General features: G+C 40.0%; 3 protein-coding genes, 1 long non-coding RNA gene and 1 pseudogene across 4 annotated transcripts; 1 reads left to right on the forward strand and 4 right to left on the reverse strand.

Moving 5' to 3' along the window:
* Positions 1 to 17584: 17584 nt before the first annotated feature.
* On the reverse strand, positions 17585 to 31187 carry LOC113018080 (ATPase family AAA domain-containing protein 1-B-like). The gene is made up of 11 exons (XM_026161148.1): positions 31125 to 31187; positions 28744 to 28882; positions 27572 to 27667; positions 27295 to 27415; positions 25781 to 25981; positions 24578 to 24684; positions 23473 to 23562; positions 22913 to 22963; positions 19657 to 19781; positions 19217 to 19341; positions 17585 to 17732 (listed from the first exon to the last, which is right to left on the reverse strand). The coding sequence occupies exons 2-10, from the start codon at positions 28864 to 28866 to the stop codon at positions 19218 to 19220; spliced, it is 1038 nt and encodes a 345-aa protein (XP_026016933.1). The 5' UTR covers positions 28867 to 28882; positions 31125 to 31187; the 3' UTR covers positions 17585 to 17732; position 19217.
* A 5038-nt stretch (positions 31188 to 36225) lies between these two features.
* On the reverse strand, positions 36226 to 36481 carry LOC113018093 (costars family protein ABRACL-like; annotated as a pseudogene).
* Positions 36482 to 40255: 3774 nt separating this feature from the next.
* LOC113018102 (uncharacterized) lies at positions 40256 to 42005 on the reverse strand. The gene is made up of 2 exons (XR_003271699.1): positions 41931 to 42005; positions 40256 to 40995 (listed from the first exon to the last, which is right to left on the reverse strand). It is a non-coding gene; the product is annotated as an uncharacterized LOC113018102 (long non-coding RNA).
* A 182-nt stretch (positions 42006 to 42187) lies between these two features.
* Positions 42188 to 44470, forward strand: LOC113018087 (programmed cell death 1 ligand 1-like). The gene is made up of 3 exons (XM_026161156.1): positions 42188 to 42346; positions 42781 to 43146; positions 43385 to 44470. Exons 1-3 carry the CDS (start codon positions 42265 to 42267, stop codon positions 43540 to 43542), a joined length of 606 nt encoding a protein of 201 aa, XP_026016941.1. The 5' UTR covers positions 42188 to 42264; the 3' UTR covers positions 43543 to 44470.
* A 5900-nt stretch (positions 44471 to 50370) lies between these two features.
* Positions 50371 to 70068, reverse strand: LOC113018078 (NACHT, LRR and PYD domains-containing protein 12-like). Its single transcript, XM_026161145.1, has 15 exons — positions 69980 to 70068; positions 69794 to 69895; positions 69326 to 69439; positions 69117 to 69230; positions 67135 to 67213; positions 66771 to 66972; positions 64820 to 66623; positions 59926 to 60099; positions 59479 to 59652; positions 59025 to 59198; positions 58575 to 58748; positions 57752 to 57925; positions 52120 to 52166; positions 51414 to 51947; positions 50371 to 50742 (listed from the first exon to the last, which is right to left on the reverse strand). The coding sequence occupies exons 1-14, from the start codon at positions 70066 to 70068 to the stop codon at positions 51418 to 51420; spliced, it is 3951 nt and encodes a 1316-aa protein (XP_026016930.1). The 3' UTR covers positions 50371 to 50742; positions 51414 to 51417.
* Between the last annotated feature and the right edge of the window lie 2021 nt (positions 70069 to 72089).

Here is a 72089-nt window from a genome sequence, read left to right on the forward strand (position 1 = left end):
GTCCAAAACATTGACGCTGACGCTCTCTCTCGCCGGCCACAATCGGGGTCGATATCCAAATCCGAGTGGGACGACGTTCCTGCAGCAGGAGTGAGAGCCTTGTGTCAAATGTCTGGGGCGATGAAACATAAAAACCCACGATCCGGAAGAGCCATTGACTCTTTTGGCGCTTCTCCACAAGCTATCCCACAAGCCTATTGCAATCTGGCCTCTTTGAGTGTTAAAAATATGCCCTTTGTGAATCTGGCTGAGTTGTCAACCGCTCAGCGGGAAGATCCTGGCATAGGACAAGTGTGGTCAGCTCTGAGTAATGGCAATAGCAGCCAAGTTGACAAGATCAAGCATCCAACTTGCTCTTTGCTGTTGAGAGAGTGGGACAGGTTAAAGATGCAGAAAGGAGTGATGTATCGCATTGTAACCCCTCCAGGCAAATCACGCTGTTCTCAGTTGGTACTACCAGAAAAGTACAGAACTCCCGTGCTGAAATCACTGCACGATGACTCAGGTCATTTGGGCCTCGACAAGACATACGGCTTGGTAAAAAACCGGTTCTATTGGCCTCGGATGAAGTCAGAGATTGAGGAGTATTGCAACTCTTGTGAGAGGTGCATAAAAAGAAAGATCCTACCCAAGAGAGCTGCACCTTTGTCGCATTTGCAAAGTGATGGACCGTTCGACCTCGTTTGTATGGACTTTCTGTCCATTGAGCCTGATTCGAGCAGCACAGAAAATGTTCTGGTCATTACTGATCACTACACTCGCTATGCTCAAGCTTTTCCAACAAAAGACCAGAGAGCCTCTACGGTTGCAAAAGTGTTGTTGGAGAAGTATTTTGTTCATTATGGATTGCCGCGGAGGATGCACAGTGATCAGGGCAGAGATTTTGAAAGTCGTCTCGTCCATGAAGTGTTGAGTTCGCTTGGAGTTGAAAAGTCAAGAACGACGCCCTATCATCCTCAAGGAGACCCTCAACCCGAGAGGTTTAATAGGACGTTGTTGGACATGTTGGGGACCCTGGAACCGAACAGAAAGAAAAAATGGAGTCAGCACGTCGTTCATTTGGTTCATGCTTATAATTGCACTCCAAATGAAGCTACAGGTTTCTCTCCTTATTTCCTTATGTTTGGGCGTGAAGCTAGGTTACCTGTGGATTTGTGTTTCGAGACTTCTAGTGATGGCACACCGCAGAAAACTTACCTCAAGTATGTTTCTGACATGAGGAAGGAGTTAAAGGCTGCCTATGAACTAGCTGAGTCCGTCGCTGCCAAGCAAAATGAGAACAATAAGCAGCGGTATGACAAAAGAATCAGGTTCGCACAGTTGTTACCTGGAGACAGAGTCTTGCTACGAAACCTCGGCTTACAAGGGAAGCATAAACTGGCCGATCGCTGGGCGTCAAAACCATATGTTGTGGAAAGCAAGATGCCGAACCTACCAGTGTTCCGGTTGAAACCTGAAGATGGTGATGGGCCAATCAAGATCCTCCATCGGAATCACTTGTTGCCTCTTGGGGAGAGGATATGTCTAGACTCTGCATCCCATACGGATCTCACCCCTACAAGGAGAGTCTTGCGACGGAGGAAACAGAAAGAATGCACAGACAAGCCTGGAAAGGAAAAGACACTATTGCAGAGAACGGCAGATAAAGACTCTGAAAGGGAAGGAGTCACACCCAGTGATAAAGATGAGAAAGAGTACCCTGACTCAGAGGATGAAGACTATGGACTGTGGTATGATATAGCTGTTGAACCCCTCAGAAACAACATGGATGATGATACTCTGGAACCATTCAGTCTGGATTTGGGTATTTCCTTAAGCGACGGAGCTGAACAACCCAAAACAGTTGGGCTGGGAATAACACAGGAATGTGTAGAGGAACCTGAGACGGACAGTGTAGAGGAATCTGAGTCTGTTGAAATCACCGAAGCCAAGTCACCTGATACTTGCGAGAATCGTGGAGAGGCTGGCAAAGACAAAACACTGACTGAAGACATTCTCGTGCGAGAAGAAGACACTGAACTTAACTCTGAGATTAATCCTGACTTTGACATTAAGACCAGACCTCAGAGGTTAAAGAGGGCTCCTCTAAGGTTAACTTATGATGAACCAGGTCATCCCAGTGTTGCAGCAGCCCCTACAGTGAAATATGTTTCTTGTTTGTATAAGTGGATAGGAACATCCATCTTTGCTTAGTTGTGTGTTTTACTCACCTGTTGTGCCATAATGGTTTATGTTTTCAAGGTACAAAGTCATGAGGGCATGCTTTTCTTTGGTGGGGGGAGAGTGTAATACTCTGATAAATATCAGTGGTATTTATTTTGTGTTTTTCATGAGAATAAGTTAAAGAGAAAATCACAGTTTATTTTGAGGTTAAGAGTGGTATAAATATGTGATATAAATGTTTGTATTAAAATGCATAAATAGTGTGTGAAAAAATCAGTTATGTTAAAAACATAATTTCATGGAATGTGAATGTCTGTTAAAAGAGAAGAGATGTAACTTGTTTGTATGCTACGTCACGAGAGGTCATGACTTGCAGATGACTTCCCGGAAAAAGAGACTCGGGAGGAAGAGAGGAAAAAAAGGAGGATTACTAAAATGGCATAGACGAAGCATGGACTTCGGGACTGCTTATGTCACCAAAGTTGTTCGGCAACAACATATCACCCGTCTGCGGACTTCCTGGTAATCGTTTGGAGCGTTTGAGCCGGGCTTTCCATATCTTTGGGCTTGGGTAAGCACGAGGCACGTTTGGCTACGTTGGCTAGCTGGAGCTAGGCTAACGCCACGGTCCTGGCTAACGGAGATTCCGCCGGAGCGGAGAGACGGAGTTTGAGAGTTGTCTCGGGAGAGAGTCGCTAACCGTGGATGATTCGTTGCTCGCGGCCGCGAGTGGAGATGGTTGCTACCACAACGAGCGAGTTATTCATCGGAGGAGGTGGAGACATCACGGACACTCGGAGGTATTGTTGTCATTAAGAGCTCCAACTAAAGCGCGCCAACAATAAAAATAGACTAAGAGTGCACTCTGGGAAAAAAATAACATTGGACAGGTTAAGGGAAAAATACTAAAATCTATCCCCCGGGGGTTTATTGTATGTTTTGTATATGTGTGTTTTTTTTCATGAAGAAAAAAGGGTTGGATGTGAATTTCCTGCAATTGCTTAATACATTTTCTAACCCTAAGATCCTGTGTTGGGTTGAGAATCATATGAACCCTAGACTGATATTTATTTTTGAGATGTATCTTTTATCACAGAATGTTTAAGTAGAGTCAAGACTGCACCCGAGGACAAAAGGGGGGGCGTCTTGTCACACGAGCCGGTGGCAAAAGTGTTACATATGCAAAAAAAATTATTGCGCTAGCTTACGTGGTTGCAGAGCTACCGGGATTTAAAAATAGTTACGCAAAATGGAGCGTGCCCGCTCTGACCGGTTTTAAAGGGTTAAGCACCGGCACCATTTCAAAAGTACAGTTTTAGCACCGGTATTGGATAAAACCTAAACGATACCCATCCCTAGTCCTTAAAAATACTCAAATGATGTTTAAATGAGTATATGCGATCCAGTCTTGCCAAAGATAAATGATTGTCCTTAGAATGACTCCATGTGTACTGCCACAGATGTCCATTGAAAAACCTCCACACATCTGACAGGTCCACAGCTGCAGCCAGCTGCCTAAGCCTGCGAGAGGACGCAGGATGAGGTTCGATGTGGTTCCTATCCAAAGGTGGGTTAGCAGTACAATTGAAATCCCCACACAAAAACAAATAGGCTACTCATCATCGCTAGAAACCTTAACAGTATCACACAGGACATCTAAAAAACCCATTCTGTCCACTCCTTTAGTCGGAGCATATACACTGAGAAAAACAAAAGTCACATGTTCATATTTGACTTTAACTTTCAGTAAACACCCCTTGATTATTTCCTCTGCTTAGCAAGAAACAGGTAAAAAATTCTTAGAGAACACAATCCCCACACCTCCACTACAACTGGACTTATGACTACAAAAACATCTCCCCCACAGCCCTTCCTCCAGGCGAGTTTCTTGAACCAACATAAGATCCAATTTCTTTAGGTTCATAAGCTCAAAAAAAAGCAGCTCTTTTTACCTCATCTCTAACACCATTCAAATTTAATGTGCCTATCTTGAATTCAGACATGAGAGAAGCGAGACAGAGGAAAAAAGACAGTGACATATAGAGTGTGTTCCTAAACATCATCGTCATCATCAGCAGTAAGTGCTTGAGATCTCACTTCAGTTTCTTTAAACAATAAATCTCTTGATCTGTCAACACATCATCAACAAAATTTCCAGATTTTTTTGATATCCTCATGCGCGATGCGATCGCGAAAACAGCAAACAATTAACACCACGCCGGTTTTGTTCACAGGACAGCAAGAGTAAACGATCGGGAGAATCTTGTCGTTGTTATCGTTCCCCTCGTAGGTTTTATTTCTCCGATTTTAGCGTTTTCGCTGCACAACTAAAGCGTGCAGTATGCAATATGTCGATTATTTCATGAGAAATAAATGTATTTTTTTTAAAATCAAAAACTCTCTCTCTCTCTCTGTGTGTGTGGCTGAGGAGCTGTCCCAACCCATGAACCTGCTTACCTGCCAAAGCCAAACTATAAATCACAGGAAACCTTCACTTAAACATCCTCTACCATTGCCAACTGCCTACCCTCCTTCCCTCCTATGACCTCCACCACCTACTGAGCAAAACAGTTCCCACTACCACCACAAAAAAGCTAGTTTATTTTTAAGAGTTTATAAATGTACTCTTACTGTACACCCTAGGAGGTTGAATAAACATGAAACACACACACACAGCAACAAACACAACAACAACAAAAACAAACACTACTGGACCAGTTCAACTAGAAAACTGAGAGACACATACCTCTTTAACAATCACACAGAACTAATGATCCAGTTCTCTCACATATTTCAAAAGCCTTAAGAAGTGATAGAAGAGATTATTATCAAGCATTAGAATCTGAATCTGGAATCAATTCTATGGACACTGGACTTCAGGACTGTACAGCTTTATTTAAACCTTAAATTTAATCTCAGGTAGGGTCTCTCAGGTTTAAACTCAGGTTCCGTTATTGAGTTAAAATACCAACAGACTCAGATATTTAGAACAAACTAAATTCATCGGTGCTACAGGAAATGTCTGCTGTGACTGCATCACTCTGCTCAACTTTGCTGTTAGTCAGCCTCTGCATGCTTACCTCTGCAGGTGAGTTTTACTTGTTAAGAACTAAATAAGATTTCAATGACAGATAAAGAGTAAGAAAGGAAAACCATTTTATAGTAATGCACTTTGTCTGTGTGTGTGTGCAGGCAACATGATCCTGGGTACAGCCTGTGTGAACTTGTCACTGTAACCCAGATGTGTTGTAGTTTTAGGAGTCAGTATATTAAGTAAGTAGAAGTAAAAAGCAAGAGTGGGTCACATATTTGATATGAGCATCAAAAGACAAAGATTAATCACATTTTTCCTGAGATTCTGAGCAGCAGCTTTTACTGTGGATGACAAAAGGACCCAGATGTTTTCTAATTTTGGGCTTATAGCTCTCTGGAGGCAGAATTAAACTCTCAGCTGCAGAAAGTTGTCATCCAACCATTAATTGCCTTAAGACAATCTGTTAGAACAGATATTTATCCAATTCACATGGTTTAAAAGAAAAGTACAATTTAATATCTTCTGCATACAGGTGACTGGAAAGAATTTTACAACTACAAATAATAAGGCCTAATGGCAGGACATATAATGAGAATAAAAAGACGGCTTAACGCTGCACGAAGATTCAGCTACATCTGACCAAAAGTCTACTGCATATTAACTTCATGCAGTGTATGGGAGACTCCACCACCTGCATGTTTAGTGTTTATTACTATTGTGCATTATACAGTGAACGAATTCTGTAATGAATTACATTATTGAAAACTGTGTGTGTGTGTGTGTGTGTGTGTGTGTGTGTGTGTGTGTGTGTGTGTGTGTGTGTGTGTGTGTGTGTGTGTGTGTGTGTGTGTGTGTGGACCTCTTAAGCAATGCTCAGAGGTCTCTGTGCTTCACTCTGGCTGCTGTGAAAGTGGAAAGCCTAATCTTTAACATCTCTGCTCTGTGTTGTTTCCCATTTCAGAGCAGAAAATCATCACAGTTGTTTCTGGACAAGACGTCACTCTGACATGTCGAGCTCCAAATGACAACATCACAGTTGTAAGGTGGAGCAGAGCTGACCTGGAAGATGAAGATCTTGTCCTTTTAAATGATAATGGGCAATTTGTTCCAGATTACCAGCATCCATCTTTTAAGAACCGGGCAGATCTGCAGGACAGACAGATGAAGGATGGAGACGTGTCTTTGATTCTGAAGGATGTGACGACTGCTGATAGTGGAACATATAAGTGTCGTGTAATCCAGGGAACCAGAAAACATTTCAAGCTCATCAGCATCATCTACGTGAGAGTTGATCCTCCAAGTGAGTGTTTCTGGGATCTTCAGCTCTTTTTGCTCGGCTGCCTTACTGCTCTTAAATAGCTCTTTATTCAGCATCACTAGGAGCCTTCTATTTTAGCCTAGCAGTGAATGATCTGTGTTGGTAAGCAGTTTTTGATTTAGTCTTTTCATAAAATCCTTATTTTTAGGCATTTACTGCTGCTCAGGAGAACAGACATGTTCTCCTGAGCAAACAAGCTTGAAATCTTTTGTCCTCCATGATTGAAACATGTCTGACAGTCACTTGTTGTGATCTTAGCAACTCCTCATTAACACTTTTCTGTTTGGCTGGAGTTATTTGTCTTAAAATAAATGTTCTTCTTTTGGTTTGATTTGCAGAAGGCCGTGGTATAGCTCCTGTTTTATTCAAGACAGCGGATGCTGCGGCAGAGGTACCTGACTCACAACAGGACCCTCTTCCAGGACTTGTGGATGGCAGTTCTCTTCCAGGCAAAGGTACATGTGAGCAGTTCTTTCATTCATTCAACTACTTGAACATTAAAGTGCGAGGAACTTAGTTCAAGCTTTATTTTTAAACAAGTCTGCTCATCTCTCGGGGCTGTACACCATGACAATATTAGACAGGTTAAACTGACCAAAGCTATGCTAACTCTCATATGAAACTGAAACCACTTCTCAATCAAACAGAGAAATCAAAACAAAAACATAGAGAGAGAAAATGCTAGTTTATTTTAAGATTTTATGGATGTACTTTTGCTGTACACCCTGGGAGATTATATAATATGAAACACACAGATACACACACCCAGCAACAAACACTACTGGACCAGCTTGAACACAAAAATTAGAGACACTCATACCTGTTTTCCACCCACGCAGAGCTGCTGAGGATCCAGTTCTCTCACATATTTCAAAAGGCTTATGAAGTGATAGAAGGGATTCTTATCCAGCATTAGTATCTGAATCTGGAATAATTTTTATGGAAACAGGACTTTCAGCTTTATTTAGACATTAAATGTAATCTCTATTCACAGATAAAAAAAAAAAAAAGTAAGAAAGACCGTAGAATTATTTTGCATTGATTCAGTTAATTGATTCAAATCCAGATGTGTCAGTTTGTCTCCGTTCTCTGTTGTTTGCTCTTTCAGACCAGAAAATCATCACAGAGTCTGGACAGGACGTCACTCTGACATGTCGAGCTCCAAACAACAACAACAGACTTGTAGAGTGGATCAGGGCGGACCTGGTGGATGAAAAACTTCTTCTTTTGTATCAGAATGGGCTATTTGTTCCAGACAACCAGCATCCATCTTTTAAGAACCGCGTGGATCTACAGGACAGACAGATGAAGGACGGAGACGTGTCTTTGATTCTGAAGGATGTGATGATTAATGACACTGGAACATATGAGTGTCGTGTCCTCATGGGAGAAACATGGTCATGGAAGTTTAGCACCATCTACCTTGATGTTTTTGATCCTCCAGGTGAGTGAGTAGAGTTGAGTGTGTGTGTGATCAGAGGTGAAGCTGCTTCCTGCTTGTTGATGTTTGTTTCTAAAGATGTTGTTGATGAGACTTTGTAGAAAGCAGCTGGTCTGAGTGATGTGATCAAAGTGCAGTAGATAATGTCTGACAGCAGTTTGAACAGTACTAGAGTTAGCGGTAGTGGTGGCTCTCTTACTGTTCCCAAATGGCTCTTTACTCAGGATCACTGGGAACCTTCTATTTTAGTCAAATGGTGAATGGTTTGTGTGTTGGTAAGCAGTTTTTCATTCAGCGTTTTCATAAAAGCTTTATTTTTACGCATTCAAACGTACGGGAGTTTAAGGCCTGGTAATACCAAACAACCTGGTAAATGCTGGTAAATTGCAGTAGTAGAGCACGCTTTCTACTGAGGAGCAGTAGAAGGTTATCCAGACTATTCTCCATGAGGACACAGAGGAAGTGCAGCTGCTGCTGGGACTTTTTTTTTTTTTTTTTTAACCAGAGTGTGTTGTAGGTGCACAGAAACCTGAAGACAAATTCCTCTATTTATCATGAGTAGGGATGGGTATCATTTAGGTTTTATCCAATACCGGTGCCAAACCGGTACTTTTGAAACGGTGCTGGTGCTCGAACCGGTGCTTAAAGAATGGAGAACACAAACTTTGTCCAAAAACCTCTCATGTTTATCTGTTTTTTTGTAAAAAGATAACAATTTTAGCCTTTTCTGCAGGTATAGGGCATATATGGTATCACTCTTGGCTGGAAGCTGTGCTTAAACAATGTATAAAACACAAACTTTGTCCAAAATGTTTAGCTGTTTTCTACTTTTCCTTTGGTCATTTTAGCCTTTTTGGCCAGGGTGAAGGGAGTATCTGCTAGAAGACAGCTGCTACGACAGTGTTTGCTAGTTCACCTTACATGCATTAATTTATTAACGTGGTTAGCCTACTCAACGTAAATTACACACGAACAACATTAAGCTACTTACCCAGAGAAGAACGGCTGCTGCTTCCATCATTATCCATCATCACTTCTGCTACACTGGCAGGGCTAGGGGCCAGGACTCTCCTGTTCGGGTTCTTGGGGGATGTTGCTAACTCCGGGTCCGATAATAGGCACCATACCCACAGTAGATGTGCTCGGTGTGAGGTCTTGCAGCAAGTTATCAAATACGGTGCATTTCTCAACTTTAAAAAAGAAAAAAGAAAAAAACCTGCTTTGCATCACCAGGTTTGTCGTCAGATTTGAGGTGTTACTGTGATACTGTGCAAAGGAGGTAACACCTTAAAGCACTTGTTGCAGGCTGCTGAGTTTGCATCTTTTGCTGTGAAGTACAGCCAGACTTTTGACCGCTTCACCTTAGGCATTTTGAATTTGTAGCTCTGCTCTAAAAAAACGTACCTACCTGGGCCTGCCTACTATCCTTGGAAAGGTAAAATAATTGGCTAGAATCCAAAGTGTCATTTTAAGGATGTTTAGCTTCAGGTTACTTTCTGAGCACCCGCAGGGCAAATTCTTTACCTCCACCCTGTTTCTTCTCCCTGCATCGGTTGTTGTTTCTGACAACAAACCATAGTGAGCACTGTGGTTCTGCAATCTAGATTGGGATACTGTGGGACTAATCCTAAGTGAAGCTCGGATTTAGGCTGAGGCCAACTTCTTTCAGTTCCTGGTGATTAGAAGTGATCAGTGCATTGGAGGAAGACACAATGAGAGGAATAACGATGTTTACTCAAACATCAAGCATGCATATAGAGCAGGGGTCCCCAATCCCAGTCCATGAGGGCCGGTGTCCCTGCAGGTTTTAGATGTGTCCTTGATCCCTCACAGCTGATTTAAATTGATAAATCCAGAGCCCTGGTAATGAGCTAATCATTTGATTTAGGTGTGTTGACCAACGGTGAGATCTAAAACCTGCAGGGGCACCGGACCTCATGGACAGGGATCGGGGACCTCTGATATAGAGCCATACCCCTCCCCACCTCAGTCAGCCCGACCACCTCTCCCTCCTGCTCTCTCCAGCCTACACCCCCCTCAAACACAGTGGCAGGCGCACTCTTACAACCTAGCCTGAAAATGCTCTCTCCAAACTACAGGACTGCTTCACACAGACAGACTGGGACATGTTTAAACACCAGGACCTAGAAACTTTCACAGGATCAGTACTGGACTATATCAAGTTCTGTTTTGGGAATGTGACAGTGGACAAAAGCATTCAGGTTTTCCCAAACCAAAATCCCGGGATGACTAGCGAGGTCCACTCACTTCTCAAAGCCGTCTTCAGGTCAGGTGATAGAGCTCTGCACGGGGCTGCTATGAAAAGGGGAATTATACCAAGACAGAGCATAAAGGAAGCATAGAGTCCCACCTGTCCAGCAACAACCCACAGGAGGTTTGGCAGGACATACAAGACATCATAAACCACAGAGGAAAACAGAAAACTTGAGAGTGCAGCTGGCAGAGGAAATGAACAGCTTCTTTGTCCACTTTGAAACACCACAACAGCAGCACTCATCTGCTTCAGCCCTGCTCCCATCCTCATCTGGCTCCTGTACCACTCCATTCACTGTAACGAAGCACGATGTCTAATGTCTCTTCCTGGCAGTGAACCCCAGGAAGGCTGCTGGTCCAGACAGAATACAGAATCAAGGTGCGAAGAGCATGTGCCCACCAATTCACCTTCATCTTCACCAGACTCTTCAACCTCTCACTGGATCAGGCAGCCATCCCATCCTGTCTAAAATCAGTCATAATCATCCCAGTACCGAAGAAGTCTCCCATCACCAGCCTGAATGATTACCATCCTGTGTCCTTCACACCGGTAATCATGAAATGCTTTAAGGGACTAGTCATTCAGCACATCAAGAAGTTCCTCCCCACAGAATTCAACCTCCACCAGTTTGCCTACCTCGCAAACCATTTCAAAGAAAACATCATCGCTCTCCACTCTGTGCTGAGTCAGCTAGAATAGTTTGCTGATGACACCACGGTAGTTGGACTCATCTCAAAGGGAGATGAGGCATCCTACAGAGAGGAAGTCCTGAAGCTGGCAGCCTGGTGTTCAGAAAACAACCTAGCCTAGCACTGAACACTGAACACACTTAGCACCCCTATACATTAACGGGGACTGTGTGGAGAGGGTCTTCACCTTCCTGTTCCTTGGTGTCCTCATCTCTGCTGACATTTCCTGGACAGACAACATCTCAGTGGTCATCAAGAAGGCACAATAGCAGCAAGCTGAACTCCAAGCTGAACTCTAACTTGCTGCTGACCTTCTACCGCTCATCCATTGAGAGCCTGCTAACTTACTGCATCACGGTATGGTTCAGCAGCTGCACTAAGGCGGATAGAGCGAGGCTTCAGAGTGTGAAACAGTTCCCACCCCGCTTTCAGCATTTTTGGCTAAGTCCACATACAAATCTTTTTTCAAACACACAAATTCTTTTTGCACATACTACGGAGCCCCGCAGGGGACATGGGAGAAAAAAAATTAGGGAGAAAAAAAAAAATTTAGACGGACTTTTGCGAGATCTCGCAAAACAAACTCGGGATATCGCAAAACTAACTTGGGATCTCGCAAAACTTTCTCGCGAAAGTTGAATTCCAACAATGGCGGCAGCTACTTAGTTGTAATATTACTCTTTCTGGGTCACAAAATACACTTTTAAGATATTTTGAGGCGTGAATGTAGTTGTGTAAACGTCAGATACCTGCTCGATTTACAAGACATCACATATTTGCAAAAGTGCTCCGACGTTTTTGGAGATCTGACACCCACTAGCTCGAAGCTAATGGGAGGTCGAGACCTACTACAGCCAGGAGGAACACCGCTTTCCCGGCACATCGTGCCTCGACCTCCCGGTTGGCTTCGAGCTGGAGGCCTCCGAAGAATGCGGCTAAAATTTTTGCGAGATCTCGCAATGCTTTTGCGAGATCCCGAGTTTGTTTTGCGAGGTCTCGCAAAAGTCCGTCTTAATTTTTTTTTTTCTCCCTAATTTTTTTTTCTCCCATGTCCCCTGCGGGGCTCCGTAACATACAAATCTTTTTTACACACACAACAAATTCTTTTTACAAGTACAAAACCTATTTACAAGTACAAAATATTCATGACCACAATTTGAGCCCATACATTCAGCATTGCCACTGCTGAACTGAACTTAATTACACCATTAGCATGAGGCTCGACGCAGGTACACCCAGTGAGGACGACTGCTGTCAGTCTGCCTAATTTAGATCATGAAAAACTAAGCTAGCAGTTCATCTGAATACATTTTGAATGATTAAAAAAATGTATATAATCTAATGCACTATAAGATGAAATGGATTCTGTTCTTTGCTCATCACCTACCTGACAGTTGACACCTCACACCTGTTTTTCACCTGCAGGTCAGCCAGAAGGACAGACAGAGGATGAATGGAAGGAGGCTGACTTTGCTGGGCTGTTCAGTGTTCTGGTAGTTTCTGCTGTGCCCGTTGTTGGTGCTGCTATTGTTGTTGTTGTTGTTGCTTGTGTTTGGGGTTTTTCTTGCATTTGCAGAAAAAAGGAGAACTGATACAATTGCCAACACAAGTCTTGAAAGATAGCAATGAATTATCTTTGGCTAGTAGCTCTTTGGTAATCACCTTTTTTTAATATAAGATAACATAACAAATTTCCCCACGCGTGGGACTAATAAATGTTATCTTACGGTGAACAAATAACTGTTTTTTGCCTGTCTGTTTTTTCTACTGTATTACTCAAATTTTTCTACTTTCTTCAGAAAATGTTCTGGTGCATTGATTGACTTCAGGGGTGATGATTCATGCTAGAGCTGGGCGATATATCGAGTTTTTAAAAAATATCGATATATTTTTATACGAGATATAAGATGTGACAATATCCTTTATATCGATATAGTCTATGTTACGTTATAATTATACTTGTGGAGCTGCAAGTTTGCGTCTCTTTCCTCCACTTTCGTCTTTACAACGTTACTCGGCCTCGCCTCTCCCTCACTGAACACAACTCCCCCTCCTCCCCCATCGCTTCACCAGCAGGAAGCAACAAGATGGACACGGAAAATCTCCGTTAACAAGTTACTGCGCGCATCGACCCGTGTGTGGGGCTGGACGCCGTCAACGTGTTAGCTAGCTAACCACGCTAACGAGCTAACCACGCTAACGGCATGCAGCCCAGAGGTGGTGCACGGACTAAAATCCTTTCATTTTCTCAAAAGTTGACAGCGCGCCTTATGTATGAATTCTGGTTGTGCTTGATGGCCGCGAACCGATTTTATGTGGAACACGGCGCTCAGCAATCTCTCAAAAAATGTTTTAGTACTACTTTGGTAAGCTACGAAGCTGCACCGCTTGATGGATTGTCGGAGCATTACGGCTGAGCCGTGCGGAGTGATACGTACTGTACTTCAACGTAATATTACCTTACTGTGTATAAGGACCATAAATGGCACCTGTTAGGAGACGTGGTTGCGAAGCGGATTACAAACTCCAGGCTGTCAGTCACACAGTAGAAGTTGGGAACAGAGCAGCTGTAAAATCTGTCTTTGTTATTGTGCTCAGCGTCTGTTAGTTTAAATTTTGACTGCACAATTGTGAGCTTTTTGTTATGCACAAAAACAACATTGTTTTCTTTTATTTATGGAGCATTATTATTTAATAAATGCTCATAATTTATTTTTGAGTAAATTTTATGTACATCTGCTCTATGTTAATAAAAGTGCCTGTGTGACTTCTGGGACACAGCTTTGACTAAGAACTCTCTTTTTGTTCTTACTTTATGGCTTTAAAAATATATATCGAGATATATATCTTATATCGCCATCCAGCTAAAAAATATCGAGATATGAATTTTGGGTCATATCGCCCAGCCCTAATTCATGCCCAGAAAAAAAAAAAAAAAACAATTATATATTTATGTACTCGTACTCTTGAGCTGATTTCTCACCTGATCAGCTGTGAAGTAGATGTGAGGCTGGAGTGGGGGGTGGGGCTGGCTTTGTTCTGGGTAGATGTGTGGATAGGGGTGAAGCAGGGGCCCGTTCTTCGTATGTCGCTTACTACATCCAAGATCAAATGACACATCCAAGATCAAATCATCGCGCTAACCGTGAGCTCGCTAATCCGGTTCTCCGAACACACCTGAAAATGTCAACAGAGCGCGTTCGGTATTTTTCGGCAGCAGAGCAAGAACTCTTGAGTGAGGGATTTCAGGAGTTTCAGAGTTTAATCAGAACGCAAGGGAACACTGCAAAGGCTGCAAAAGCAAGGAGAGAGGGCTGGCAGGAAGTTGCTGACAAATTAAACTCGTAAGTAATTAAATAATAACAATAATAATGGAGTGGATCAGCCCCTCTGGCCAACACCAGTAGGCGGTAGGGTAAATTTATTATATTATACTAAATTATATTATATTATATTATATTATATTATATTATATTATATTATATTATATTATATTATATCCTCTTTCACATTAGAGCCACGACAGGACCCACTAGAACATGGGAACAAGTAAAAGTGAAATATAAGAATATTCTACAGAATGGTAATATTTACCACTTATATTGCTTTTCGTCTCTTGGAAAGAGACCCTGAAATAATCTGTTTGTTTGTTCATAACAGCAACCAAGAAAAGGGCAGAGCAAAAAAAGACAGGTGGTGGTCCTGCACCCCCTCGTCAACATGTTGGTTAAGTGAATAATACCCTCACGGGAATATCGATATCTCTCTATGAGCACACTGTCGCGCTGAGCTAAAGGATCCTGTCTGTCCCGCAATATACGCTGAATTCTGAGAACTCTCCTTATCAATCTTGCACCTTCCGCAATGGTTGGCTCGCGTATACGGACAGGACATGGCTGCGACAGGCTTCCCAAATCCACCTTCGCTTTTATAGCAGTGGTCCCTCATCTTGATTACACGAAGTAATTTACAATTGCTACTCTGAAATATGAATTACATCTGTAATAATCACATACATGTAATAGAATGTTAATAGTACATTTCCCTTTTTTTAGGAAATGACCTGTATGTATCTGTGTGACATCAATAAAAGGATCAAGTGCTGTATTATCTTTAGTTACATTGATGTTATTTATTTATGGTGAAACAGTGGTGGAATATCGCTGTTGCTTTCGTATAAATGAAGCGGACATACCTGCGTGGCCGCGATCTAATCCTGTTTACATAAAGTAAACCTGCTCCCGAGCAGTCTAACAGCCGGGTGGGAAGCTCCCAACACTTCCTGTCTGGTTTCAGTCATTATAAACATTTTAATGAGATAAAGATCCCTGTGTGTGTGGCTCTGATGGATTAACAGAAGATTTGCTGCTGAACTGTGTTTTGAGCCTCATGTTGATGCCACTAACAAAGAAGTTCACCAAAGTCTGTTCTTTTTAAGGAAATGAGATCTTTTAATGTATCATCTGACACGTTGTCCTTGTTTTTCAGAAGTTTTATTGAACCTATTATTTCTTTCTGTATTGCTGCTTGGTTTGGTAACAAGAATCTGAAGAAGAAGAATTGGTTTGGACTTTTGGTAAAAACTGCCAGCAAAGTCTCAGGGCATTGGCAAGATTTTTGCATTTCTAACATGATTAAAGTCAATTTTGATTTTCTTTAGGTGTGTTTAATCAAAGCAGAGAACTAACCGACAGGAATGTCTGAGCCGGTGTGTACTGTACTGTGAGCTGGGCTGGGAGCTCCTGGCTTTTTACTTCTTGTACTCATTGTTGTGATTGCTGCTCTTTTGGTTTGTAGAAAACTGTAAACAGACAAATTCATTCCAACATCTCCCAAATGGACCAGCTGGCAGCTTTTCTGAAACCTCAGTATTTTTTTTCTTCTGTGATTAAGACGATGAAAGCACCAGCCTCATGTGACTTCAAGTATTAACAACAACAGCACAGCTTTTAACACTGCATTGTCACCAAGCCTTTAATCTGAACCCCCTGAGACATTTCCAACATCATGTGATGCTGGAAGCTCCTGTGCTTCCACCTGCTGGATGACTTATAAAACACAGCGGTCACTGTGAGTGAACATTAAAGCTCAGTTGATAAGTTCAGATGTAGGAGTAAGTGAGGAGGCTGTGTTGTGCACCTCAGGGCTGAAAGACTCAAAGTTTTTGTGAGTGTAGGAACACTGGGTTGTTTTTTTGTTTCATTTGCACTAAAGTAAAATTGTTGAGGGCTTTCTGAACTAAAGTTAAAATGAAATTTATCACAAACATAAACATATGAAGAGAAAAAAACGGCAAAATCAGCAAAGATACACAGAAAAGAAGGTCAGACATCAACTAAGGAGAAACACAAGGACAAATGGAACAATATTATCATCCATTATGTAGCAGGTTTATCAGAGAAATCTTCTCCAACATCCCAGTGTACTTGAGATTCAGCCACACACTCACACAAAAACTGGTTTGTTCTAAGGGCAAAACTCCCAAACACAAACTTAACAACGTAGTATATGCTGTACAGTGTGGCGAGGAATGCTCAGACCTCTACCTTGGAGAAACCAAACAGCCGCTCCTCAAAAAGTTGATTCTCTTCATCTGGATGTAGCGTTTTCAGTGGGAGAAATTTTTTGTCACTAATCCAAGTGACTTCTTCAGTCTCAGCTGACTGGAGGTTTCCCCACTCTTATAAACAGTACATTTGCACAATGACTGAAACCAGCCCACTGAAGGAACAATGGGCTGGGAGGTCATTTCCTTGATTATTAATATACAAATTCTCATGACCATTGATCAACAACCACTGATCAAAGCTCATTGATCAATGCCCATGAGTACCATTCACAGAGAGTTGGGGAATGGCTGCAATCACAGCATTGTAAGATGGTGACAGATGTCCCCTTAGGCCCCCTCCTCGATTCAGAGATGGTCTTTCCCTTTTCATGTAAATGGCCTCCTTGACTCCGCGCTCAAACCAGCGTTCCTCCCTGTCCAAGATGTGAACATCCTCATCACTGAAAGAGTGTCTACTGGCCTGTAGGTGAAAATAGACTGCAGAGTCCTGGCCTGATATGTTAGCTCTTCTTGCCTTTCACAAATATCAAAGCTTCGACTAAAGTCCAGCTGGGATAACCACATTTACTCAGGGCCTTCTTGATGTGATGTTCTTGTTCTGGCCGCTGAGGACACACTCCATATTTTGCTGTGGCTTTCCAATGGACAACAAGGAAGTCAAACTAATGTAGCGTAGCTCATGTCACAATCAATTGTTTGATTGTTCAATTGGTCTCGTATGAAGTGGAAAAGAGGGTTTTTCCATTTGATACGAGACAATAATATAAACAACTGCAGCACAGTACCTGTTATACCTATAGCATGTAATCACTTTAATAAAATATTATGGTCAACAGTATTGTTCGCTGCACTGTCTATCAGGACAAGCAGAGATGAGTCCACTGTCAGAGGCCATAAGATCATTTGTAACCTTCACTAATGCTGTTTCTGTTAGTCTCATTCATGAGCAGTATTAGTTTTCTTTTAAGATCCAGAAGTCTGTGATGTGTTTCATAGTCTGTAGCAAGTGTTTTACAATTAAAGGACCAAATAAATAAATCCACCCCACACAAATCAAATGTTACTCTGATTTTATTTTTGAGTAAACTCCAAAAATTCTAACAGAGAGCTGGTGCTTAGAATACAGTTGAATAAATATTAAAAAGAGATGATTTAATCATTTATGTACAGGCTGGAGTCTTCATGATCAACATGCTGGTTCAGATGCTGATCCTCTCAGTGGAATCGCACTTTCTCTTTCCTCCTTGTATATAAAAAAAGATTTTTAATGTTAATTTAAATTCAAAATTCACAGTTTAAAAAGAAATCCAGCATAAATGAACATGTTTTAATAAAGAAAAGTAAATGGTTCAGTCTAGCATGTGCTCCAGTGAGACATTAAACTTCAGTAAAACTATGCAGTTATGAAACGTAACTTTAATCTGGGCAAAAACAAATTTGCTCAGTTATAAATAAAACAGTGAAGTAAACGTGACCTGACAGACAGAACCTGAGTGAATAAAGTCCAGTGTTTAACCACTGAGAGCTGAAACTCAGCAGAGGTTTTAAACCTGTGTGCTGGTGATTGGACATCAGCCGCTGATAAAGTGGTTTCGCTTATAAAGTGCTCTGTAGTTTTCTAAATGTCCATCTCCTCCTTCTAAATCCTGTTTGTCATCTTTAACCCTGATCAATCACTCTGAAGGAAACACAACCTCCAGCAGCTCTGCGCTCAGAAAACAAATGACATTTATATATTTTGTGCACAATATTGCACCAACATTACAGTATATCGAGCTGCAGCTGCCCACGTTAAACTGTGACTATCACCAGGTCATGTGGCCTTGATTTCTGAATTAGCAGCAGGTGTTAAACAGCTGATAGGTGAACAGGATGTATGCAGGTAAACTGAGGGTCGTCGAGCTGATCGCCGGTGTCATGAGGAAATTGTCAGCTCGTTATTTATGTCACAGAAACACAGACATGTGACCAGGCGGAAATTTGGGGCTGTGGGCTCGGTACACTCTGTCTGCTGACTGTTAGCGAAGCTAGCAACATTGCTAAAAACATCGGAGCAAACAAACTGTTGACAACCTGACATGTGAAGACTACGCCACTACATTCTCGGCTAAAACAATGCGGTCTTAAAGTCTGACGTCATTAGTGTCAAATGTGTTAATAATTTATTAATTAAATAATTAATTAATTAATTAAATGTGTCATTAATTAAATCAAATTATAATTAATTAATGAAACATTTAATTAACTATTTATTTTGTCACTCCTGGCCCTCCATTATGGTGCGCCCCATCTTATATATTTATATATATAAGTATATATGCAGTATTAAGCAAAAGTCAAGAAATGTTAGGTACACACTGTGCGTTCTTCCTATTGAAATATATTGCTCACAAATTCATGCTGACTGACCTGGAAAACATTACAATTTGTGTTCATGTGTCAATGATTAGATTTCTGCTAACCAGTTCTTGAGCTGACTGGGTTGATTTTCCAGACTTGCAGGTCAGGTTGAATGACACTAGCTAGGCACTGAAAGGAAAGGGCTGCCACACTCCATATCTAGAAAATCTTTTTTTTTTAAACCCTCTCCTGTCTGGAAGCTTTTGGAATCAGAATTGGGATCTGAATGCTGTGGTTCCGAACACATTTTACTTTTGCAAGAGCAGCTATATAGTCTAGGTTCCCCTTGTTTATTTATTCATTTCTATGTGTTGTTTCAGTTATTACATTATGAATAGCATGACAATGCCTCATCCAGTGTCATGCCACCCAGACTCTTGGACTCCTTCATCTTTGTTGTGGCCTTCTGGAGGTCATCCTGACTAATTGGACGGATGCAGTCATCTGAAAGGCTGAGAGAAAGAAATCAGACGTTTAGCAAACAACAAGTGAACTTCTGAACTTTATAAGAGCAGCTCTGCACGACTCAGTTCAATCATAAAAAATGCCTCCACACTGAGAGAGTGAAAAGGAAAAAAAGATGATTTTCAGGTGTGCTGTATTTGTCCTAATTAGCATGAAAAAGTGAATATCATCAGAATATTTATTTTATTAGTAATTGATAATACCTATTTGTCAAAATATTGACTTTTATCAATATGTCCATTTTAAAACATGAAACGTCCTGACACTCTACCCACTCTGACCTGGAAATACCAAACACCTACGTGTCAGAATCCATGATTTCTCGGACACACAGCAGTGCTGCCTCACGACAAATCTCTTTGAGGTCACTTCCTGAGAACCCCTCAGTTTCCCTGGCGATGTGGCTGAGGTTAATCAGTGGATCCACCTACAGAGGCAGAATCAATCTATCAATGAATCTAGGTATCATTGTAAATCAGAATTTGCCATTTAAAACTTACATTCAAAGGCTTGTGTCTAAGTTGAAACTAAAACCAAGTTTAGAAATCAATCCTGTGTGTGCCTCCAGGTGAGAAACACTTGATTCGTGCAACTTTTTTACCTTTATTGGATTATGGTGAGCTGCTTTTTCTGGATGCACCAGCCCACTAACTAAAGGGGTTATGGAAATCGTCTACATTATTGTTCTGTGTATGCTGCTGCTCCATGTCCTTCTCTTATATTCGCAGACTTTCCCATTGGTTGGTCTTTATCTATAAATCTCTCCCTCTTATTTATGTGTTTATATGCGTAAAAATCATAACAATACAGCCCTTGTTCTCACAATATTATACAATTGATTGTCCCACAAATCAAAACACAATTAGGAGTTAGGCTTTGAAATACGCCGCCTCTGTCTCCTGGAATAATCTGCAAAAGGAACTGAAATTGTCAGAAATGGTTACCTTCAGTAAAAGAAAGAGAGAACAACTCTTTTAGTCAGCGTGATTTTTTTAATGCCACTCTTAATTCATCTGTTATTGTATGTTTTTTTTACACGTTTTTTACTTGATATTGTATTTTATTTTTATTTTTATGTGGTACATGTATTATTGACTTTTGCTGCCATGATGCCAGGTCTCTCTTCGAATTGAGATTTTTACCTGGATAAATAAAAGACTAATATTACATGTTATTCATCTTCTTTCCCTAGCTTCTTTTTCCAGTGTTCTCATCCACTGTTTGTTCCTTACCCCGTTCCTCCGTCATACCCTTTTCTAGTCCATTTTCCCTTACATTCCCTGACTCCTTCTCATTTCCCCCTCATTGCCTCTCTCAAAACATTTTTTTCCTGTTCAATTCAGTTTCGTTTCGTTCATACAGCACCAGACAAGACAAAGACATGCTGTAAAAGAGAGCCCAAGATTAATAACAACTAATGATTCAATGTAGAGTCTTCTATTAAACCATGGGTGAGAGAACTTCAGGCCCGTAGACCTAGGCTGTGTCCCAATTAAGAGACTGCACGCTTGAAGTACGCGCACTACGCGTACTATGTACGGTGCGTATTATAAGTACGAGAAGTGCGGAAGTGAGAGGCTTGTGAAATGGGACGGTATACGCTTCGTCGCGCTGTTCAGGTTGCCTAGCAACCATGATACTAACCGCGAGACACGTTACATACAGCTTTGTTTGACAGAAATGAAGGAGAAAAATGTTTTGTTGGTCATTCATTTTTGTCATGACATCACTTTGATTAGTTGAGTATCTGAGGCTGAGACCACGGGACTGTAAAACATGATAGTTGGGCTTCATTTCTGTGCATATATATATATATATATATATATATGACTGACTTTAATTATTACACATTCGCACATAAATAAGTGACGTCATATTCAGTACTTTTGACAGTTCACTCTTTGGCCGCTCCATCTTATTAGGGAAATTCCATATACATAAATGTAAATTTCAAAACTCAACCCCATCATTTAATTTGCTTTTGATTGAAATTGAATATTACATAAACTCTCTTGAATTGACTTCCAATAAAAAAAGGTTTATCATTGATTGAAATTCATTCAGAAATGTTTAACGACTGAGCTGACACAACTTTGAAGTACAAAGTTGTTATGAAGTCTGTCACATTCCCCCTCTTTTTTTCTTTTTTTTTCCTTTATTTATTTATCCTTCTTATTTCATTGTACTGTATATTGTTAATCTTATTTGCCTTGTATGTCTACTGTACAAACTGAACTGGAATGACTGACTGTTCGCTTTATGATTTCAATAAAGTTTGGAAAAAAAACAACCTCATCGGCCGCTCCCTTCTGCCGTATTTTGCGGCAAAATTATCCACACCCACCGCCGCGCTATGAATTGTGGGATATATGGGACCACGAAGCGTGCACCGGACCACGCTTGATATTTGGGGAAATCGACGGCGCATTTGGAGTATGCATTTGAAGCACACTTCGAATTGGGACAGCCGTCGTCGCGTGGCGGTGACGTAACCGCACTTAAAATGCGTACTTCAAGCGTGCAGTCTCTTAATTGGGACACAGCCCTAGTGTCCTGCAGGTTTTAGATGTGTCCTTAATCTAACACAGCTGATTTAAATCGATAAATGACCTCCTTAACATGTCTTGAAGTTCTCCAGAGGCCTGGTAATGAACTAATTCATTTAATTCAGGTGTGTTGACTTTAGGCCCACCCCTATTTTCTCATATTAAGTGAGAAGAAGAAGAAGAATTACTCAATGTATCATGGGAACCCCCCAGCAGCCTACACCTACTGCAGCATAACTAAGGGAGGATTCAGGGTCACCTGGTCCAGCCCTAACTATATGCTTTAGCAAAAAGAAACGTTTGAAGCCTAATCTTAAAAGTAGAGATCGTGTCTGTCTCCCAAATCCAAACTGGAAGTTGGTTTAATAGAAAAGGGGTCTGAAAACTGAAGGCTCTGCCAGGAAATTAAAGGCCATCCAGGTCTTTATGTCTTTAAGACATTCCAGCAGTTTTAACTAATTGGTGTGTGTTATCTCGCTTCATAGATAGACAGACCTGGGTGTCATCTGCATGGCAGTGAAAATGTATGCTATGTCTTCTGATGATGCTGCCTAAGGGAAGCATGTATAATGTAAACAGAATTGGTCCTAGCACTGAACCCTGTGGAACTCCATAAATAACCTCAGTGTGTGAAGAGGACTCTCCATTTACATGTACAAATTGGAGTCTATTAGATAGATCTGATACATTACGGTACCTGTAATGCCTACAGCATTTTCTAATCGCTCTAATAGGATATTATGGTCAACAGTATCTAACGCTGCACTGAGGTCTAGCAGGACAAGCACGGACATGAGTCCACTGTCAGAGGCCATAAGAAGATCATTTGTAACCTTCACTAAAGCTTTCCTTTTCTTCACTCATTTTTATTATTGTGGATTTAATGTTTCTTTGGCTTCATGTACTAACTACATTAAAAGAGCAGAAGAAGAACCATGTTGGTAAAATAATGTAAGATCATAAGGATTAATATCTCAGTCACATGACTGTTTCCCTTTTGCTGTGAACTTACCGTTTCATTCTCCAGGATCAGTCTGAGTATCTGCTTGCGCTGCTCAATGTTCTGCAGAAACAAACACACTGTCAGACTAGTTTTATCCTCACCACACGGTGGTGTGCGCCATAGACTATGTCTCATATGCTGGTGCATGCCGCCTTTACGGTGTCACTTCGGCTGGTCATGCACCACTCTGTTTTTGTAACCTAGCACACCACCGCAGATGAAGACATGACTGTTAGAGCTTTGTCAGTTTTTGCTGCATTTTAATGATATATCATTAGAGAAACACAAGACTTCTTGGGATGCTTTTCTTTAGGTTTGACGTCTTCACTGCTTCATTCCTTCTAATATGGTGTTATTATCTGAGTAGTGACACCTGCCATTCAGGAGAATACATCAGCACTCTGTGCCTTAACAGGATAAATAGAAATGAATGTGTGATGATGTTGCCACGGCACGCAAACCGACCAATGCAGAGGGTACACTGCTGCGTTCAGTATGCTTTTTGTTTGTTGGTTTGTTTGTTTGTTGGTTTTTAAAAAACAGTCAGACTTATTTTGAAAAGGACATACAGGCAGTTTGATGTGGATCTTGGTGGGCATCCTCCTCAAGATGGCAGGGTCTATGTCCTCAGGACGATTGGTGGCTCCCATAATGATCACCTGACAAAGTAAACTTTTAATCAGATTTACATACAGACCGAATCTTCGAAGAACATTTTATTGATCATCTGATCGTTTATGTTCAGGATTCACATATATTGCATAGATTATGGAGAGAAATTGGGTTCAAAAGGGTTGCAAATAGGGGTGGTTTTAAAAAAAAATCCCAATTCTAATCGATTTTAGGTCAGGGTCTTTCTGTGTGGAGTCAGCTTACATCTGGGATATGCTCCAAAGCCCCTCGCAACCCTGAAAAAGATAAGTGGAAGCAAATAGATGGATGGATAATTGATTTTAATTTGAATAATCCAATACTGATTCATTAAATCCTAAAATCAATTTTTAAATATAAATGTATTTTAGCAGAATCTCAGCTTAAAGCTCACAAAACTATTTTAACAACCTCCAAACTGTTAAAAGAGCAAACGATTAAAGAGCAAGTAAATGGATTGATTCTCTCAAAAGATGTAAACATAAAACACAAATCATTTACTCGTACACGCCGTTGGCATGAAAGCAAACATCTTATTCTGAGACTGCAAAATGTTGATGCAAATTTAACTGAACTAGGAGCAAAAATGGCTAAAAACTACAGTTTTGTTTTATGGCCTATGGAAGTGAGTCCTCAAATGTTACACAGAAATTTCTGTAAACATTTGTGAATCAATTTATGATTGCGGATCACCCTGTATGCATTTGCAACCCTTTGAGACGAATTCCTCTCCATAATAAGAAAAGAAAGAAAGTGTACTTTATTGGTCCCCGTGGGGAAAATCCCTCTCTGCATTTAACCCATTCACTCAGTGAAGCAGTGGGCAGCCACTGGGCGCCCGGGGAGCAGTGTGTAGGGACGGTACCTTGCTCAGGGGTACCTCAGGGTAGCTGTTCAGGGGAATCGAACCCCCGACCTTCCGATCATGGTGCCACCACTCTACCTACTGAGCTATCCCTGCCCCCGTAATACATCCACAGCTCAGTGAATCTCTCAAGACTCCATATTGAAACTAAGTTATACCTGGCACTGGTGGTCTGTTTCGAGTCCATCCCACAAACTCATAAACTGAGCCTTCATCATAGCTGTGGCTTCATGATCTCTGCTGGATCGACTCCTCAGAAATGAGTCTGTTCAAACACACAGAATAGTTTTATCATCTCAGTTAGGATTTCATTGTTTAAAAATGTTTTGCCTCTTTTTTTGCTTCTATGGTATTTGTCAAAATGTATACAGTTAAGACCAAATATTAAAATACATTCACATCTCTCTTTGAACCGTTTGTGCAGACCAAATTCACTGAAAGCAGAATCAGTTTCTTTATATGTTTAATTTATGTTTAAGAAAATTCTAAATTTTAAGGTAGTACATGGAAAATATCGCCACTAAATGTTAGCAGGTTGTAGTCAAGTGAATTTTGTTTTCTTTCCCTTCCCAATTAAATTGTATAATCCTACAGTGTCATGGTCCTGGCTCATTTGAACCAGTGTTTTGTGTTTTTGTATTTTCATGTTATTTTGTGTTATACTTTATGGTTAAGTTTCTTTAGTTAGTCTTGAGTTAATTCCTATATTGCCAAGGTTTTTCTGTTTAGCTCCTTCATTATATATTATTTATTTATTTGTCTTTGCCCTCTGTGCCGCTCTCCATCTCTGTCTGTCTTTATATATGTTGTGTGAGTCTTCCATTCTATGTTTCCCGTCATGTCTCCTCTCGCTCATGTCCCATCGCTCCCTCTCGTCTGCCTCTCCTCTCCATCATGTTCCTCTATTTCCTGTTTTATTGTGAAGGCCCTTTGTCCCTGTAGCTGTGTCCCAAAACCTAGGCCACATCCTCCCGAGGCCGCATTTGAAGGCTGATTAATTCACAGCCAGCGATGAAGCCTGTCCCAATTCAAAGGCCGCTCCAAATGCAGCCGACAAATACGTCCTTCATTTCCCTGGATTTGAAGGACGGGTTATTTTCATTTCAGCTAATAAAACTTTATATACTAAAGCTGTTTTGAGTTAACATCCCGCTTACGAGCCAGCATTTGGATCCTTTCCTTCCTGCACTACACAGTCGATTCATGACATAAAGTGGGCATTGTAAGCAAAGCACACAGTTTAACAAAAAAACAAACTATTTTTCAAACTTAATTTGTCAAAATGATTTCCACTTTAACAGAGAGAGATAAACTGTATGTGTGTATGTGTGTGCGCGCATCTGTGCGTGTGTCTTTCACACCTATCTCGTCGATGAAGATGATTGTTGGGCCCAGTTTGGAGGCCAGTGAGAACACAGCAGCAGTCAGTTTCTGGGACTCTCCGTACCATTTATCTGTCAGCGTGCTCGGCTTCAAGTTGATGAAAGCAAAGCCCGCCTCTTTTGCTGTCGCCTTGGCAATGAGTGTTTTACCACATCCTGGGGGTCCATACAGCAGCACACCTGTGTGAAGACAGTGGGATTTTGTATTATTTTGCCGATTGCTAGAAATCAAACTACCATGAAAATAACAGCTTGTTGCTCGCCTACGGACTCAAATGTCCCATCGATGGCAATAGCTCATCTCTCTCACACACACTGTGGACACATAGGGCTGGGTATCAGCTCTGATTTCTATGACTGATTTGATTTCGATTCACAAGGTCCCGATTTATCCCATTTCCTGATTCAGTTTGATTAGATTCAATTCATTTCAGGTTGACTCAGACAACCTGAAATAATTCTGATCATTTATTAGTACATATCAGAATCAGAATACTTTATTAATCCCTAAGGAAAATATGTGGGTTGCAGTTGCTCCAAGACAGTAACAGACTAGACTATTTAACAATACAATAAGTTACAGATATATAGATTTAAGAAATATCTTTTTTTAATATATCTACAAGAACAAAGCTGACACTTGTGAGTTTTCATCAGGGGTGTGAGAATCACAGCATAAGCCTTTGTGTCAAAGTAAGCGAGGATAAAACACAGAAAGACATGAAGGAGATTTTCCTGGCCTCGCTTTTTATAACAAACAACCTTAAAAATATTCTGCAATGGAACAAAAACTCAAGAAAACCATGAATCCACATATGATCATTACCTGATGCTGCTGAGGTGAAGCAGACCAAACTTACAGAGGTTTTATTGAAGACACAGATAAGAGTTTTACAATTTGGCATAATTTTTAAAAAGTTTACATTTCTTCAGTATTGAATAGCATAAATGAGATTTTCTTGTCGGTATTTAAATAAAAAAGCAACAACAAACAAACAGCGGCCAACAACGCTAAACAACAGTAGACTGGTGGATAATAAGCAAGCAAATAATGAAGAAAACAGAGATTTTTAGATGGGAAACCAAATTTTTTGCTTTGTATTATTATAATAGCATAAGGTGCATTAAACTCTGTCGGAAACTAAAAACTCATTCACAACCTGTATGCCTTAAATAAACATTGACAAACACTTCCATTTCTCTTGACACGCATACAGAGAATCAACCAATTACAAACAGACTAAAGTAAATTTAAATGGTAGTATAATCAAAATAGAAATTACAGCAAACAAGAAATGGTTATTGTTGATCGATTATATCTAATACAGATGTAATGTAATGGTTAAAAGCTGAGCATCCTTTGTAGATTTTGATTAAAGTTTCTGTGGGTATCCTGATTAAGGCAATTTTCTATCCTATCTAAGAATAATTAAGGCAAAGGCTGATGCTAATGGGGATCCTGAACAACAACAAAAAAGTGAACGATTGCTGACCTTTGGGCGGCTGCAGCAGCCGGGATTTCCTGAACAGATGTCTTTTCTGAACGGGGAAGATCATTTTCTCCTTGAGCTCGTTGATCACCTCCTCCAGACCTGCGATATCCCTCCATGTGATCTGCACACAGGAAGAAATCTGGATGGATATTGGCTGCAAGTGCTGATGCACGAAGATAAACCCCACACTTCCTGTTTCTGTCAGTACTGGGTGCTGTCAGTTCTTTGTGGTTTATATCTACAGCTTCAGTTTAAACAACATGTAAAGTGGCATTACCTGCATAGTCCGCGGGTCAACCCGGTGAGTGACAATGCGCTGTTCATACACAGAGAGTTTAACATTTTTAGATTTATTTTGACCTGTCCTCGTTGTCTGAAAAACACAAAAGCAGAAACAAATCAAAGGCTCAGCCTGTGCTCTATGTCAGGATCATACTGTCCTCATCAGCAGGAGACAATTTTCCTCAAATAAAATATTCAGGATGAAAGATGTATGTGTAGGTTCTCTGTCATCTGGGTCATGGCAATCTAAGAAGCTTGGAAAGAAAAGTAACTGAAAGAGCAGTTGTGCCATAGTCTATAGGATGATAGTTAAAATGTGACCATAAAGAAAAGACAGAATTATAGTCGAGAATAAGCAATAAGCTTCTCCCGGATGGCCGAACTCCTCACCCCATCTCTAATGGAGAGGCCAGCCAGCCTTCGGAGAAAGCTCATTGTTGCTGCTTTTATCTGCAATTTCGTTCTTTTGGTCACTATCCAAAGCTCGTCACCATAGGTGAAGGTAGGGACGTAGATCGGCCAGTAAACTGAAAATTCTGTTATCACTACAGTCATAGCATCAATCCGACAGACTCTCAGTGCAGGACTCACTGCCTACGTCCTCACAAATTCTCCTACCCTCTTCCTTTACATCTGATACGTTCATCGAGGTGAAAGAAAAAAGGTTAGGAAAAGGAGATGAAACAGATTTTGGGAACCTACAGATTTTTGGTTACATGCTGTTAGAAATGTTCATCCTACTGTAAAACCTGCCTAGCAGATCTGATTATGAGCAGCTTCAATCCATTCAGTTTGGGTGTTTGTGCTCAGACTGATTTTTATGTGCATCTGCTGACTGTGGAAAATTATATCATTAATCTCTTGTCTTCTTTCTTGTTTGCACAAAAGCTTGTTCTGTATAGTTATTAATCAGGATGTTTTTAAAGTATAATTCTGAAAATGTCATTATCTTTACAAATGAAAAGAAAGGCAAAATTAATATATTCTCTGAAATTATCAGGTAATATCTGCACATCAGCAAATCTGAGATTAAACATGAGAAAGAATCAGAATTAATCCACATTAAGGTGAGACAAAAAAAAACAAACATCTGAAGACAAAACTTGTTGCAATAAATCTTAATTCCCCTCCCACCTGCCTGTGAGGCTTCTCCTGCTGATTCCTTACCTGGTATAACTGGTATATGATGCCTAGGCTTAGGCCTAGGCCTACGCCTAGACCCTGGCCTAGACCTTGGCCTAGGCCGAGAAAAAGAGCGATGCCTCCAGCTCGCACAAAGCTCAGTCCCATTGTCACGTCACAGATTCTGAGACACAAACAGGTTTACACAGCGATTAATGTATAAAATGCTATCAAGAAGATGAATACAAACAGCAGGAGCATAACAACTCACCACCTCGCAACACTCTCTCACTCACTGCTTGTTATTACTGTGCGGAATACAAATGTTTTATGAAGGACAGAAGTCTAAAAAATGCCCAATCATCTAGAGTTTTAGAAAGTTCAGGAAGAAACTGAGACAATGCAAAAAGTCAAAAATATCTAAAGCTCGCTCAGAATTGGGGATGGGATACTTGATACTGACATTTTGACACTGTGTTTAGCTGACAAAGTGCAAATTTTTCAAAACACTGGCTGCGTTCCAAACCTCCCTCTTGTCTCCTCTTCCTAACCTCTTTTCCTTGATCTTGATGGAAATGTCACTGAGGTCATGTAAAGGCTGATGGGAAGATTGATACTAAGAAAAGAGAAGAGCAATGCTCTGAAATTTGGAACATCACTAACAATGTGATGCTGAATGTTGGCTATGTTGAACTTACAATATGCAAAACATGGACTACAAAATCCATATCATACAAATCCATATCTTTACTCCAGTGACTTCTAAAATGAGAATATCCTATGAAAAATATATTTTATTAGAAAGGTTTGAATTTTAAAGTAATGTTTAGGTCCAGATTTAAATTATTTTGATATTAAAAAGCTTTTAGATTTACTAAAGAGACACAGTGCCAGTTTTGTGACAGCAAGTTATGAACAGGAGAATTTTTGAGGCTGGTCTTATTGCATATCATTTTGTAGGAGTTTCCCTTTCAGGAGGAGAATATTTAAATGAGTAGCACAAATGTGAAAGTCTATTGCACACAATTTACTGGAAATGTCATTAATTGAAAAATCATATCTTGTGCTTGTTGTGGTTGTGATAGATGCTACAAGGAGTTTTAATTTTTAGGAGGAGAGATGCAATCAGAAGAAGTGTGTAATCGATAGTTTACGCGGATGGCTCAAAACTGTGGGGACATTACCAAAAACTCTTCTCTCCTCATACTGAGTGTTTAAAGTGAGCCCCACCAATCGTTCCTAAAAAATAATGAGAATTTACTCACAAGAATCTCATATTAACTGAATATTAACTTAAGTTAATTCTCTAATTAACATATTAACTCCTTGGAGGGCATTTCTATTCGATTCAATTATTAAAGAGAGACAATCTCCTGATTTCCCTCTGAAAAATTTGAACACGACAATAGCGCCAAGTCACAGTTGCCTAAAGTCGCCTGCTATTTTTGTGCAAAGCTAACTGAACAGTCTGACTTTTGGTTCTAATCATGAGCTTGAATCCGTTAAGTTGAAGATGAGCAGACGATAATAAAAATGAAATATCTCTTCTTCCTCCTACATTCGAAAGAAAGTGAAACATAATTAACCAGGATGACAACTGAGATCAAAATTGGGTTAAGAGATGAAAATCATCCCAGAAGTCCTTGTAAATTCTACTTAAATACAGTAACTAAGTACTTAAACCTCTGGCATTACAGAATGCTAACATCTGAGTAGCTCATGGTTGCGAGTAATTTTAACAATTACCGTAATAGTCTTTGTCACTTTGTTGCTGCTATTTTTCCTTTGGCATCGTTTGAAGAAAAAAAAACCACAACAGCCCTTCGATATCGTACTATGTGAATGGACAACAAAGATTGAAGAAACACTTCATTTATAGCTGGAAAAATGCAACATTTGGACAGACTTATGGGAAAATCTTCATGAGATTCAGTCCTTACGATCCTCACATAATTAACGATTATTTTCAAACAACAAATTCACAAAGTATTGGCATTTTTATAACATTTCATCCCCTGTTAGAGACAGATTGCTATTCTGAAAGTGAAACTTTTACAAATACATACTCCATAAAGCTAAGACCTAGTTCAAACTAACTGTCAGTCACACTCCTCTTTTCCTAAGTCCATATCTATCCTCATCCACAAACAAAGTGAGTAGGAATATGAGACAGCAGGGACTTTGAAAAAAAAAATCCTGGAGCTGGAGTCAAACGCACAAAAACTTTAAATCAGCCAACGTGACATGTGTGTTTTGAATCACACCTCGGAGTACCTGCGCTTCATAAACCCGCCACACAAGCATCCATTATCCACATACTCATACATACTGAATCAATATAAAAAAATATAATGTATAGGCTACCACTTCTTCAAACAAAATTTAAATATATATTCTGTTTTATAAAAAAATAAAATAAATCTCACCTACAGAAGGACAACACGAAGACGGCAACAAACAAGTCAGGTAGAGTAAAGCAGCAGATATCGTTTTAGGAGAAATCACGTGGTGACACAGCTGAGTTGCGGTGGTGCCAAACTGCATGGGAAGAGCCAACTTTCGTCTTATTTGCTGTTCGTGGTGAGAGGAGGAGACTGTCTTTCGTGCTGTTTGCTGGTTTACTTTTTTTGCTCGTTTATCAGCGGGAAAACACAGCAAGGGAACTAAACCGAATCAAAGGAACGAGACGAGGAAAGTGAGACTAAATACAAAGCACAACAGACAACCAACATAAAACAGGGAAACAAAACGCAAGAACACTTTTCAAAGTGACACGAACTCAACAACAACATAACACACGGGAGGAATAAAGCGAATCAAGGAATATAAACCAAGTATAACAATAGACAGAAACTAGATAGTAAAACTAAGTAAGTAAAAAAACTAAGAAAGCACATGAATATAAACATAAACCAACCACAAAATATCTGCTGAAGGAAAAGAACCTAAAACTGAAAAAAAAAACAAAAAAGAAAAACCAACCAAATCACGAGTCCGTGAAAGCTATATAATGGTTAAAAAAAACCTCAAGCAAACAAACAAAAATAAAAATAAAAATAAAAATAAAAAAATTAATGTCCAAATTTATTCTTCCTCTATAATAACTTGTTTGCGCTGATTTTCAGTTCAGATTTCAGTCCATCATGACTCAGCTCTTTCTCCCTCGGTAATAATCAATAATCATATGACCCAAAACACCATGAACATATTGCAATGCAATATAATGTGTGTGATAGAAATGAAAACTATTAAATGAATTTATTATTTTGCGCCCTTTTTAATTTTAGACAAAAAGTGCAGTTTTTCTGACAAAAATGCCCCATTTTTAGATATGGAAAAGGTTATTCTTAAAAACAGCTGCTTCTTAACAACAGAGAGCAGGATGGGGGAGATGGAGGCTGCACGCCCCGTTAAGCATTATTTCGTTTTATTTGCTTTTGCTTAATCCGAAACAAGGAACATAGGAAGCACAGGTACACGCCACACCTCTGCATGAGTCGGTCGCACAGGAGCAAGAGTCCACGCGATGGTGTGTTTCGTCTCGCACATCAGCCAGTGTGGGTACAATGACAATCTCTCGAACTCCTCCCAGACCCGTCAATAAAATCATTAAGATATTTTTTGATAAACTGCCAAAGAGCCATTTTTACCCCCCAGTTCAGACGCCTCTGCATTAGGATCTGATCCAGCAAACCCGAGGAGAGCAGCGGACATGAACCACTGTTGAACCATGTGTGAAATAAAATTAAATGAAAAAATGATTGTGAAGAAGTGACGGACATTTGATGGCAGGTCTTAGATAATCGTGAGTTATTGTGTCTGATTGCAAAATTGTAAAAAAACACAAAACTCTGGAAGAGGCGTACACGCACTTTGGAAAAGTAAAGGCGTGTTGCATTCTCTAAAACTGTTTTGTGAACAGTTGTCCAAGTATATATTCCTTTTAAAATGTGACACATGTAATATGATCATCAAAGAACGTGATTTTTATAAAACATGTATTCTTCTGTTTTGAAAGTGTCAGATTTTCATAAAACATTTATTAGTGTAGCGGCAATCTTCGGTCCTTCGTCGCTTCTGCTGGACGTAAAGTTTCTGACTCGTGCTTGGCTGTAGGCCTTTCGGTAGCAAAAACGAGGTGAATGTAAAAAAGAAAAAAAAAGGAAAACGTTTATTTACTCCACACAAACCGAAAACTCCAAAACAAATGCCTCCAGTGGAGCTCCGTTTACATCTATTTTATGTCATAAACGATAAACAACTGTTGCTCCACCACATTGCGGCCTAACACACCCGCTTTGTCAGTGAGAACGTGTTGATGACACCTACCACCACTTTACAACAACCCAATAGATTAAGAAAGCAGGACAAATTTAGAGCATATGGACCATAGTATATTGTATTACAACATAAAATAATCAAGATTGTAACTAGAAACTCAGATTACAGATCATAACAAAATACTCAAATACGTTCCGATGTATTTGAGTAAAATATTGGCCTGGACTGTCTAAGCTCCAATAATTAGTATGTTGTAATTTGTTTAGACTGTGTGTAATTTTTATAGAAACCTTGTCCATTGTATGTGTAATCATGAAAACATGTAAAACTCCACAGCAGTGATACTTGTTCTTACATATTTATTCTTTGTTGTGGTACTTTACTGTTCCAATGAAACACCATCTGATTTCTTTTCTTTTTCTTTTTTGGTAAAGCAAAGTCACTCTCACAGCACTGATTTTAGAGGAATGTTCAACAATTGTTCCAGACTGCCTTTTCTCCAGTGAGGGTTACGGTGAAATTTAGGTTGTTATTTTCTGTGATTGCACACTGCCCATGAGAGGACCTCTCAGTAAGCTGTACACCAGACGTTTTAATTCAGTTTTATCTATATATCACCAAATTACAACAACAGTCACCTGGACGTGAAACTGTTAGTCACACAAATGGTGAACAGAAAGTAATTTTCCAATTGTGAAATCCACATTTTTCTAAACAGTTAACACAAAGGCCTAAACAGAGGCACTCATGCTCAAAGTGACACATTTTCTTTGCAAAAGGCTGTAATAATGCCAAAACATTTAAAATATGAAACAAAAGCAAATTTTGTTTTCAAACATCAGAACTTGTAAACAAGTGTATGAGCTTGTCCGATCAATCATTACACAAAACACAGTACTGAATCCGTGCACCACTGCTCATCATTGTAGCCCATTACACAGCCTTTGTCATTTGTTGTCTTTCTACATAGGCTGTGTCAAATTTGCTTTCTTGCAATGATTTAGATTCAGAATCAGAAATAGTTTGATGCTAATTTTATTGAGTCAATGACTTTTTTTCAAACTGTGACTGAATATTGAAACACTGGAAATATTACAAAAAAATACATATAAACCAAAATAAAATCTATTACAGTATAAGAAATTGCCACTTTTGATACTCAATCGCTCACCTTAGACCTCCTCAACTGATGCTGGTAAAGAACTACACAGATGTGGCATCTTTGAAGGCCTGCAGACTGATTGCGAAATGAAAGTTTGTGTTAAGGACTTCAAAAACAGGTGATTTATTGATTTCATACTGATCTTGGTAGTTTCTAATAGTTAGAAATAGGTGATTTCTGTTTGGTTACCACAGCTAAAACAATGGGGTTTGGACTGCTTGAATGAGATTAATTGTTTTGCAAAAAGGTGGGGAAAAGTTGTCAAGCCAATGAGAAAGGGTTAACACATTTCCAAGAAGTGTCTCCTGCTCTGCTCAGATAGTGATGATGAAAACTGAGGGGATCCAGTCTCTGTAGGCCGGTCAAAGCAATTAAGAAAAACTGTAACGTCTTGATGCATGCTCAATCACCCAGGTAAGTAAATCTCCAAAAGTTGATTCTGTTCATCTGGACGTGGCGTTTTCAGTGGGAGAAACGTTTCGTCGCTCATCCAAGTATTTAATTACTGCTGAGTGCAGTTTTCCCATATAAAGCTTTGCAAGATGTGCAAACGCCCATAAGAGCGATGTGCTGATGGTGACGAAGAAGTCTTATCGATGACAAAACGATATTCCCACAGAAACGTACGTCAGATCGAACAGATATACAGATTATGTGCCACTGACATGAGTGTCATGTTACTCCATACAGAACCCCATTAAAACAAAATAATAGAAAAATAAATAACAAAATTATCTTTAAATGTCTGACTTGTGCCATTGAAACCTTTGTTTAGTTAGTTAACCAGTTTCAGTTTCTAAAAATATCATTTGTGCAGGAATAGAAAGGTGAACCATGAGTCCTGCTTTCTTATCTAAAAATGTCCTGAAATAACATGTTGACCTTTTTTTTTACTGTCTTAAAAAGAAGGTGAACATGATGAATGTAACATGATTTGGCTTCCATGCTAAAGACTGAAGTTACTGGAGAAAAGACTGTTTTTATGCTGACCCTATGCTCGATTAGGGCTGTCACAATGGCAGGTTTTCATGACATTACTGTAACCAAATGAGATCACTTTAAGCATATTAGCCCCACATGTTATGTGATGTAACAGACTACAATAACAAGTAATGGATCACTATATTGTAGGGTCTACCTGACAATATAAAATGCCTTGAGGCAACTGTTTATTGTGATTTGGTGCTGTATAAATAAAATTATATTGACTACATTGAATTGAACATTTTACAAAAAAAAAGAAGAAAAATAAAACAAAAACAAAAACAAACAAACAGCAGTTTCACATTTAGGTGCTGATCCCATGATTTCAGCATGGCCGTATTGTCTTTGTGGCTGTGGATCATGTGACACTGACTCACATGGAAAGTGCAGTGTGCCGTGTAACCCAATGAAAGTAAAATGGAAAAATAAAGAAATGGATCTTTGATAATAGTTATGATTTAAAGAGCAAAAGTGAGGAAGCTCAACTGCTAGACTGTTCGGATCCCGGGCTTCGTTCCCAGTGTTTTGTGTTTTTTGGACTTCTGAATCTATTGTGTTTTGAAAAGTGGGGTATGTTTCTAATTTTTAGTGTTTTGTTCATTTATTAAGTTCTTTCTGTGTTCAGGCTGTCCTGAAAGTGAAGTTGAGCATTGCTCATATACATATATCCTTCATGTAAGTAGGCGACATGCTGTACAGTAACCCCAAGCTTACAGCACCTGGTATTCCCAGGCAAATTCCCATCCAAGTGCTAACCAGGCCCAACCCTGCTTAGCTTTTAGGATCACACAAGTTTAGGTGTGCTCAGGGTGGTAAAGCTGTAAGTTATGTCCTGTGGGGGTCTGGGGTCATGATAATAAACTGTAGAGGCAAGTGAATGCATTAGCAAAAAGTATTATATTCCTGATCTGTGGTCCAAATCATTGAAGCATAAAATACTTAATTTGTCACACTGAAAGCAAAAAGCAAAAAAATCCTATGCAGAAATGCCAGCTGAGTCTGGCGGTGTGTACTGTTAAGTCAAATCCGATTGGTGATTGGAGTTCAGTTCTAAAACTGAGTGTTGTGAAGGAAAGCTGTCCTATCCCAGCACCGGCTTCTCATTCTTGGAGCCGGATGATGTCAACGTTGTTGTGGACACTTTGCAGAACCAGCTCTCCCTGGAAGGCAATCACCTTCTTCCTAGTGGCCGTCAGAGTGGCCGTCAGAGTGGCCGTCAGAGTGGCCACCAGCGCTTCATAAGATGTTGGCACAGCGCTCGTGATTAAACAAGACACAGAACTTTGTGATAAATTTACCTTTAGCATTTTCACTGCCCAGTTGCTGGATCCCCTGAACCAGCAAATCAAGAGACATTTAATTTTATATTTTAATCATATATTTTTTATATTTTAATTGTTGCTGATTACTTTGACTTGTTTTTGCTTGTAATGACGTGAAGGACGACTTTCTGATGAATCGTCACCGGTGGAAAATGATGCTGCGCTCAGAGAACTCCCTTTAGAAATGCAGACACCTGCACTGTGTTACCTCTGAAAACAAAAATGCAAATAACAACAAACTATCCAAGAAAATCTTTCTGATGCATAAGGAACAAACTGTTTGAGATTATCACATTTTTTCTTCTTATTTCTTCTTAGATTCCAAATTTCTTAACATGAATCACAATTTATAACCACAGATATGCGAGGTTAGAAATTCAAAACTATTTCACAGCACACTTTTATTTTCAGAACAACTCACATGTACTTTACATACAAACTAAAATGTTGCTTGAAATATAGGAAGCTTTTACTATTCATTTTTGTGTATGTAATATTCATAACTTATGGTTAGACATCCAGTAGTAGAAGTACCTGTGCTGTGATGTTTAAAGTAGATTAAAGCATTTAACTATGGTGGCCCTGAGAGGCCAAATCCACTGCAAGCTGAGAAAAGCAAAAGGTCAACAAACATATGAATCTCAGATTTAGAAAACACATTATCTGCATCTTTTTCTCCCTCGCAACACAAACAAATCCCCGGCTTCTTTTCAGTGAGCCTCTCTGCTCCTTCACATGTTTCAGTTTTTTGTCACTTGCACAGCTGTTCCACTACGTTATTGTCTCCCCTAAATAACTTCACTTGTGTCTTTATGGAGCATTTTTTTGTTTTTCTATTTGCTTATGTTTTCTTGCGTTGCTGTGCATTTCATCTCTCAGGGCCACCGTGTCAAACAGGTGTAGGTCCCAAACAGATGCTGCAGAAATGAGGGAACTAAAAGCAGCTACAACAACAATTAAGATGAGGTTTGCATTCATAAAATTGTTTAAAAAAAAAAAAGGAGCTTTTGAAGAAGTTGTGGTTTCTTATTAAAATAATAATAAACACAAAAATCAAGATTGAGCTTCTGTTTCTCTTTTTCCTTAACTAGCCTACATTTCATATAAAACCTAATCTCAGCTTTAACAAACTGGGCTTTCGGTTTTCACACGCACTCTGGATAAATAATATGACTGGTTCAGTAACATCATCGTTACAGTGCACGGGATTGGTCTGCTTTACTTTGGGCTTTTGTGTCATGAGTCGTAAAACCAAAGAAAAAATTCTGCGCAGATTAGAATCACTCTACCGTAAATACAAGAAAAGCTGCGCCGAGTGAAAAAGAAACGATCTGCATCCTCATCCAGATCTCGGTTCGGCTGTTCATGACCTGGGTTGTGGAAGGAAGGAAGTGGAAGATGCACTTTTCCCACATGAGTAGAACAAATTGGGTTCCCAGTACACACTGAGCCAATACCAATAATAACTGCCAGATGGGTCAGACGTGCACATACTCACAAGGGTCAGAAATGCAACATGACACCCACTGGAGGCTTCACCAGTAAGACCTACAGCAGATCAGCAGATGACTGAAAAGAAGAAACTCTTCAAAGCTCTGATGAAACTCTTAAAAAATATAAAATTACACATTTCTGGAGTCGTACGGTCAACAAAACGCACCACCAACGCCGGCTGCTCTGGGCGTTAGCACCACTGGAGTCCAATACGACATCATCATGGACTACAAAAGACATTTCATATGATAAAGAGGATTTTATTTCATCCGCACAATGAATCATAAATCAATTTTAATGTGGATTTTCCTGACGTGTGCTTATCCACTCTTCTCATCTGCAGCAGGGGAAAAAGCTCTTAAAGGTACAACGGAATAAGGAAGGCGAGACTACAGAACAAAGCACAGCCCACAAATGAAAATGGAGACATCCAGTACCCAGAGGTCGCCACTCCTTCCCTCTAAACTATGGACCAAGTGTCCAAACACTGCAGTGAGGTACACAATTCACATAAGAAAGTTCAAAATTGGAAAAAATTAGACAGGATAAACCTTTAATTCAAATACATGAGAATCAAATGTTTTTGGATTAAAATTCAAAGTCACGTGCATGAATTATTTTGTAGTCAAAGAGGCTGTCCACTTACAAAGTAGTTAATCAGTAAAACCAGGAATTAAAAACTTTTGAAGTCTAAAACCTGAGTGCACATGTAAAGTATCAGCCACTCTGTCTACCACTTTAAAGACTTTACATTATTTTAATGCAGATTAACCTCTAATAATAATAGCAACTCTCTTCTGTCCTGAATCAGGCCTTCTAGCACTGAGAAGGATTTAAGACGTGTACTACAACATAGGTGTACTATGTTGTCATTGACAGAGATGTAACCTCTGCAGGGTTGTGAGATGGAGGGAGGAGGACAATTAATGAATCAGGAAGTGCAGAGGATTAGTCAGGAGGAAATAAGGGTAGCAATGAAGTGGATGAGGACTGGAAAGGTTCAGATGACATAAGTGTGGAGGTTTGAATATGTCTGGGAGAGAGGGCAGTGGACCTTTAGCAGATTATTTAAACATGATCCTGCAGAGTGAGTGAAGGCCTGAGAAATGGAGAATAGGTCTGAAGGGCAGACAGATGAAGGATGGAGACGTGTCTTTGATTCTGAAGGATGTGACGATTAAGGAAACTATATAAAAATATACGAGTGCCGTGTTGTCCAGGGAGTGGAAGGACCTATGATTCTAATCAGCATCATCACCGTGAGTTGTTTAGTACTTTTCTGTTTAATAATTTCTTATATTTTCAGACTATCTTTCTACTATATTTCGAAGTTGGATTGATCATTGGTCGGCAGTTCTGAAGGCAAAAGGGAGTGCAACTCAGTACTAGCAAAGTGTACCTAATAAAGTGGCCAATAATGTATATTACTATGGATAGATCAAAAAAATTGAACCTATAGTTGTGCTTTTATTTGTTGTTGCATTCAGTGTCTATAAAATTCATGTGTAGCAGGCTTTTATTTTAAAGAGCTGAGCACTCCTGATCCCGTGTGATGTCACTGAGGAGGTTGGACTTTATGTGAAACCAGCTGTGAACAGCAGGTGTGAACAAACCTATAAAAAGTATTTACAGAAGACATTTTATAAAACTTGTATTAGTGTGAAGTTTCCTCCATATCAGATGCAAAACAGCTCATGCACATTCATAAAGTGGAGTTTTTACATTTTCAGTGGTGAAGACTCAGAGTTGAAGGGTGTTGTAGCACTCCAGTGCCAGTAGAGGGCAGCAACCGAACAGTTTATTCTATTAACAATTGGTCAGAAGGTTAAGAGGGGGTCAGCTTCAGTGCACTAACTTGAAACTAAATCCAGAACTAACTTTTTTGCTAAATCAGCTTCTGATTGAAGAACAGGCTTTAAAAAAAAGAAGAAAAGACTATTTGAACTATCAGCTGCTGTCAGGTGCCTTCACACCTGTTACCACATCTTCTAATGTAAACACACCAAATCAATACTTATTACAGTGTTATGAATTTAAATCCATGGAGGTTTGTGAAAGTGTGATGTGTTTTTATGTGACATCGTGATTTAAAGTTCAGTGAAGACAAACACTAATGAGCATGTGGAGTGGGCTACATACTGCAGAAACAGTTCTGATTTAGTCTATTGTTCATGTGTCACAATACAGCATTATAGTTCAAGGCCAGTGTCATAGTAATGAATGTTAAAACAGAAGTGTTTTTGAGGTGTTTAATGTCAGCTTAATGTCAGGAAAATGCATCACCAGAGTTCATGTGAGAAAACCAAACACATTGTACATAAAGGAAGTTTGTTAGTGCTGCAAATAATTTTGTTTACATAAAAAATGATTTGCATTTATTAAAATAAGTTTGACCTTGAAATGTGAATTTGTATGATACTAAGCTGTGTAACAAATCCAAACGACCACATGATTACAAATGACCTGTACTGCTGCTTCACATGAAAAAAAGCATGTTAATTTCTTTGTTTATTACATTGCACAGTGAAACAGACAGTGTTAAGAGCGTACAGGCAAACATCACATTCATTAAAAGTACTAATTCGTTTCTAAACTTTAAATGAGCACATTAAAGATTTTCTTAAACACGGTGTCTGTTCTGAATCGCTGAATCGAATTTGAGTCACTTTTTACTTTATTCTTTATGGAAACTTGCTGCTGAACACTTTAGTCATGAAGCAGATGTTTTAAATAATATTTTACTGTAATTTGTGATCCATCCTGTAGATGCAGGAAAATCTGTTCCTGAACTTCAGATTCACAGGTTTTAGATTTCTGTCCATAAAACCTGTTCCTATAAAATGTGTAGCTGTTTGATAAGCAGACGACTCTCAGCTCTGCTTGTACTTAACTTCACGAGGAGAACAAACAGAATATAAACCAGTGTGTTTACAGTGAATGTGTCAGGTCTGAGCTGCTGTGTGGACCAGTTAGAGAGCAGCAGCTGGATCCCAGTGGTTGGACTGGTGGACGACTTCAGTGAGGAGTAGATGACATTTGGCTCTGGTAGAAACTCTGCACACAAACACACAGGAGGAGAATATAAGCACAAAGCAGAGCCTCTCTGTTCTCTTTATATACAGCAAAGTGAAAGAAGGAGAACATGTCAGTGAACGCGTCACAGTGTTTTTTTTACACCAGTCTTATAACAAAGTAAAAATCTCTAAAATCTGTTTGTGAGACACAAACTCAGCCCCATTCTCACTCCCGAGGCGTAACATGCTGGCGTTGCCATAGTTTTGTCACGTCCCGCGGCAAAGGAGACCATCGGCGTTTTTATGGTACGCGGCGGGTTATGGCTGAAATGCAGTGCAATGACGCCCCCGCGGTAATAAACGTTCCAGCCCTGCTGACTAAAATCGCCCCTGGTTTTAGATGAGATGTTAATTTTAATTAATACCAACATTTTGCTGCATTTTTGTTATAAGAATATGAACATTCAGTGCATATTTGCACTGCGCATTGTTCTCCTGGCACGCCAGAGTGTCACGTATTTTAAAACGTTGTCAAATCTACTTAAACTGTGTCTGGTCCAGTGCAGGCCCTTCACTGTCACTGATGACACCTGGTCTAAGTCATGCTTAGAAGCTGATTGTTTATGACAGCTGATACAACGACTCAGAGATAGCATTAGCAACGGGTGGTATTGACCATACTACTACCAGAGCCTTGGGATCCATGTTTGGCTACGATCCCGCGGCTGTTACACTCCTCGCTGTGTCGAGGGTAGACAGTAGCATAACCAACTCCTCTAAACTACTGTCCTGTCGGTAGCTAGCTCTGTCTGTTAGCTCTGGTGTCTGGGATTAGCAGGTTTCTACTAAACCACTGCAGCTGAGGATAAAGTTGTTCGATCAGCAGCTCCAGTCCTTCGAGTTTACGTTTTGTGTGCGTGTGTCTTTTCTACAGTCATTGGTGTGGAGTGGTAGTACTCTTTAGCCTAGCCTCACTCTTCATCAGTTTCCCACTTCCGCTATTTCCGCGCGTGCACCGTCGGTGTTTACTCGACGTCCAGACAAGCGATAAAACGTGAACTGTGTGTGACGTAATCCAGGACCCAGAGTGCATCACACACAAACACATCACACGTACGAAAAATTAAAGCCACGCCCACTAACATCAGCAGCTTCAGGCAAACGGGGCTTGACCAATCAGCACCTCATCTGATGATCAGCGTGTGTGAACTTTAATAACACTACAGTACCAAAGAGTCACACTCTGACTTCTACATCTTTGCCTCAGCATTACAAAGACTCCTCAAGAGGATTTTAACCCATTCACACAATGACTCGAAGATCATTTCAAGTGTGGATTTTCCTGCTGTGTGCTTATCAACTCTTTTCACACGCAACCGCTGAAAACAAAGGTAATATCTTTAAAAAAATTATATATATATATAAGACACTTTCACAAAGGCGTTTAAAGACAGGAAACTTCGTAACACTTTCCTGTCTGTATTGTTTTTACACATTCTTATATCTAGAGTGCATGCTAAAAAAACAAGTCCTCATTAAGGTTCATGAAGCTACTTCGTTTGGCCTGAAATATGTATTTTTTACATTAGTTTTACTGCAGACTTCAGGAGCTATTTTGGAGCTCAATGTCATTCATCTGTGTTCTGTACTTAGTGTACAAGATTGTGGTCAGCATCAGGTCTGATGGTCAGGTTTAAAGGATTCAACCACTATAAACCAGAGACTCGTGCTCTCTTTCTCTGTGATCCTCACTGTGACTTTCTGCTGTAGAAGTGAACACTTGATCCCTTTAACTTCTCTGCTTGTATGGTGTTCCCGCTTTCAGACCAGAAAGTCATCCCAGCTGAGTCTGGAGGGAATGTCACTCTGCCATGTCAAGCTCCAGACAAGGGCATCTCCGTTATAGTTGTAGAGTGGAGCAGAGCTGATATAGAAGATGAATATGTCCTTTCCTACCGGGATGGGCAGTTTGATCCTGAGGACCAGCATCCATCTTTTAAGAACCGGGTGGATCTGCAGAACAGACAGATGAAGGATGGAGACGTGTCTTTGATTCTGAACAATGTGACGATTAATGACACTGGAACATACGAGTGTCGTGTTGTCCAGAGAAGAACAAGCCGCAGGAAGAGAGCTCATCTGAAGACTGACCCCATCAGCATCATCACCCTGAGTGTTGTTGATCCTCCAGGTGAGTGAGTAGAGTTGAGTGTGTGTGTGATCAGAGGTGAAGCTGCTTCCTGCTTGTTGATGTTTGTTTCTAAAGATGTTGTTGATGAGACTTTGTAGAAAGCAGCTGGTCTGAGTGATGTGATCAGAGTGCAGTAGATAATGTCTGACAGCAGTTTGAAGAGGAAATGGATTCTGTTCTGTTCTTCACTCATCACCTACCTGACAGCTGACACCTCACACCTGTTTCTCACCTGCAGGTCAGACAGGAGGACTCACAGAGGATGGAGGGAAGGAGGATGAATTTGTTGGACTGAAAGTTGGTCTGTCAGTTTCTGCTTTGCTTCTTGTTACTGCTCTTGTTGGTTTTTTGGTGTACAGAAAACGGCAACAGAGAAATTATCCTAATGAATTGTAGCATGTTTGAAATGCCCCAGAGGTTTTTACACCTTAATGGCGGTTCAACCTCTCAGTGTTGACTGAAATTATCCATCACATTGTGTATTTGGTGTTCAGCATCTTTGTGAAAGACTTCAACCTGTTCTTTAAGGCACGCTAAAGAACTTAAACTAAGGATTTATTCATCCGAAAAGAAAATTTAAATAATTGCTTAACTTTTCTTTTTTTCTTTGGTGCAAAACATCAACGATCTGTCCAGCAAACATTTTCAGATTTAAAATTTGAACATTCAATAACAGCATTATTTGTAAAATATCTGAAAAACAGTCCAAAAAAACTGTCTGCTCGATGAGCTTCATGAACACCAGCTGGAAATCCTCATATTTGAAAAAGAATGCTGTGAGGTGAAGCTGTACTTACAGTTTAAATAGTTTCAATTCAGAGTATTGAAAGTTTATTGTATGTAGCTATTATTTATAGATGTTTTCTAAGCACTACTTGTACTGTTAAAGAGCACATCAGCATCTCCTTCTTTAAGCTGCTCCTGTTCACCACAGCGGATCATCTACCTCCATCTCCTGCTGCATGCCCCCATAAACTACATCAGAGAATCTTCTCTGAGGTCTTTTCCTCCTCTCTGACAGCTCCATATTCAACATCTTTGGCGCCAGTATATTCCCATTCCCTCCTCTGCACATGTCCACTTTGAATGTAATGTTAGCAATGATGAAGATGACTCAGAATTTTGTCTGTACTCATGAGCCTTCTTTTATCAGAATCTTTCTGATCTGTTGATGCTGTTTCTACTGGAGCTCTCCCCCTTCATATCCCTGTTTTTATTCCACAAGTGTTTTTATACCACAAAAATCACATGCCTTGATATGACTGTTATTGTTGTTATATAAACCCTATATAATGAAACCTATAAATTAAAGAAAATCAGTCTCGAACTTTTCTTTTCTGTTTTTGTGCTCATAAAGTGTTTACATTTAATTTGATTTATTATCTGTGTGCATAAAACACTGAATGAAAAATGAGCCAGAGAACCTGATTGAGGAAGTGGATGCTGGGTTTCCGATTCACACTCTGATTGGCTGAGAGGTATAGCCTCACCTCAAAAGAGGGTTACTCCAAGTCATTGACACTGAGATTTGAATGATGGCATCAATGAGAACCTACAAAGACATGCCATTCTCATAAGCAACAGTCCTTCTGTGCAAATGTTTACTCAGTATAACTGTCTTGCCTTTTCATCGTGAATCATCAAAAAGTGGATCATGAAGTGGAAACGGTGACTTATTTCCATCAAAACACATTAAGGATTAAAAAATAAAAAAAAGATACTGTAACATTTTTATATATTTCAAAAGAACGATTAAAGAAAGTGTGATGTACCATGCTCTTATGTTTTACAGATAACTTCCCTCTCAGTTCCTATTCAGGCCCTCAAAGGAAAGTAATCACTTGGAAAACCTCACTAAGGGACATTAACATCAGCGTTTGAGCTGAATTCATTTGCAGGTTTATACATGTCCCTTCTCTGTCTAGCTGAAGTAGTTTCCATGGCACTTTTAAACTTATTTCTCCATCAAAATAATTTTTAATCTCAAATATACAGAAAGAAATGGAGCCTGACTTTAGTGTTTGAGAAAGAAGTTCAACAATGACTCACTGATGGCTGAGCTTCAGACTGAATCTGTTGTCCTCTCTGATCTTTACGGGGTTTTTTAGCTGTCATTGTGCACAGAGTATAAAATAACAGTTGGTTTCAAAAATTAAAAACACTCAGCTGCTTTTGAACCACTCACTGATGCTACTTCTTCATCCAGGACTTTCAGGACTGCTCTCAAGTAAATTGTTTGTTTGACAATGGATATCTTATAGTTTTATTTGTTTTTCACCTTTTTTAAAATCAAGATTTAGGCTGAGCTCATAATTTATATCTTTCAAAGATTTGTGTTGCTCAGAGGACCAGCAAGTATATTATATGATTTATAAAACATATATATATTAAAAAAAAAATATATATATATATATATATATATATATATATATATATATATATATGTGTGTGTGTGTGTTTCTGTAGACTGTCTGTAGACTGATCACAATATTATCAGCAGTCGACTTGGGGATGAGGGAGTTCTTATAATGTTTACTTTGTGAATGAACGACTAGCTTACACCATACAATAATTAAAAAAAAAAAACCACTCAAAAGACACAAAGACAAAAGCTTTAGGAGAAATATGTCCGTGTAGGTTGTCAGTCATCCAAGTCATGGTAATCTAAAAAACATGGAAACTCCTCAGGACAGCTTTAGGAGAAAAAATAATTTCATGAATGGCAAAACCCAAAACATGGCAACTAGTGCTGCCAGTGATAAAAACACTGACACTGACACACTACAAAAGTGCTGATTGGCTGAGGGCAGAGAGCCTGATTCTAGAACAACTGTGATTGGCCCAGAGGTATGGCCTCAGCTCAAAAGAGGGTTACTCCAGGTCACTGACACAAAGAATTTTCATGTGCATGTTGGTGTGGATGACTACAAAGCGATGCCATTCTGGGCATAATTGAACATTACATAACTGTATTAAAAATAAAATAACATAAAATAAAATTAAAAATCTTACTTGAGACCTTAGAGACTTTAGACTTTACTACTGAAGAGAACCGGCTAGCAAGCTAGTATTTGAACATAATGCAGTGTATGTTTTTGAATAACATACATTTTCATAACTACAGATCAAATGGTTTTGTTTTTTTTTAAAACACATTTTAAACAAAAAAGAGTTTAGAAAAAGGTGTTATTAAGACATGTTAGACACTGACATCCTACTTGTCTAAACAACCGTATGCACTTTTCACTGTTTGGTGAACTTTGTAAGAAGTTCATCAGTCTCTAAACCCACTCAAAGTTGGCCTCTTCATGGTATGTGGACTATCCCAAAACTATTTTGCTAATATACTGAGATAAATATAATACAATGTGAAACACCCTGTTTAAATTAGTAGCTGTGATGCATCTCCTTATTGGGCAATGCAGCACTCTGCTTTGTCTGACTTGATCGCCTCTAAATGTGATCATTACAAGAAAATACAGCAGCAAAGGTGGAGGCTGATGAGGGGAGAATTGCCTGAGGATGGAGCAGCAGCAGTTTAAAGTGAGATGTGCATACAACAGTATGAGACACATCTATATACTAATATGTATTTGTGCATTTTCATTTATAATAAAGAGCCCGGCACCTCTAAATGAGGCCAGATGCTCAAGTCTATTACTAACATTTTTCACTTTATAGGTGCTTCCAGTAGGTTATCCTACCAACCTCCTGTCTGTGTAAACAGGAAGTCCAATTCAATGGTCTGTGAAGCCCAACAAGATGACTGTGAGCCTACAAGAGACCTTGCTAACAGTATATTTGTTCCTTCCACAGTCAACTCTCAAGTAATTCACTGCACACACAATGTCAGGATTATATTTCACCCAAGTCTCAGTCATGTAATGTCTGCTCGTTCAGTTGGTGCCTGAAACAAAACCTCCACCTCTCCATGTGCTGGACTCCTAAGACCTTTAACTATGCACCCTGCCCACTGTCCTACATCACCTTGGAGTTTGTTCGGACTGCCATCCTGTAACAGAACTGATTTGTAACACAGCATCTCCAACTTCTGAAAATCTTTCTTTGGGCTATGAGTTACATGAAACCTAACTTTAACACAAACCAATTCAATGACAAACTAGTAAAAATGTTTATATTTACAGTTATAATGCAGGTTCTCTGATGTAACACCCAGCATTATTAGAAGATTGAAACAGACACTGGTTCATTCAAGACAATTTCAAGCTTCACTCGGATATTTAATATGCAGGTAAAACAATACTAGCAACTTGGGATGTTTTTTTTTTATTTTTACTTTGAAAATTAAAAAAATTATCGATAAAAAATTCATTTATTTACCATGTCAGCTGCTGCTCACTGGTTGTGCAGTGCAGAAATAAAGAGATTAAACTCTTCAGTTTCAAACACACACATATCCTGTACTGAAACTTTTCTGTGCATCGTACAGCCAGTGAATGATGCCCCTGCTGTTTTTAGTCTGCATGCACCTGTGTTTCAATGTTCATCGTTTTCTGCACTGAAGAGTGTCATGTGTTGGTTAGCCACACCCAAACTGTAACATATCAAGTTTTTCATTTGAGAGCTTTTTGAAACCCACAGAACCATGTGAGAAAAGCAAGGGAGATCCTGCAGAAATCAAGAAAACAAAAACAAAATAAAAGGTTCTCACAACATGAAGACTGTTATTAGCCAAACCAGAGCACAGTGCGGTGACAACGTTCAGCTGTTTCACATGAAACTGAATAACAGGGAGTCGATGCTGTGGATTTACATGCAGAACTTAAATAAAACAGTCAAGATTATTAATTATATTAAAAAACAATGTTCAGTCTGTTTCTTTAAATGTTTCATAGAGAGAATAAAATAATGTTTACCAAGAAAAAAAGACGTTAGACACATGCTGGCCTAATCAGGGCTGCTATTGCTCAGTTATGACTTTGCAAGTTCCATGGTAAGACAGTGTATACATGACTTTATAGTCATTGATAACTATGGCCTGTGGTGAGTGATGTTTTTGATGTGTTTTGATCCACTCAATCAATATAAATAAAGCGTGGTTTGTGTCTGTGTTTTGCTTTTTTATTTTGTGGGACAAGCAAACATGTTGGTGCTTGTATCTACTTTTGATCTGCTTCACTGTGAGCTGATGGTGACCGTTAAAAAAAAAAAAAAAAACTGAGTCAAATATGATTAGACCATAGGAAAAGTCTGAGTTTAAACACATGAATATATTTTATTGATTATTTAATTGTCTGTTGCTGTCCAACATCAACCTTTGAGATTTGAAGTAAGCTTTAACTGAAGTTCATCATCGTTCCACAGAGTGGCGCTGCAACACAGAGATAACTATAAAATGCAGGTTGAGGAAATAATAAACACGTATTTAATATGTTTGCTGTACATGTACTTTTCTTTTTAGTCTTTTTAGTCTTTTTGTTGGTCACAGACTGAATTTTGCTGACAAATGTCTGTCAAATCTTGTACAGTCTTATACTTTAACCAAACACACATATAAAAAACAATTTTAAACGTTTTAAAAGTGATAAAAAATAATAAACAAAAAAACACAGAGCATCCAGAAAATATTCAAAGCACTTCGCTTGTTCCACATATTGTCATGTTACAGCCTTATTACAAAATGGATTCATTTAATTGTTCACAGGCGAGTATGTAAAGCCTTTGCTGTGGCACTAAAAACTGAGCTCACATGCATCCTGTTTTGGTGCATCTATTGATCATTTCTCAGATCTTTCCCAACTTGATAAGAGTCCACCTGTGGAAAATTCATTTGATTGGTGATGGTTTTTCATAACTTAGGATTTGATAAGATCATATAGTTGACGGTGCATGCCAGAGCACAAACCATGCCATGAAGTCCAAGGAATTACAGTATTAATTATGTAGACTGCTGAGACAGAACTGTATCTAGGAAAAAAATCTGGGGAAGAGTAAAGAAATTTCTGCAGCACTGAAAGACCCAGAGAGTACAGCAGTTGCCATCATCTGTGAATAGAAGAAGTCTGGAAGGATTCTTCCTAGAGCTGGCTGCCAAACCAATGTGAGCAATGGTAGAAGATGAGCTGAATGTAGGTGACCAAGAATCCAATGGTCACCCTGACAGAGCTCCAGCCTTGCTCTATGGAGAGAAAAGAGATTTCCAGAAGGACAACTATTTCTGAAGCTCTCCACCAACAAGGCCTGTATGGTAGAGTGGTCAGATGGAAGCCACACCTCAGGAAAAGACACATGATAGCCTGTCTACGGTTTGTCAAAAGGGAACTGAATGACTTGCAAAAGATATCAAGGGAGTGATTTTGAGACCAATCTGTGAATGTCCTTTTTAAAAAAAAAATCTCTCTATATATATATATATCATTAATCATTTATTTATCCAGGTAAAATCTCACTGAGATTCAGTGGCTGTGCACTAATGCTCTCAATTAACCTGGTGGAACTTAAGAGGTCCGGCAAGGAATGATAGAAGAAAGGGCCTAAAAACATAGCTGTACCAAGTTTAAAGCATCACACTCAAAAATACTAGAGGCTGTAAGTGCTGCCATTTAACTGCAGGTAACAAACTGCACTCCAGGTAAAATTTAATACATATGTCATAGATTATCACCAAACACATTTCCTTATTCATCATCCCTTCTTATTACAGTACATTGCATTGCAAATATAAAACATAAGTAGTAACATCACTGACAGTTTTGTTGGGAGTGATCATGTCAAAATGTTCCTGTAGAGATGGAAATCTACCTTTTATGCCAGACTGCATGGATGAAGAAGCAGTTCATTAAATTTCCAATCTCTGTCAATCTCAAATACACAAAACACCAACGATACACCACGAGCAGTGAGAGGATTCACTCTGGTTTATATCTGGTAATAAATATCTTCTCAAAAAAGCAAAGTAGTATTGCAACATGGCATTTGGGTCTTCTAACTAAAATAGGAAATTAGGAACATAACTAGTGCCATCATAGCCAGACCTGGCCCACATCTGGTTGACATACACCCTGCCAGGACACCAGACAGTCAGAAGTGCCAGCTTGATGCCGGATTTGGGCCAGACCTGTTTTCTATGAAGCTGGGCAACATAAACCAAACCACAATCGGGCCAGATGTGACATGCCATCACATAAACGGTTTATCTACACCAGGCCTGGCCCATATCTGGATGACATATCACTTATCATGCCAGAAGTCAGCCAGCAGTGCTGGCTTGACACCAGATCCAGGCCAGACCTGTCTGCTATGTGGGTTAATATCCAAACATGCATATGGTAGTGTCTGGGTTATAGTAAGGGTTCATGGGCAGGTTGGCCAATGAGGATGCAGCCTTTTGTTAGCCCTGAGCCAAATATCTGAAACATGTTGCTAGCATCAAAAATCAAAAAATAACTTTTCAACAATCAGAGAAATTTCCGGTTTGAACATTTGATCTGCTGACTTTGAACTGTTTTCATTAAACATCAGATTGAAGTGATTTCATTCATTTCATTCTGTTTGTTGTTGTTGTTTTTTCTTTGTTTTCTTGACAGTGGGAACACATTGAGGCCACCTACAGGGCAGGTGGGGGACAGCAGGGATCTGAAATCATATGAGAAGTTAGTGAGTGAGAAGTGGAAAAAATTGACTTAAGATGGCTCTAAGTGCTAAAAGTTGTTCTCAAACAGAAGATAAATCCACTGATTCTTTTGTAAAGTTCATCTGGTGCTCACATGAATCCTGTGAAGGAAACTTTACTTCACTGAATGTTTCTTCAACGCTCATTTCAACATGTTGAAGTCATGAATGATCCACTCTCAGTCTGCACTGAGAGTGGATCACATGACATCTAAGGTGTGTCGTGTGACATGTTCAGTATTGTCACACATGTCTAGATTGTCCCTGATATCATAACTGCTCAAACGCTTATCTTGTTTTATCTCTGTTGTGGCCAGTACTATCCTCTATGCTGTTGCATGCTGGGGCAGCAGATTGAGGCCAATAATGTTGTGGGGATCGCGCTGGACTCCCTTAGGGTGGTGTCTGAGAGGAGGATGTTGTCCAAGATAAAGACAATGTGGGATAATACCTCCCACCCACTCCAGCACCACTGAACGACACAGGAAATCATTCTTGCCTACGGCCATCACCCTCTAAAACTCCTCCATCTAACACACTTTAAACACTGCAATAGTTACACGCTGTTTGCACACGCTCTTTTCTACTAAACAGTCAGAGTGTTTCTCCAACAGGAGGACTTTCTTTACACTCACCTCATCACAGACACACTGACGAACCAGGAGATCTGAACCAAAACCCAGGATAGAGAGTTTCAGTGAATGTGGTGTTGAAGGTGTGGAGGTGGATCAGAGTGTCAGAGGAGACTCTGTAGAAGGACAGAGTGCCAGCAGGACAGTCCACATACACCGCTACTCTGTTAGAGACAGCGTAGGACGAGGAGGTGATGGATTTTTCTGTCTTATTTTGCCTGACAGAACGAGGACGATCATCAGAGCAGATGAGACTCCAGGACTGATCATTCCATCCAAACAAACAGTCAGTACTGTCTCCTTTCCTTCTGATTTTTCTGGAACTCACTGATATCTCAACGTCTCCTGTCCACTCGACCTCCCAGTAAGAGCGACCAGTCAGACCATCTCTACACAGCAGCTGTTCATAAACATCAAATCTGTCTGGATGATCAGGATATGACTGAACCTCCTCAGCATGTGTCACCTTCCTGTTGTTGTCAGACAGTTTGAGGTTTGTGTGTACTGTGTTTGTGTCGATTGTGAGTTGACAGAAATCTGATGGAGAGAACAAACACAATCCAGCTGCAGTTATTGATCCATCATCTGTTCATTGATTGACACTTTGATGACTCCTGACACCAGAGATGTGAATGAGTGATGTGACAGTTTGAAGATGGTTGAATGTGTGCTGCTTTGTTTTCATGAATCACATTAAAAACACACTTACACTTCCTCAGACCAGGTCTCAACCATCGGACTCCAGCAGGCTCCACCCTGAAAGGAGGAGGGGGATCAGACCAGCACAGTCTCTTTCAGCATGAACACATGGACATTACATGGCTGTCATACACACACTGTTAGACACTGATAAAGGAGCAGTTCAACACTGTGGTCTTTTCCTGTTTCATATGTTAGGCTATGCCCTCTCTAATTTTGGTAATTCCACGCCAGTGGAAACTAGGGCAGGGCCATATCATACCATTCACGGTAATAGCGGTATAACGTTGGGCAACGATAAGAAAATGAAATATCGCGACAGAATATGGGTAAAACGCGCATGTGCAGTGCCTTTGTTTTCATACGCACATTTCGGAAAAAGCATGGCGGCGACAGAGAATTAGGAGAGCGAAAGCGGATCATTGAATGAAACAGATGAACCAGAATTGGTTTGTAAAAATGCTGCAACTTCAGTGGTGTGGAACTGGTTTGGCTTTTGTCCGTCAGATACACAACAAAGCACTATTTTTGGTGGAGCATGCTAGTGTAACCCGTTCAAGTGTTACACCTGTTGTTGCTGCGTTGTGTTCTGGCGTGAAAGTAAGAGGCAGGAGACAGTACTGGGTCTTTGGCTCTTTACTGCACATCTGCAACACAGAAATATGTGTCTGATCTGTGTGTGTCACGCGCCTGCCAGTACACCTCTCCCCCGGCCATGCTGAAAGGAGCTGTGACCGGGGCACAAATGCACGCGCCTACGTCACCACGCAGCGCGCACACACTCGAACGCACACAGACTCAGATCACACAGGTAGAAGACCGAGATGCAAAAATGACATATTTAATCCAAAAAAAATGTGTTTTGGGTGAAATTCACAAGTATTTAACACATATGTTACACTAGCGGGCCGTTGTTATTACCGTGTTTTTAGGAAAATATGGCACACTTAAAATCAATCCCTTGATTTTTCTGAAAATCGACAGAGCCCTTTATAATCCCGTGTGCCTTATGTATGAATTCTGGTTGTGTTTACTGACCTCGAAACGATTTTATGTCATACATGGCGCTCGAAAATCTGTCAAATATTTTAGTGCGACTTTGCTAAGCTACGAACTCGCACCGCTTGATGGATTGTCAGAGCATTACAGCAATCGTAGGCAGGAGCCTTGCGGAGTGATACGTACTGTGCTTCAACATAATATTACTGTATTGTGTGTGTGTAACCTCTTTTTAAGTTTTGTGGATATTATACATGGTTATGCTCAGGATATGTCGGCCAATTTCCACTGGAAATGCCTTGTAGTTAAACTGTCAGCAAGGAATTTTCATTTGCACTGTTATTTTTTTATATAACTTTAAAGCACATAAAAAACAGCCGCTTGTTTAAGTGAAAATACATTGATGGGGTTTTGTTGCACTAATAAAGTTGTGGAGTTGTAAAGTATTTTGTCTAGCATCAATTATATCGTCAGTTATATCGTTATTGCAAATTTTCAAATGTATATCGTGATAAATATTTTTGGTCATATCGCCCTGCTCTAGTGGAAACCCAAACAACGTCCATGTCACCTCTACTTGCAGCCCACATAATGATGTGATGAAATATTTTTTTTAATTATTATTCAAAAATTATAATTAACACTACATAGCATAGCATAGAATGTATGAAGCATGTAAAAATAATAATAACCACTGCAGCCAAAAAGAGTGCCTGACGAGCCCAGTCGTAAGTAAGCTATTAAGACTCGACTGTACACCGTGTTCGTGTTTTCCTCCGAAACAACAAGTTCCACTGGAGCAGCCTTTCGACGCCTCTCTCTAGACAACACAGTAAAGCTAGTTTTATTATTTATGGCTACGACCCTGACACGGAACCCTATATATTACCCAGAGGTCCCTGTACTATGGTTCGGAGCCGGGGACATGTTTTATATACGCGCAATCTCTAATAATCGGCTGTAGTTAAACCTTTACTTAAAAAGCCATCCCTAGTCTCAGCTGTCTTAGCTAATTATAGGCCAATCTCCAACTTTCCTTTCATATCAAAAATCCTTGAAAGAGTAGTTGTCAAACAGCTAACAGATCATCTGCAGAGGAATGGTTTATTTGAAGAGTTTCAGTCAGGATTCAGAGCTCATCACAGCACAGAAACAGCTTTAGTGAAGGTTACAAATGATTTTCTTATGGCCTCTGACAGTGGACTCATCTCTGTGCTTGTCCTGCTAAACCTTAGCACAGCATTCGATACTGTTGACCATAATATCCTATTAGAGCGATTAGAAAATGCTGTAGGCATTACAGGTACCGTAATGTATCAGATCTATCTAATAGACTCCAATTTGTACATGTAAATGGAGAGTCCTCTTCACACACTGAGGTTATTTATGGAGTTCCACAGGGTTCAGTGCTAGGACCAATTCTGTTTACATTATACATGCTTCCCTTAGGCAGCATCATTAGAAGACATTGCATAAATTTTCACTGCTATGCAGATGACACCCAGCTTTATCTATCTATGAAGCCAGATAACACACACCAATTGACTATGTGCACGTTAGCATATGCTACTTCCGGTGCGGAAACTCCTGTGGGGAGCTTTGTTTCCGGTGTCCTATTCGCGACTGGTTTACGGTCCAAAACAAGTTAAGCAAGTGAATGAATCAAGCGGCGATTTACATTTCTATAGATGTTTTGGGCATTTACCCAATATATCTGTAAATGATGTTCATCGACTTGTGATATTTTTCCCTGCGCCTCAGGGCAAAAGAGAAAATGGATTCAAATGTTATATTTCTCAGCTGTCCCTCGTTTATCGCGGGTGTTATGTTCTAACAATAACCAGCGATAGGTGAAATCAAGTAGCCAATTTTATTTTTTGACGGTGCAAAACATTTCGTGGACATCGTGGATATACAGTACTGCACTTCAGAGTCACACTACTAGCGATCGATGCAGCGATTCTGTACTGTACAGGAGAGACGTCACAGAGGAGATCGTCTGCAGCGATCAGGACGCAGGACACAATGTGACGTAAAAAAAAGCATGCAAACTTGCACTAAAAATTCTGTGAAACAGCGAGGTGAAAGGTGAACCGCGTTATAGCGAAGGACCGCTGTAATTTTTAAGGTAAGTCACAACATACCCTTCATACATACTAATGTATAGAAACCATTATCAGCAATCATTCATTTTTTGTGTGGCTTTTTTCACGGTTTGTTAACATGCTGTGTAGGTGTGTACTTGACTAGCTGATCTCGACATAACGGGGGAAACATCTGGTTTGACTATTCTTCACCTGTAGTTTGAATGCTGAACATTTGCCTGTTTAAATCATAAGACCAGTCACTATACAGAGATGTGCTTCTGAATGTGGATGATGTGTCTTCTGCTGCAGTAATGCAGTTCTGCTTGTGTTGAGTGATGTAAACAACTGATCGATCTAAACTCTTTAAACTCAAAATTGATCATTAGATTTTTTTTTATGACACAACAGTGGTGAGTGTTCCCACCTTCTCCTCTTTGTAACTTAACGCGATCTTTCCGTTTTCGAGTTTTGGACATGATTTTGGAGTATATCTTCGGAGTAGCGATTGACCGCAAAGTAAAGCTACCGGAAATGTACAACCCCACATCCGGTCTCAAAGCAGGAAGTTAGCATTTTCTCGTGCACATGGTTAATTAGTTAAACTGCAGGAATGTCTTAAAGACATAGAGACCTGGATGGCCGCTAACTTTCTGCTTCTTAATTCAGATAAAACTGAGGTTATTGTACTCGGCCCTGAAAATCTTAGAAATATGGTATCTAACCAGATTCTTACCCTGGATGGCATTACCCTTGGCCTCCAGTAACGCGGTGAGGAACCTTGGAGTTATTTTGACCAGGACATGTCCTTCAACGCACATATTAAACAAATATGTAAGACTGCTTTCTTCCATTTGCGCAACATCTCTAAAGTTAGAATTATCCTGTCTCAGAGTGACGCTGAAAAACTAGTTCATGCATTTATTACTTCCAGGCTGGACGACTGTAATTCATTATTATCAGGACGTCCAAAAAACTCCCTGAAAATCCTTCAGCTAATCCAAAATGCTGCAGCAAGAGTCCTGACAGGGACTAGAAAGAGAGAGCATATTTCTCCTGTTTTGGCTTCCCTTCATTGGCTTCCTGTTAAATCCAGAACTGAATTCAAAATCCTGCTCCTCACATACAAGGTCTTAAATAATCAGGCCCCATCTTATCTTAATGTCCTTGTAGTACCATATCACCCTATTAGAGCACTTCGCTCTCGCTCTGCAGGCCTACTTGTTGTTCCTAGAGTATTTAAAAGTAGAATGGGAGGGAGGGCCTTCATTTTTCAGGCCCCTCTTCTGTGGAACCAGCTTCCAGTTTGGATTTGGGAGACAGACACTATCTCTACTTTTAAGATTATGCTTAAAACTTTCCTTTTTGCTAAAGCATATAGTTAGGGCTGGACCAGGTGACCCTGAATTCTCCCTTAGTTATGCTGCAATAGATGTAGGCTGCCGGGGATTCCCATGATGCATTGAGTTTTTCCTTTCCAGTCACCTTTCTCACTCACTATGTATTAATAGACCTCTCTGCATTGAATCATATCTGTTATTAACCTCCGTCTCTCTTCCACAGCATCTCTTTATCCTGTTTTCCTTCTCTCACCCCAACCGGTCGCAGCAGATGGCCCCGCCCCTCCGTGAGCCTGGCTCTGCCGGAGGTTTCTTCCTGTTAAAAGGGAGTTTTTCTTTCCCACTGTCGCCAAAGTGCTGCTCATAGCACTTTGTCATATGATTGTTGGGGTTTTGTATTTTGTATTATTGTAGTGTCTACCTTACAATACAAAGCACCTTGAGGTGACTGTTGTTGTGATTTGGCGCTATATAAATAAAATTGAATTGAATTATTCCCACCTTGTGTTTCCCGATTTTGTAGTTTTTCCTTTTGGCTATTTAAGGCTTCTTTTCATCACTTCCTCACCTGGCATTAATTTTTAAATCCTCAGCATTTAATTCAGAGCATTTTACAATCAGGCTCCTGTGTATGTAGTCCATCTCCACCATCACTCTTTATCTCACTCACTCTGTGTTTCATAAAACTGCATAAGGTCATCAAACAAGTTAATTATCTTAATTAAATTTACAATAACACTTATCATTATCCTGTTCTTTTTAGGTTCAACTAGAGTTAGCTTTATTAACACTTTACAAATGATTCATTTTTCAACTTTTGGTCAAGCTAGGTAAACAACTTCCCCTGCTTCCAGTCATTTTACGAAGCTAGGCTGACCTCGTCAGAGAAATGCTTCTGTAGGGAGATTAATCTAATTTGAATCAGGTCGAACAGAAGACGATTTTTCTTAAAAATGACTGAACTAGTATAAACATGCAGATATCTCTGCAAATTGTGAATATGTGAAGAGCAAAAGACAGTTATTGTTGGTGAAAAATGTCTCCTTGTAAACTCCCCTACATTAATATCTTAATCATTCAGATAGATTAGTGTTTCTGTTCCTGAAATTTTTTCTTCAGTGTTATTATTCATGTCACATCCATATGAAAACAAACAAAGAGTGAAGGACACAGGAAATGTTTCCAGCTCTTCCACCTCTATCAGACATTCTCTCAATACCTCAGAGTGTCCAGTCTCCAGCGTGGAGCCTTCCGTCCAGCCGAAAAGAGCTTCATTTCCGAGTTTCCTGGATGATTGAAGCTCAGGTCCAGCTCTCTCAGATAGGAGGGGTTGGAGCTCAGAGCTGTGGCCAGAGAAGTACAGCCTTCCTCTGTGATCAGGCAGCCTGACAGACTGCAGACACACAAAACAATCTATCTTTGAACACTTCATAGGAGGGAAGGATGTGAAAGATGAAGACTAAAACTAAATGGTGGTGGCTGTAGCTCAGGTGGCAGAGCAGGTCAGCCACTAATCAGAAGGTCGGTGGTTTGATCCCAGGCTGCCTCCTGGCTGCATGCCAAGTATCCTTGGGCAAGATACTAACCCCATGTTTGCCTACTGGTGGTGGTCAGAGGGCCCGGTGGTGCCAGTGTCCGGCAGCCTCGCCTCTGCCAGTGCGCCCCAGGGTGGCTGTGGCTACAACGTAGCTTGCCATCACCAGTGTGTGAATGTGTGTGTGAATGGGTGAATGACTGAATGTAGTGTAAAGCGCTTTGGGGTCCTTAGGGACTAGAAAAGTGCTATACAAATGCAGGCCATTAACCATTTTAAAGGATCCATAATGCTCATAGAATGTCTTGACACGTGGCAGCTTGCAACAAAAAAAAAAGTCACATCTGCTGGAGCACACTGCTGTTTTTGTTTGGCTTGGTGAAGCTTTACAGACAGTTCAGAGTCTTATTAGACTCTAACAAAGGGAAACTAAAATATCTGACAATTCTATAAGCGTTAGTAATTCATTTGGTAATGCAATACTGAGTGGAAGTGATTTAATCCTGACCTGAGAGTTTCTAGTTTACAGTATGGACTTTTCACTCCAGCAGACAGAACATTCACTCCTGAGTCATGTAGGTTGTTATCACTCAGATCCAGCACTCTTAGACTGCAGGGCTGGGAGCTAAGAATTGAAGACAGACTTTCACAGCTTTTCTTTGTGAGGTTACAGCCAATCAGTCTAGAAATAAAGAGCAAAAGACCAAAATGGGTTAAAATGAATTGATAGAGTACTAAGGAGTTGGGAGTTTTATAATAATAATAATCTTTCATATCTAGCTGGAATTGTTATTCCTTTATTTCAAACACATCATAACTGTGGCAATTTAAAGTGATTAATAAATAAAGACAAATACTAAAATACAAATGATGAAACCGATCATTAGTAACTATGATTTTTAAAAAAAATAATAATAATAATTTCATTTGATAAAAAATAAACAGTCCTTGATTTGACCTCAAAGTTTCCAGTGCACAATGTGGACTCTGCAGTCCAACAGAAAGAAGCATCACTCCTGAATCCTGCAGGTTGTTGTTGTTTGCATCCAGCTCTCTCAAACTAGATGACTGGGAGCTGAGGACTGAGGACAGAGCTTCACAGCTTCTCTCTGAGAGGTTACAGGCACTCAGTCTAAAAAAGGAACACAAAAACAAAAACAATGAAATTAAAGTGTATTGATGGTGCAATGATGACTTATTAGATTTGATAATAGTTACTATTATTTCAGGACAGGCTTGAATTATTACTTCTTTATTTTAAACACAGAAATGTGTTAATTTAGTATTTAGAACTTGTGAAAAATACAAAACTACACCAACGGATTGCTGATGGTGACCATTATTTGCTGTGCTTTTTATAAAACAGCAAATTATATAATTTGATGAAAAATAAAAAAATTATTTGATCTGACCTCAGAGTTTGCAGCATACAACTTGGATTTAGCAATGCAGCTAACAGAAGCTTCACTCCTGAATCCTGGAGGTTGTTGTTATTCAGGTCCAGCACTCTCATGCTAGAGAACGGAGAGCTAAGAACCGAGGACAGATATTCACAGCTTTTCTCTGAGAGGGAACAGCCACCCAGTCTTGAAAAATAAAGAAAACAAAAAGACTGGATGCAAGATGTACCAATAGTTCAGGGAAAAAATTAGTACATTTAGCCATATTCATTGTCATTTCAGAGGCAGCAAGAATTGCGATCATCTAATTTTACACATTAGAAATTTGGCAATTTACTTGAAAGAGAAATAATACAAATTACTGAATTACAAAACCAAATAGATTAATTTGACCTTTATTAGCTGAGTTTTAATTGTTTCATTATAATTTGATGAAAAATAACTATCCTTTTATCTGACCTCAGAGTTTCCAGTGTACAGTGTGGACTCTGTAGTCCAACAGACAGAAGCTTCACCCCCGAATCCTGCAGGTTGTTGTTGCTTGCATCCAGCTCTCTCAAACTAGACGACTGGGAGCTGAGGACTGAGGACAGAGCTTCACAGCTTCTCTCTGAGAGGAAACATTCACTAAACCTGGAAAACAAACAGTTAAAAAAAACAACTTCAAACAATTTTAATGTTTAACTTAAATAACAAAAACAAAATCTATTATGCAGTACAATTCATAGTTAAGTCGGGAACAAATAGAAAAATTGCTCAGATGAAACCAATGTAACGCTCTCAAATTACAACAACAAACTTATATCTTTTTTATCAAGATTTTCTGTTATAGACCAACACAAAGTTGCACATAATTGTGAAGCGGTACGAAAATGATACATGGTTTTCAAAATTTTAAGCAAATGAAAATCTGAAACCGTTAGCATACATTTGTATACATTTGTCTTGTTCTGGCCTCCTTAGACTGGCTTCCAACTGAATTTAGAATCTATTTTAAAATCCTTTTACTGTTTTTTAAATCCTTAATTGGTCTGGAGTCTGTATATTTGTCCGATCTGCTGAAGCACTATGTCCCCCCTCGTTTACTCTGGTCAGCTGAGCAGCTGTTGCTCTCAGTTCCTAAATCATGGCTGAATCTTAGAAGAGACCAAACAGTCTCGATTGTGGCCTCAAAGCTTTGGAATGATATTTGTCTTCCTACTAGGCAATCTACATCAGTGGTAGTTTTTTAAGCTGGTTAACCTCCTAAGACCCAAACTCTTTGATGCCATGCATTTTTAATTTCTATTTGCTATTTGGGCTGATTGGGACCTGATGAATGTAAGAACAAAGAATTATCTTTTTACCTGATTTTGCTCTACAAGGGCATATATATCATATCATATATCATATATCCACATATGAGAACATTCATTTAAAATTTCGATAGAACAGTGGCTTGTGTGTGTTTGTCTGTGAATGACTTGGCCCTCAAACAATGATCAGGTGACTCTTTCGTTTCAGTTTATTTAACTTCCACACAATATTTCCAGCTGACGTTTTCCATGACTGATCAGTTTTCCACTGAACCCACTCTCCATATTCCACAGCCCAATTGCCGGCATCACTAAAAGCGGAAATTTCATTAGTCTGATTACCTCCACCTGGACCTAAGCTTCCCTGGTACCAGTGTTGGGACTAACACGCTATTAAGTAACGCGTTACAGTAACTACGTTATTATTGAGGTAACGAGCACAGTTACTCATTACTGGGATTTAGATAGGCTCGTTATTCGTTACTTCGTGTGGTGGCTATCGTGGAGCTTCCACAGATTCAATAACATTAGCAAGTGGTGGAGGCCAGCAGGTGAATGAAGGAAAAGGGAGGTAAGAGGAGAGACCCGAAGCGGCTGCCCGTCCGAGTGTCAGGTGAACTGACACTTATAAGAAGTTATAACCTGCAGTCCATCTGGGTCAGATATGAACCAAGTTTAGTTGGAGTTTATTTTCGTTATGCTGACTTTTTCGTACTGCGTGCTAGCTAGCATGACGGAGTTTCTATACAGCTGGGTGGTGCTATGTTACTGATGTTGAACTTTATTTTGTTCATAAGGTTAATTATTAGAGTTGCCAACTGTCCCATAAAAAACGGAATCGTCTCGTATTCAGAGAAAATATTACGCATTTCGTATTGAGGTGAAAAGGAACAGTTTGTCCCGTAATTCAGCTACAATGACAAAGACACAAAGCTGGAGTTATTCTGTGTTTACGCTGCACAGCTGCCTCTTCTTCTCTCATCCTCTCAGCCTCCGTCTCCTGTTTCTACTTCAATCATGAAACTGATCAATGATCAGCTGATCGGCTTTTCTCTCTTGTTTGTTTAATCGCCCACTTTGTGCCAGAAAGAGGAAACCAGCGGATGTCGCGCTAAACAACAGCAGCACTTTTAAGCTTGATCAGCTGTTGTTAGAATTTATTTAATATTAATTTCTAGTATCAGCTGATGTTTGCTGGAGCCACAGCTGTAAAGCTGCTGGTCATGATATCGGTTTGGTTATCTGGTGAGAGGGAAACATGAAGATGAAACCAGGAGATGTCCTTACTGAATCATCAGAGCTGTGATGGAGAAACAGGTTTGCCTTTTAGTTGGTGGTGGCCAGAGGGCCCGGTGGCGCCAGTGTCCGGCAGCCTCGCCTCTGTCAGTGCGCCCCAGGGCAGCTGTGGCTATAATGTAGTTTACCATCGCCAGTGTGTGAATGTGTGTGTGAATGGGTGAATTACTGAATGTAGTGTGAAGTGCTTTGGGGTCCTTAGGGACTAGAAAAGCGCTATACAAATGCAGGCCGTTTACCATTTAACATGAATGAGTTGAAGGGAAGTTATGAACTGTTTCTGAGAGACAAATAACACCAGGATCCTTTTCTAAGTAGCTGACAACTGGTAACTGTGCAGGGGCGGGTCTAGCAAAGTTTTGCCAAGGCGCAGGTAGGGCATTAACAGGGAAAGGGGGACACAAGAAAATACTTTTCTTCATTATTCTCATTTAAAATGTCTAGCTTTTAAAATAATAATTATCTGAGTCTTGCAACAAACAATTGATAGATTGATACATATATACCATCAGAACAGTGTACATCACTGTCACAACAGTGTTTATTTTCATTCAAAGGCTTTATGATTTTTCCTATAATGGTGGGCTGGTCTCTAGTCAAAATGCCCGCGACGATTTTTTTGTCCCAGTCCAGCCCTGTATGCAGCTCATCTGCAGTCGTCTGTTACCTACATCTTCCTATTCAGAAGGCAGAATTTCCGAGTTCTGAGTACAATCGAAAGCATCACGACTGCAGTTTTTGTGTTGGATGTAAAAAGCAGGCTAGGATAGAATCAGGCGTGGGATTTCTCTCGTGGAAATATGCACATTATTTTTTCCTTTCTATTGGTAGGTGGCACAGTGCACTTGTGGCAAGTAAGCAAGTTAGAAGACTGGCACTCTTGCTGGATATCCAGTTACGGAAGCAACACATTAACAAGAGAATTCTGAGTAAAATCAAAGTTACTTTCCCTAGTAACTAGTTACTCTGAAAGTAACGAGTAACTTGAAGGAACTGAGTTACTTCTATATTTGACATTGAGCGTATGGGGGGATACATCAGAGAGAGGCCTGCTCAAAATGAGACCCTTGAGCGACAGTTGGACGACATCACGGAACGGATCACTGCAGCTGTGAGGTCTCAGAATCAAAAGAATGACAACACCATGGAACAGAAGTTTGATACCATCATGGGGAGGCTCGCGACTCTCCAACGGGAGATCGAGAGGCTAGTGTCGGAGTGTTAGGGCAGCCTGAAAATTCTCCTGGGCTGCTCGCATGGAAATTTACAAATCAACATTGAGATTGCTGACCCCCATAACGGCGCCAGCTGCAGGCCCAAGGCTGGAGCCGAACAATCACTCCCTGATAACGACTGTGTTACAGCTATTCTTCCCGTCCCATGCAAGGACACCTGGATTGGCTGGAGGACTGTTTACTTAGCCTGATAGGCCGACGGACACTGTCTCAGCTAAACTATGGACACGCACACACACTCACTTAAACTGATAAGCACTCACTCATCCCCCCTCCCTTTCCAACGCCTTCGTAGCAGTCAACTGGACCAGCGCAGATATGCTGCAGGACCGGATGCGCTGTCTACACCGGCTCTCTCTTACCCTTTACCCGCCCCTGTTTCTTGTCTTGTGTTTCTATGGTGTATTGATAGTCATGTGCTTTTGTGCTGAGGTGTTTTTTCTGTTATCAAACTGTTCTCCCACTAGGAGCTCAGTCTGAGTGGAGTTTTGTTTTTTTCCTATCAGCCTACCTTTCTGACAAGTCTCAACAATGTGATGTTTGTGTAAAGTTGGTCAGAAGGTTCCTTTGTAAGTGCACATGTGCCATTAGCGTGCTGCCTGCTGTAACCCTAATTTCCCTCGGGATGAATAAAGTATTCTGATTCTGATATAAGTAACTAGTAATGTAACTAAGTTACTAATTTAAAGTAACTTACCCAACACTGCTTGGTACTGGCCCTTGAGCCCGCTGCACCACCTCATGCTGAAATCTGTTCCTTCTGCTCCCTGTGACTCTTCACCTGTTCCTGTTTGAAATTACAGTAGTTTGCTGCAATAGGACATGGTCTCCAGCCACCAGTTTGGATATCTATGACAGTCTCTTTTATTTGTTTTTCATTTTCTCCATTCTCAGTTAGAGACTTGACGGAATTCTTCATCAATCACCCTTCTTCATAACTATCTGTGAAGCATCAGTTGATGTAATCTTTGAGTGTTTAATTCTGAGCTAAAATTCTGTTTTGTTTCCCGCGAACTCTCTGGTATCTGATGTAACCTACAGCATTTTCTTTTCTATCACTTAACTTTCCATCACTTCTGTCACTTACCTCACTTTCTCTTTGGATGTGTCCTTAAACAATTGATGGCTAAATAAAATAAAAAAAACTCTCCAAAGAAGATTAATTCAAAATTCCTCCACAGTAATGTGAAAGCACCATTGCCAGTTTTCAAGAGTGCATGTTGGATTACTTTTTGCATACAGGGCCAACAAAGTTTTGATATATTTTATTAGGAAATAGAAGCCATCATAATTTAAAAAATGAATTTTGGATTTACTTGAGTAATTTTTGTCTAATATTGCAATGCGTTTAATGACGCAAAACATTTAAGTGTGAAAAATATACAAAAAAACAAACCAAAAATTTGTCTGCAACTGTTGACAATCATTCACTTCATTTTTTTAAGGTTAAGGTTGCACATGATTTTTTTTTTCTTTTAAAGTTGAATTTAAGGGATGAAGGGGAAAAAAGCAAACCACATGACTCACAGAGCTTTGTTGGAGGCTTTGACCACTGGCAGCAGCCTCAGAAGAGCCTCCTCTGAAGCAGAGTATTTCTTCAGGTCAAACACATCCAGATCTTTTTCTGATGACAGTAAGATGAAGACCAGAGCTGACCACTGAGCAGGAGACAGTTCATCTGTGGAGAGACGTCCTGAACTCAGGGACTGTTGGATCTCCTCCACTAGAGAACGATCATTCAGTTCATTCAGACAGTGGAGCAGATTGATACTCTTATCTGCACTCAGGTTCTCGCTGAGCTTCTTCTTGATGTACAGGAGTGTTTTCTGATTGGTCCGTGAGTTACTTCCTGTCTTTGGCAACAGGCCCCGTAGGAGAGTCTGATTGGTCTTAAGACAAAGACCCAGGAGGAAGCGGAGGAACAAGTCCAGCTGTCCATGTTGGCTCTGTAAGGCCTTGTCCACAGCACTCCAGTAGAAAGATTTAAAATTTCTTTTTTTTCCAAATAAATTAGACTTCTTGGAGGTTGTTTGTTGTTCTTCCAGCAGATTGATGCCAGAGTTGATGAAGGTCAGATGGACATGAAGAGCAGCCAGAAACTCCTGAACACTCAGATGGATGAAGCAGTACACCTTGTCCTGGTACAGTCCTTTCTCCTCTTTAAAGATCTGTGTGAACATTCCTGAGTACACTGAGGTTGCTCTGATATCGATGCCACAGTCTGTCAGGTCAGATTCATAGAAGATCAGGTTTACTTTATGCAGCTGATCAAAAGCAAGTTTCCCCAGAGACTCAATCATCTTCCTGCTCTCTGGACTCCAGTGTGAATCTCTCTCAGCCCCTCCATCATACTTGACCTTCTTCACTTTGGCCTGAACCACCAGGAAGTGGATGTACATATCAGTCAGGGTCTTGGGCAGCTGTCCTTCCTCTCTGGTTTTCAGCACATCCTCCAGAACTGTAGCAGTGATCCAGCAGAAGACTGGGATGTGACACATGATGTGGAGGCTTCGTGATGTCTTGATGTGGGAGATGATCCTGCTGGCCTGCTCCTCATCTCTGAATCTCTTCCTGAAGTACTCCTCCTTCTGTGGGTCAGTGAACCCTCTGACCTCAGTCACAATGTCAACACACTGTGGAGGGATCTGATTGGCTGCTGCAGGTCGTGTGGTTATCCAGAGGTGAGCAGATGGAAGCAGTTTCCCCCTGATGAGGTTTATCAGCAGCACATCCACTGAGCTGGACTTTCTAGGGTCAGTCAAGATCTTGGTTTTGTGGAAGTCCAGAGGAAGTCGACACTCATCCAGACCATCAAAGATGAACACAATCTGGAAGTCTTCAAATCTGCAGATTCCTGCTTCTTTGGTTTCAGTAAAGAAGTGATGAACAAGTTCCACCAAGCTGAACGTTTCCTCTTTCAGCGCATTCAGCTCTCTGAAAGTTAATGGAAATATGAACTGGATGTCCTTGTTGGCTTTGTCTTCAGCCCAATCGAGGGTGTATTTCTGTGTTAAGACTGTTTTCCCAATGCCAGCCACTCCCTTTGTCAGCACTGTTCTGATTGGTTCATCTTTTTCAAGTGAGGCTTTAAAGATGTCTTCCTGTCTGATGGTTGTTTCTGGTCTGTCTGGTTTCCTGGATGCTTTTTCAATCTGTCTGACCTCATGTTCATCATTGACCTCTGCAGTCCCTCCCTCTGTGATGTAGAGCTCTGTGTAGATCTGATTCAGAAGGGTTGGGTTTCCTGCTTTAGCGATCCCCTCAAACACACACTGGAACTTCTTCTTCAGCTCAGATTTAAGTTTACGATGACAAACTTCAGCAAGGCTTTCTGAATAAAGAAAGAATATCAGTTCATCTTTTACATAGTCCATATCAGAATGTGGTCTTTTTAAATACATGTTGGTTCATCTCTTGAAATTTTAGTTAATGTTAATGTTATAACCAGCAGCTTAAATCTTTAGAGAAATCATTTTACTTCTCTGCAGACGGTCAGCCAGGTCCTCCTGCTTCATTCTCCTCAGGAAGTCCACTGTGATCTTCACAAATGCCTCTCTGCTGCTCCTCTGCTCATCATCCTCCCTCTTACTCTCTAAGCATTCTGGGTAATCTGGACTCAGAACCTTCTGGATCTTCTGCAGCTCGTTCTTCACAAAAGTGATGATGTTGTCCTCCAACAGCTGGAACAGAATACTTTATGAATGACCCAATCAGACTGAAATCATGGAGCCACACATCAAATCTGTGTTGGACACACTGGCAATCCACTGGTCTACAAAGAGCAGCATGGAGATGACTGTGAACAGAGTAGATGTAAAGGTAGTTGTTGTACATGTACAGACCATAAATATGGAGTCCAGGTGTGCTTGATGCTGCTGGGCAGGCTGACCACTGGGAACCTCTGAGCTCTCCTGGTCCACTCTGTGGAGGAGCCATGAAGATTTAATCCACAAAAAAAGCCTTCACCATAAAACAAACAAACAAAAAACACACACATCTTGACATGAATTAGATCATCTGTTGGTTGTTGGAATTTGTGGGTGAAAGATGTGGGCATAGTCATTTCTGCACAGGGCCTTATTTGCATTTGTACTTGTATGAGTTTCCCTTTCAGATAATAAAATGATGAACAAAAAAATCAAATATACAAATCATATTCAAGTGTCCTACCATTCATATCGTGATTAATGACAGTATGTTCTGTTTAGTATTGAAAAAAACTCCAAAATCTTTATTCCTTAACACCGATAACACTGATCACATTTTAAGCTGTATCATCTTACATGTTGGAGAACTCCCAACCAGTAGTCTGATAGAAATCTGAACATTATGTAGCATCTGAAATTCAACCAACTCTAGTTCAGTCTTTCTTCATAAAGATTGGAAAAACTTCCCAGTGCTTGTAAATGCCTTATCCACACCCTCATTTCCTCCTGATCAGACATTTGCAGCTGATTGTAAATGAGCCTAAAGGATGCAGCAGTGTTGCATCTAAGGTCAGTATGAAACTGTGTCACACTGAATAATGGGGAGCTGCAGTTGTAGCAGGAAGGCCTCAAAATGACTACAGCTAACAACTCCAACTAGAAATCAAAACTGGCACAAAAATCAAACACAATCAGTATAACTGAACCCTTCAAGTACCACAAACCCCACAGGCTGCAAAAGCAGAGCTGCACAGTTACAGACTCAAACAACAACACTGAGCATGAGCTACATTAGCTGCTGGCTAGCCTCATTTAGAGCTACAAGGGTCAACAACTGAACATGACTCTGATCTGAATGCACAACATTAAAACCCCCAAATGCTTTTATCCAAAGCTCACATACACAAATCAGCTTTACACAGGTCGTCATTACTACCACATGCTGCCCTTGACAGCTGTTTGACACGTCGGCCATCTTACTCTAGAGCTTTCTCAGTTTCCTGCCCACCTTAAAAGTTTGTCTAACTTTAAGCTGTTTATCTGCAGTGGACTCTGCAGCAGCCACCAGCTACCGTAACTCAGCAAGTCAAACAGCACAGCCTGTGTGGACAGATGGATGCTGGAAGTCTCCAAACATTTAGAACAAAAAGCTTCAAATTTCTCTTTCTGTCAACAGTTCAGTGAGCAGAAGATGAACTGATATTCAAAAGGCACAAACAAAGAGAGAAAACTTTACCTTTTTTTTTAGCAGATTTTGCACATGTCTCAACCAACTCTGTATATTTTTATATATTTTATTTTATTGTTTACTCTATTTAATTTGTAAAATATGTATACACACACACACACAGATTTAGCGATTCTTATATTTTGCTTGTTTTACGTTATTGTATTTTTGCACAACTCTGTTGCTTGTGAAGCTCGCACACAAGAATTTCACTCACATGATGTACACTGTACCAGTGTACCTGCACATGTGATGTAACAATAAAAGTGATTTGATTTGATTACAGTTTGATTTTTATTTGATGGATTTTCAGAAAATTGGAGAAAAGTGTAGAGTGACTGTAGTTTGTAGAAGTTAAAATAATAACCAGTGTTTGAGTCATTTTGGATGCTCTGAGTTTTATGAGTAAAAGTGAAATCTGTGCAGCAAAGTTAGTCTTACCTCCTCTAACGTCCTACAACATACAGCACAATATGACTGATGGAAGAAAACATAAGCACGAGCATTAGTTCCTGTTTGCTGAAGTTCAATAGCTTAGAAACCAAAGGCTTGTTTTTAAGAGACAGTTTAATTGGGATTGAGGGAATGACATGTTATCACTGCAGTTTATATCCAACAACATCAAGCAGTTTAATCTGTTGTCAAAGAGTTCATGTTACTAACAGCTCACCTCTCTGCAGCAGATTCCTGCTGGAGTTTAAAATTAATGGGTTCACTTTTAGACCGGTCACTTCCTAAAGACACACGGCTGGGTTCAGGTTCAGTTTTGAGTTTCTGAAGAATCCTGATAATTAAAGCACAAATCTTTAATCAAGGACTCATCACATAACATAAAATGCTGACAGAATTTTAGACATTATAATAGTGACTTTAAGTTACATCTTTCTTGATGACTGTTTTTGTTGAAATCTATTAATGACATGATTCAACACAGTGTGTGCCGGTCCAGATTCAGGTTCAGGTCCAGGTCCAGATTCAGGTCTACCATTGATCCTGTAAGTGAAGAAAAAGTGTTTTTCATTTGCAGTCACAGAAGCTGATGAAGACTTAGAATACCTTCATCATGCCAAAGAGAAACTGATTTGCAGGCTGACCATGAGCAGAAGGAAACTCTAAACTAGTGACGGTAAGGTAAAAACAGAGCGCCACCCAGAGGTAAACACAGTCATTTACACTGTGCAGGACTATTGATGGTCCAATGAGCAGCAGTACATGTTGGACATTTTTTATAGAATACAGGAATTCCTCACTCAGTGACCTTCTTTGAGATGCAGTTTAGAGGCCAGGAAACAACATCAAATCAGACACCAAATTGACATCAAGGAGTTCATGTCACTAATAGCTCACCTCTCTGCAGCAGACACCTGCTGGTCTTTAAAATCAATGAAACGTTCATGAGACCAGTCACTCTCTAAGGACACACGAATGGGTGGAGGTCTAGTTTGGTTCCTGTGGATAATGATGGAGCAGTGATGTGAGTGCTGAGCTGTGACATGGAGAAAAGTCATGTACAGTTAGAGATGGTCATCTCACCTCTGAGCTTTGGTCTGACTCTCATGTTCCCCACACAGAGTAGTTTCAGAGGGAGGGACTCCCTCCTCTCTGTCCTCACACTGATCCATGCTGCTGAATTCACATCCACATCAGCTCACACACACTTTCTACCTTCACCTGCAGAGAAAATACAAATCATTCATGTGTACATCGACTGTCAGGATCAGGTGTCTCCACTGTGTAGTACTCATTTGATATGTTTGGAAACTCACCTTAGGATTTAGTTTAAGGAAAGGCATCAGGTGTAAAACTCACAGTTAAATTAAAATTTGGTGGGTGCACTTATTTTGGCAGAAGTCAATTGATTTCAATAATAACTTAATTGCAGTGTTTAGGCTGTCATTTCTAGCATCTACATGGATGTTAACATCACCTAGTATGATTATTCTGAACTCACCACTAAATCAGATTAAAAACTGAGCATGAGCCGGGTGGATGATACATAACAAATAGTTGTTTTTACTTTCACAGTTAGGGTGCAAAAGGCAAAGATTCAAGCTTTTCGTATGCTGTATCCAAGTTTTTGTAAGGCACAGTGAATGTAAAGTGAATATGTTGATCAGTGTAGTGTAGTGAGGGTGTGATGGGAATGCCTAGCAGCAATGTTCCCTCTAAGCTGTGCGCGTGCACAATCGCACACTGCTGACACGTGCACAGAAAATCAGCGTTGCACACAACAACAACAAAAGATCCAACCTGAATTGAAATTAAAATAAATACATAACAATTGATTCTGTGCTGCTTTGTAGTGTGAGTCAGTAAGTGACCGGTGACTGCAATTCACATTTCTATATCCGCAGCTAATCAACACCGTTGACAAGCTATTACAGCGTCCTCATGTGCCGACACTGGTGTTGTAGCTAGCAAAGCTAGCAAAGACACGCTAATGAAAACCATTGGAGATGTGAGCAGGACAGACGGAAAATTTGACAGAAAAAGTGTGGACTGTAAACTATATACCAGTTTTTAAGTTGTGTAAAATGTGGCCATGTAAAACCAGAGTTATAATGAAAAAATATATGTAATATTTTTTCTTCCTGAATACTATCGTTGTTTATATTTACTGCCGGAAGAAACGTTAAATGTAACTGTTGTGTAAACTGTGTCATGGAAATAAAAGGCTGTGAGGAAGGCTACTTAGATGAAGTTTATTAGGAGACAAGTGAGGAGCGTTCAGCTCCAAGAGCTTGGGTTCTGACCAGCTTTGCCTTGCTAGCAAGTAAAAGATGTTCATCTTGTTTCTGTCGTTAACGAGAATACGTTTCTAAACTAGCGGGCCTGTGGAAACGCAGACCCAACAGCAGCGTTTTATAAGGAAAGCTCTTGCTCCTGTGAGCAACCAAACTGAACTGAAAATTTAAATGCAATTAGTCCATTTGGAGCACAGAATGACTTAAAATCCCTGAAATGTCACCACGTTTCTGCAGTTTGTCCATTTTGTGCTCCAGATGGGTTAATTGCATTTTAAATTTTAATTGCATTAATCATGATGAAGTATTAATCTGTGTTAATGCATGAACTTTGACAGCCCTAAAAATAATGTAACTAAACACTTGAAATAAATATAGTCAAGAACACCCCATGCCCCCTTTAGGCTCAGTCCTGCTTACTGCAGATATCACCGCTACATAAAGTACCACGAGGTAGAACTTACACATTGTGCTTGGTTGATGACCAAATTTGCTGTATGTTGTATTTAAAAAGAAATGAGCTGCTATCTTGAACAAATCAGCGCTTCACTTCTGAAGGAAAAAGGGGCGGGAAGGAGAGGAGGGAGATTTCCACAAACAGAGGATGTAAATAAGAGACAAGGGAGGATAGAAGCATTCCTGATCATATTTACTCCAGCTCATGTTTCAGAAACAGCAAATACTCCAAACACTTTCAAAACAAAAGTGTCTCCAGCTGAAGCACAAAAAATGTCAGTTTAATGAAAACAAATCTTCTTTAATTTAACTGCAGCTTCTCAAAACTCTGCCCTAATGAACAAACGCATCATTTTCTCTCTCACACTGACTCACTCCTGAACAATGAGGCTTTGCAGCATAGTTGTGTCACACCTGCCCTGCAGCTAAACTGATCACATCAG

Source organism: Astatotilapia calliptera, unplaced genomic scaffold (assembly GCF_900246225.1).
Source record: "Astatotilapia calliptera unplaced genomic scaffold, fAstCal1.2 U_scaffold_4, whole genome shotgun sequence".
Classification (NCBI taxonomy): Eukaryota; Metazoa; Chordata; class Actinopteri; order Cichliformes; family Cichlidae; genus Astatotilapia; species Astatotilapia calliptera.

Bases quoted from the DNA above. Each gene is read 5' to 3' on its own strand.
- LOC113018078 (XM_026161145.1), bottom strand. From the start codon at position 70,068: ATGGATCAGTGTGAGGACAGAGAGGAGGGAGTCCCTCCCTCTGAAACT. The intron at 69,231-69,325 runs GTAACTTAAAGT...TTTAATTATCAG, and splicing joins AAACAGTCATCAAGAAAGAT to GATTCTTCAGAAACTCAAAA. The intron at 57,926-58,574 runs GTCAGGATTAAA...GTGTGTCTGCAG, and splicing joins TGTAAACTAGAAACTCTCAG to TCTGTCAGGCTGCCTGATCA.
- LOC113018087 (XM_026161156.1), top strand. From the start codon at position 42,265: ATGACTCGAAGATCATTTCAAGTGTGGATTTTCCTGCTGTGTGCTTAT. The intron at 42,347-42,780 runs GTAATATCTTTA...TCCCGCTTTCAG, and splicing joins CGCAACCGCTGAAAACAAAG to ACCAGAAAGTCATCCCAGCT. The intron at 43,147-43,384 runs GTGAGTGAGTAG...TCTCACCTGCAG, and splicing joins GAGTGTTGTTGATCCTCCAG to GTCAGACAGGAGGACTCACA.
- LOC113018080 (XM_026161148.1), bottom strand. From the start codon at position 28,866: ATGGGACTGAGCTTTGTGCGAGCTGGAGGCATCGCTCTTTTTCTCGGC. The intron at 27,668-28,743 runs GTAAGGAATCAG...TGTGTTTTTCAG, and splicing joins TCATATACCAGTTATACCAG to ACAACGAGGACAGGTCAAAA. The intron at 25,982-27,294 runs GTCAGCAATCGT...GTCTTCACACAG, and splicing joins GCTGCTGCAGCCGCCCAAAG to GTGTGCTGCTGTATGGACCC.